Raw genomic sequence first — 60,948 nt, 5'->3', positions numbered from 1 at the left:
GCCAGAGGAATTTATTTTCTGTTGTCCCCAGTGTCAAGGTCAAATCTATGACAACCAACACGATCATATAAAAACACATACAGAACTGCCCAGCAGAGTAATTTCTTTTTGCTGCAAAATCAAGTCAACAAATCAATGTGGAATGACTATGCTCTTAGATAAGGCAACTTGAGAAATAGAATGCCATTATAATTATGGGTATTAAGATTAATTAACATTATGATTAATTATGATTAATTAGCATTACAGAAACAAGCAGATGTGATCTTAAAGGATCTGCAGTGAAATCATGGTGAAGCTTGCTGTGTGTGTGGAGGGTCCTTTTCATAGCACCTCCCAAAGAGAGTTACACTCAAAACTGGCTTTGATGTACTAGTCTGACTTATCAGATGTCCATCAGTTAGCACCTAGTTATGGAAAAGTAAAATAAACGGGAACATCAGCAAAGCAGTACTTTTGTATGACAGGCACAAAATAATATATTCATTAATGTCGACCTAGTTGAGCGATGTGGTAGCTCACCTGGAGCTACCATGAAGTCTGAGAAAAACTACACTTCTGTCTTGAGCAAGATCTTGTTCCAGGGGATTCAGGGGGAGGGGGAAGAAGGGAGTCAGCAAAATGGACCTGCTGTATGAATGCAACCAGGAAAACCAGGCAGAAATAAAGCTGCCTTGAACTCAAGCCAGTTACTGAAGTAGAGGACACTGATAACTACCGAGATGCTCCTGTGTCTTGTAGTGGCATTTTGACCATTTGTATTACAAGTCTGACAAATCACAAGGATGTCCCATTAATTCAAACTCCCTGGGGGCCAGCTGCACCCCACTGTACAAGACTTCTGGAAAGACGTAGTTGGTGCCAAATGTGCCGCTGAGGGAGAACATCTCAAACTTGGTCTGAGCCGTCTCCACTGGCTGCCCGCACGTGTTCAGGTCTGTGCTCTTGCACTTGAGCAGCGTCCATATCTGCAGGGAGAAGGATACAGAAAGGCAAAATACCTGTAAGCTTTCAACAATCAAGGGCTGGATTTGATTGTAAGAAAAGCTGTCATGATGAAGAAATGATCCAATACATCTAGTCATTTCTTTAGGCCAAGAGGATCCGTGGGTGGCACCTGAAACTTTGTAAAAAGATGGTTCTTTGCCAGCACTGCAGCAAAGCACTGTGTCTGTGTGTTTACAAGTTATGTACGCATTCATGCATAATGCATATGCATTTAGTCATAGATGTGGAATAGTTAGTGACCTAGGGAAGTTACTTCAGCTCTGGCTGAGTTTCCTAAAAAACTGAAGCCATACTTATTTGCCTACTCTAGTGGGAATACTCTAAAGATATATAGAAAAGATATAAAGCCTAACAGCGAAATTTAAAAGAATCAATACCCTGACAAGCCATGTGAATACAAATGTTATATCTGTATTTAGTTTCTTCATTTTGTTAGATAACCGCATGTTAGAGAATCACATCAGCACAATGGTAAAAACCATTGAGCAGAAAACAGCTCTGTTGTGACTCTTCTATGAAGACAGGGAGAACTCTACAATCTTCCCTCCCTTTTGCACACAGATATGGAAACCTCCTTGAAGCGTTATAGCACAGGGTCAACTCAGGATCTTCACTTTCATCATTTATAACATAGACAGAAAAGCAGGATCAACACCCCTAATGAAGTTAAAATGCATCATGAAGTAAACAAATGTTTTCAGAGGGGCCTAAAAAATGCCTCCTCTTAAAGCCCCTCAATCAAAAATGAGACAAACGCAAATCGGCTGCAAAGAGAGTACTGCAGCCTTCCCACTGTCCAAATAAGAACAGAAAACCTTTACCTGCAAATAATACTGTCCTTCAACAACATGTAGCCCGTCAAAGGCACCCAGAACATAAACGTCATCTTTCTGCTTATCTGCCATCTTGTAACTCAGATGGCAAGAGAGGTCCTGCTGGCAAATGGCACGATTTCCCTCGGGTTCAGTGAGCTCCATGAAGGAGAAGAGATCATGGTAAATGACCCCACTGAAACAGTGGTTGTTTGATGGAAGCTGCTCGATCCTGCTAGCATACAATTTTCAATTAACAGCAGCAGGATAGTCAGGAGAGAGACGTGGGCACGAACTCAGTTCTGTCACCAAAAGGTGACCATTCTCCGTTTCTGTATTGTAATAATATGCTCTCGGACAGTCTGGGGCATAAATACCACTCCCTGCAAACACATAACACCAGAAAGCTTTGAATCTGAAAGCAAGTGTATGGGACAAGTAGGCAGTCTTCACTAATTAAACATGTGCCAAATTTTATTCTAATGTTTACCAGATTGTTTTGAAACTAAATTAAGGCTTCACAGACTACAGTCCTAACCTAATGCTTTTTGCAATCAATGGAAAGTAGACCAAACTCTGATGTTTCATGTATTGTAAGATTAGTGTGCTAATTATATGCCATTATATATGATTTAAGTGATTGAAGCTACACATTCCTCATTGAGTTTAGCTGCATTAGGAATCAGTATTTCTGATGAAAATGAATGGTAACACTGTCTAAATCAAAAAAATTCTGTAAGGAAAGGATATTACCAAAAGTCAAATCTTTATGCAAGCTCTTTACATAAATAAACAAATCTTTAAAGCCCGGAGTAAAACCTATCCATAAAGGAGTTGTATGACATAGGGTCAGCAAGGACTGAGAACTAAAGGAATGGTTCATATCTGCTTTTATTTAGAAGGCAAAGTTTAGGGCTACATTTTAGGAACACCAGTAAGTTTCTCTCACTTCTGCAAGCACGTGCCCACAAAACTTGCGCTTGACTTCTAGCATCTGCTCAGGAAAAATACACAGTGAAAACAGAGCCTGCAAAGAAAACTTGACAGGAGGTCTCCAGCCCAGAAATAATGTTTGCAGGACTCACAAGAACATTTCTCAGAGTTAGGCTTCCACCTAGTGGAGACAAAAAAAGTTTGGGCCTTCACATGACCAAACATCGACAGACGCCAGGGTCAGAAGATGAAGAATCACATGCATAAACTCTCAGGACTGATCATTTAACAAATAACTAAAGGCGTTCTAGTCAACTTAAGCATTTCTGAGTTCTTACATGTCACATTTTGATTTCCTTTTTATCTGCACGAGTTCTCTTGTCCTAACGCTGTTGACATGGGTATGCATGCCTAAAGCTGATTGATAGGAATTTTTGCTCAGGTCAACTGCACTATGTAGATATAAATGTTGTCCACGTGAACAAGATCAGTTAGATCTATATCACGTTACCTGTCATATCTAAAGTGAAGTTGTGCGTATTTGCTGAAAGAAAGTTGATGCTCATTCCCATGGCCCATGCTGAGTGAAACTGGACCGCTGACAACCGTGGAAGAGTGTTACCCCAAGCGGTTGGGAACAGAATGGTGTCATCCTGAAATCTGCTTGCCAAGACCACAGTTGGGTCATGATAGAGTATGTCTGCACAAGAGAAAATGCCAAAATAGCCAAAGGATGTATTGAAAGTCACAAATTGTGGATCCTTGGGGTAATTAAACTGTTTCTCTGTCACAAAAAGGTTGTACTGTTCATGGAAAGGAAGGAATGGAGGAAAAAAAAAAGATTAGAAAAGAAATCAAACCATTTAAATCAGTCTAATATTGAATATAATACTCATTCACTTAAATACAAGTGGAGCGTATGTTTTGTGAACATGCTATACCTTAATTTCAAAAAGGAGAATTCATACCTCTGCAAGAGGAGTCAAGCACAAATATTCGTGGTCCTGATTTATACCAGTGAAGGGGATTTGTATTTGGTTAGCAAGAGTTTAGGACATTAATATTTTAATATGTGTTACTTCCTATTGAGAAGCAGTAAAAATAGAGGGCTTATTGAGTTTTAATTAATTTAATTTAATTACTTGCTATTAAATTCAGAATAGCAGAAATGAAGATATCTTAAGGCAGTGGCTTTCACCGGCCCTCTGACACCTGCTCTGTATTGACTCTATCTACAAATACATTGAAGCCTGGGAAGCAGATTCTGTTTCACATCTTGAATCACCCAAGGATGATGCACTTCCTGAACACTGTAAAATCCTCTTACCTTGTGATAATGAGCCACCAGTTTCCCTTCTGAGTCAAAGACAACGTTGGTATTGTACTGATAGTGACCATCACTTGGGCACCTTGGATCACTGGAATTACACAGCTTCTTGTCTCCCATATTTGCAACCACACAGATGCAGTTATTCCTCCCCAGACAGCTCAGTTTTTCCAGCACGGGTGAGGGAGCAAACCTAAACAGCAGGCACGGAAGAAAGGAAATAAAACATCAAAATCAGCCAATCCATAAAAATGCCAACGCTAAGACTTCTGATCACAAGAATGATAGGTTTAAGTTAGTCATATCTAATATGAGACTGTCGTTTCTTGTTATTCAATAGCAGGCAGTGGTTTTGTGCTTCAAAGCTTAGTGTGCTGATACTCTGGCTTCACCTCCCATTACCTAAGTGAGGAACGCAGGGGTTTCCTTGCAGTGAAAATGAATCTTTGCACCTTCAAGTCTCTGTTCTCTGCCAGCATGTGGCACAGCGTTGAAGTTACACCGACACATGGGCTAGTATTGGCCGTTCTGCTTCAGCTCTTGATTTGGCTGCTGCACTGAGGTAGCTTAGGATTTGTTTCTTCCATGGTGCACTTTGTTATCTTTCACCAAATATTGCAGCTTCAAAAAATGGTGCAATATATTAAGGAAAATAACAGAATAAAAAGACTACCACATCATGATTCAAAAATATAAATTTGAAATTGTGCAGTATATCATTTCAGTAGTAGCTGTTATTTTATTCACAAATATTCCTAATATTCCTATATCTTAAACATTTTCTACAACATGCATGGAATACATTACTGAAATGTAGATTCTGTAAGTTTTTTGTTTTTCTTTTAAATAAATCTCAACCTTTATGAGTATACTAACTAAAATCAAAAGAATTACAGTGAGAAAAAATGACAAAGAAAAATGATGAAGGAAGTTTTCTGAAGCTATTTATGGCAACTGCATGATGCCTAACCTGCCTTTATTTCACAACAGTTGTTCCAAGACACTTAAAACTATCGACAAACACTCCTAAAGGTAGCTATCTTTCCCATTGGACCCTTCCCCTGTGCATAGCAGGGACGATACCTTCCAGGATCAGCACACGGAATCCAGTCCACCTGTGGGTCTGGGATATCCTCAAGATAAGGGTATATTGTTTCCCTTGTGAAGACCCAGCCATAAATGCCATCTTCAGGAGTCACAATTATATGGCCACCCTGGTACCAACATACAAACCCAAAAACCACCATTGAGAAAATGAATAAATGGTCAGTGTTTACCAAAATGAATGTCTCTAAATCTGTCATAATACCTGTCTGGCTGCTTCTTTGATGGCCGCTTCCAAAATTGCCATATTTTTGTCCATCAGCACCAAGGCCTCCTCAGGAGAAACTGGCACTGCAGCCCGTTCCGACTAGACCATGCTGTGCTCGTAGACGGCTGCGATGTCTCTGTCCAGGGCACAGGCCTCCGGAGCAGACAGCACCAATAGCACGGCAGAGGCACGAGCTTTAGGAAGCCGCATGCCTGGAGCCTGGAAGTGGCCCAAGAGGAGGCTGGGGGCAAGCAAAGAGAGGGGGCTTTAAAAGGGGAACTCTTGCACAAAATCCGGGAATTCCCCAAACTGGCAGGAAGCGGACACCAGGAGATGCAAGCACCCTGCCCGGAAAGTCTCCCAACGTCACAGGCAAGAGAGCTGCCAGCATTGAGCAACTCTGCCTTATCCCACCTGTAGTGAAGTCACCACTGTGCTGCAGCTGAAGAAACACATCCCCTGCCAGATCTGCGAACGATTCAGGCGTGGCATTGCTGTAGTAATGCAGTTCAAGGCAAGCCCGGGTCGCAGCAGGAAAACAAGCCAGAGTTTGGGAAATCTCAGCAAGGACCAGCACGGACGCATTCCTGGCCAAACTCGAGGGCGCGGGGCGCAGGCAGGGCTCCAGTCTAGCTGAATGTAGTTTGGCTGTATCTGACACAGTCCCTACTTATCACAGCTTCACAGATTGTACAACTGAGTTAGTAACAGCAGATGGGTATTTAGACCCGACACTGCATGAGACAAGCACAGCACTAGCCGGGGGGGTGCCGAGTTTCCCACAGGAGATCCGACTGCTCTGCTTTAACCATGCGTCCAGGACCCCTGGATAATCACGGCAGGAGAACACACTTGTGAGTTGATTTGAACAACAAACCTGGAAACCAGGATTCCTCTTCAGGTTTCTTTCGCCTCCATTGTGTACATGAAAGAATGAAGAGGGGAGAAGATGTGTTGCCAGAAAACTAGAGGGGTTAGTTAAGCCGGCCTAGTTTCTACCAGAGTTCTGGTGAAGTTCATGCATTGCAGGACAGCTCATTAATTTCAATGACACTTCCGCTCCTTCTGGTAATCCTGGCCACTTCCGAGTCCTAACAGCACAAGTCAGGTAAGTGAATAAGTCATTCCACAAAGAGAGATAATTCGGTCTCATGTCTACAGATCTGTACCTTGCGTCTACTTCTAGTCCTCTCAGCTCCTTCTCACCTGCCTCACCATTGGCACCAGCAGGGTCAGCACTTCATAATAGGTTGAGGAGTGCAGTCCTGGTTTCAGTAAAGCCTAACACCTGATACAAAAGGAAAAGGGAGCTATTGCTAGGATGTTCCCAGGGGAAGCCTGCCCTTTGGGACCCTGATGCTTCACAGTTCAGCTGGCTACCAGAACAGTTTTTCTTGCTAGTGCCCCAAAAAGGGCTCTGGCAGAGAAAGAAGTATTTCTCGTGTAAATTCCAGTAGTTACTCACAAGAGAAACTGATTGGAAATTGCTAGGACTAAACCATTCTTCTTATTTATGGAAAAATGGGTACCATAGAGAACCTCTTCTAGGACGCGGTTCTGGGCTCAAGGACAAATTAAAAGACTTGCTGTGACCAAGGTCAAGAAGTCTAATGTGAGTTTCCCAGGCATGCCCTTGTCTCAGTTCCCCTTTTTGTGCTGAGCATCTAGAGGAGGTGGGGGGGGGGGGGTGCCCCTATTGCTGGAAAATAGTAGCCCTAGACTTTTGATAGATTTACTGTTGCAGAGGCAATTTGTACAAACATTCAAGCTGGCATTTATTAGTAAAATAGATCTCACACACACCAAGCTGAGTCTTTATATCTAATACAAAAATACATATGTCTGTACATGTATGATACACACACACAATGCCAAGATTTCTCCAGGAATGAAGATCAGTTAGTTCTGTGTGGAGATGCTAAGTCTTCTCTTCATTACCTTTGCCTCCCATTTTCAGGCACTTTCAAGATAATACAAGTGCTGGTAGACACAAAGTCTTTTAGACTCCTGTTGTCTAAGAAAATTCACAGACCTTGGGAAAAAAAGTTGCTTTATTGAAAACAATATTGTGCTTAATGCTTTGTCATTTCAAATTGTTTCAACATTTTATGTTATCAGTTAAAGTATTACAAGATAGTGAACTTTCTTTAAAAAAATACAGAAAATCATGGTAGCAAAATAGTAGCTTTACCCAAGAATAATGCACTGCAGGCTCAAGTATAGAAACCAGACATTTGAAAACACACCTCTTCACATGCAGTGGTGCACTGTATATGGACCACAATTAAACAGGCGGACATCTGAGTGTTACCCGTCATTGCAGCCAATCCACATGAGGACTTCCAAAAGAAAGGCAATCAGTGTTTAGTGTTTCAAAACAGTAATGCAGCTACAACTAAACCACAACTGGTTGTTCACTAAGGGATCATGTATCCCAGCTCCAGAATAATGAAACACTGTGAAGTCCACTCATCTCAACACTAGGTTAAACCACAATAGTAAACAGAGAATTGAAAGTATGTCTGGTTATGTTTCACTGCCCATCAGATGAGTTCTTTCTTCATTATTACCAGGAGGATTTTGCAGGCTGGAACTGGAACTGTTTGCACAAGGAAAAGACAGGAGGGAGGAAACAGGTTTAATATTCTTTAGATACTTCTATGCAATAACCACCATTATAGCAAAAAAGCCACACATTGCGTGGAAAGAGCTACGTGTATCACTGGATTTAGTTCCCCACTATTGCACAGAACCAGTTACTACTGCTTTCACACCTATCATTTCACGGAATCACAGAATGGTTTGGGTTGGAAGGGCCCTTTAAAGGTCATCTAGTCCAATCCCCCTGCAACGAGCAGGGACATCTTCAACTAGATCAGGCTGCTCAGATTCCAGTCCAACCTGACCTTGAATGTTTCCAGGGATGGGGCATCTACCACCTCTCTGGGCAACCTGTGCCAGTGCTTCACCACCCTCATCGTAAAAAGTTTCTCTTATCTAGTCTGAATCTACCCTCTTTCCGTTTAAAACCATCACCCCTTGCCTACTGCAACAGGCCCTACTAAAAAGTCTGTACCCATCTTTCTTATAAGCCCCCTTTCAGTACTGAAAAGCCACAATAATGTCTCCCCGGAGCCCTCTCTTCTCCAGGTTGAACAACCCCAACTCTCTCAGCCTTTCCTCATAGGAGAGGTGTTCCATCCCTCTGATCATTTTTGTGTCCCCCCTCTGGACCCGCTCCAACAGGTCCACGTCTTTCCTGTGCTGAAGGCCTCAGAGCTGGATGCGGTACTGCAGGTGGGGTCTCACCAGAGTGGAGTAGAGGGGCAGAATCACCTCCCTCGACCTGCTGGTCACGCTTCTTTTGATGCAGCCCAGTATATGGTCGGCTTTCTGGGCTGCAAACGCACATTGCCAGCTCATGTCCAGCTTTTCATCCACCAGTACCCCTAAGTCTTTCTCGGCAGGGCTGCTCTCAATCCCTTCATCCCCCAGCCTGTACCGATGCCAGGGGTTGCCCTGACCCAGGTGCAGGACCTTGCACTTGGCCTTGCTGAACCTCATGAGGTTCACATGGGCCCACTTCTCAAGCTTGTCCATGTCCCTCTGGATGGCACCCTGTCCCGAAGGCATGTCAACCGCACCACACAGCTTGGTGTCGTCTGCAAATTTGCTGAGGGTGCACTCAATCCTACTGCCTATGTCAATGGTGAAGATATTAACAGTACAGTACTGGTACAATAAACAGTACCGGTCCCAACACAGACCCCTGAGGGACACCACTCATCACTGATCTCCATCTGGACCTTGAGCCGTTGAGCACTACTCTCTGAATGTGACCATCCAGCGAATTCCAGCTCACAGACACACTCCTGGAGGAACTGTCAGTAGGGTTTGCTCATTAATGCCACAGTCCTGATGTGTGTATAGAACTAGCATTGTCTGTTTTAGGTCTCTATTTAGGTCAGTAGGGATTTAAGAAAGCATACAGACAAAGTATTTAAGCAATATTTTTACTGCTCATCTTGTTATTCATTATCAGGTTGGCAGTGAGGAAAAAATGGAAGCACAGCTTTCAAAGGTTTGCTTTATATGGCTGTAAGTAAAATAAAGAATGAATATCTCAGCATACCTTCTCCTTGTTGCCTCAATGATATAGAATATTCCAGTTGCAAGACCCTTTGAGGAAACAGTCAGTTACAATTGTAATAATAATAACCTTATGCAATAACTCATAATTGCAATAGATATAAAAAGCAAAAAATGTGTAATTACTTACACTTAACAGTGCCCATCCTCCTTGGATGGCTGAGGCCCATTCAAAACCCAGCTTTTCATTTAGAAGTCCTCCCAGAGTGGGACCTGCAAATGCCCTGCAACAAATCAAAATGAGGTATTGGCATCCCAAACAAAAAAGAGATCATATTCTCAGAGAACTTTTTTGTTGTGTTTTGTGGCCTCCCACCATTGATTCTCTCTCCTTTGTCAACACAGAGATTGTCTTCCACAGACCTAACCTTCCTATAATCCACAATAAGTATTAATTCTTTGTTTGCCGTGGGCCCAGTAAACCTGTCTAGTTACCTCCTCAGCTGGAAATAGGGTCCACACCAGAAAGCAGAATGCACTCTTTTCTGTATCTGGAATAGCTTAGAGGCCCCATTAAGGACCTATGTTCTAAGAAGGCATCTACACCAATCAATTCTATCATAAAAGAAATTTAAACTCTCATCCCGCAAAATGTAAACCTGCCAAACTTCAAGACGAAAGACTGGTGGATATAGGCAGGTGGGGAAGCACACTGTGACAGACATGGGCACTGCAAGGTTAAGCTGTATGTAACTGCCCTGCAGCTTCATGCCCATCTCAGAATGCCAGGAAAGGTTATGCAGCTGCTGTCATTTTATGAAACATCTTACATGATATGGTCTCTCGCTACAGAAAGGGACAAAACTGTGTAGAACCAGAAAGACTTCCTGGAAGCAAGTCACATAATAAACCCAGGTTTGATAACAGCATAAAACTGGGGTTTGGTAACTTTATACTATCTGTATCTGTACTGAACCCTACGCCAAATAAACAGGACAGCTAGAACTTCAGTTAGCTTGGAAAAAACCGTGCAAATTTGTACCACTGAAACGCACCTGTAGCCACAGAGGACTACAAGAGCAGAGAAAAAATTCCTGGAAGTGGCTTTCAATAGGGGGACTCTGTCACTTCCCACTGAGTGCCAACTCTGAAGGGTTACTCAGCCAGTAGCGCCTTTCACTCATGTCTGCGATGACCACTGGGTAATAAACACAGACACACTCTGCTAAGCTACGCAGACACAGACCTTAAATAATGGCTGTGATGGAAAGCGAAGATAAGATTCTACCCTAAGCTATTCCAGACAAAAGGAGGAAATGTAGAAAATGAAAGAGGAAGAACAGAATTAGTCAGGAGCAGATACATTCTAGCTCGCTCCATGTGGGTGGACTTAGCTTTGTAAAAAATTAGGGTCCACCTCTCTCTGTATTAAGCACTAAATATTTCAGTGACAACAAAAATGACAACACAGAGGTGCAAGCTAACATCCACTTAATCACTGTAGCTTTTTGATATGCAGGGCAATACATTTCAAGACGACAAGTTCAGAATCCATTCCCTTTGTTGGGTAAAATGTCCACCAGGCACCTGTTTACCAAGAACCTTTTGAATCAAGGTCAACACAATGACTGCAATGCAAGACTTCTGGTTGTAATGCAGCAGGCTTTCATGTGGTGATAGCATAGAACAACCAAACACTCATAGCTTACAAAAAGGTGACTGTATACCTACCCAAGGGACCACATGGCATTGAAAAGCCCAGACACCAGTCCCAGCAGACTCAGACCTTCTTCAAATCCATTCTCACTGCAGAAAGACAGACCAGTTAGAGTAGTACAATACATTACTGTGTCTCAGTCTATAGCCTTCTCCTATAGAGAGTTTTTCCCCTCCTTTTAATTTACATACAACATAAATACTTAACAAGCAGAAGTGTACAGTGGAATCATGTCTGTTTACCCAGTACTTTCTTCTTTGCTGCCTCTTGGGAGGACTGCAGTGCTACTCCTCATCTTTGATGTCTTCCGAATAAGATTCTTAACATCACACCATCGCTCATTCCCCATGTTTCATACCGCAAGTGTAAAACAGTGACAGGTGGTTTTTAAGAAGGAAGACTTTGTTCCAAGAGGAACATACTAGTAAGAGTAAATCAAGACCCTTCTATGTCATTACTCCGAAGCCTTGAGTACTTTGAGCAAGTATGACTCCTGTAGGTCCAGCTGTTAAAGCCAATGCAGCCTGAAAATCCAGTGAAAACTGCTTGCTATTAATCATCCTCAGAAGCTGAAATAAATCCTATGTATATGAAACCACACACAGGTCACCCCATGCTATGACACCCAAAGTCTGATGGACTTCAGTGTGTTCATAATACTCAGGTACACATTTACAAAATTACATTTGGAGTATAATGACTGGGGTGCTCATTCAGAAAAAGATAAGACAAAAGACTAGTAGAAACATTTAAGTGTTACTTGCTGCCTTTGTCTCAAAAACAGGGAAAAAAGCCACACCAAAACCCCACTTCATATTCACCCCTGAAAATTAGTTGCAGTTTCCTACTGTCAGGAACATGAAAGATGTGTGGGACAGAGTTACTTACTATGCACACTGCAGTATCTCAGGAAACACTGGGATAGCACTCATGCCAAGGGAAAAGCCAATCAAAACCAGCACCAGCACAAACATCCACAGCTGACTGAAAAAGAGGCATTTTAAAGAAGTTAGCTGCTGAAGACTCTTTTCAAGTAAGGACCCCATTTGTCTGAAGGCTGTTATATCAGCTCTCCATGACTCACCAGAAAACTGGGTTTCTTGAAGCCAAAAAGAACTCTACTTTAATTGAACACTAAGACATGAAAAGTACAGTTCTATGTTTAAAAAAAGACTTTGTAAAAGAATTTGAAAATCCTGTGCTCAAATTAAGTATTTCCTTATAAAATGCAATTCATTTTAAGAGAAGCACATAGAGAAGAGGTAGACGGATGCGCTTAACTCACCAGTACATATGTCCAAGCTCCAGACTTGGTCTGTTGCACAAGTGAAGGATTCTGCAGCTAAAATATTGTAGCCTAATACATTATAACCAAATAGACTTAGCTAAAGAAAAGAATGTTGAAGATTTTACTGGTTTCTTTTTCTCACCAGCTCAGATGTATGATCTCACCAGTTACAAATGTATGATCTTCTTTAAAAATTAGAAGTCTAGGAGGAAGGAGTTGACTAATTCTGCACATTAGCAAGCCTATCATCATCTTTAACAGAGTATGTAACCTAGGACAAAGGGACTGTACAGCTGTTTTGTAAATGCAGCAGAGTGTTTTACTGTGAATTAACTTGAGAGATATGCAATGCAGTGTTCAGGTGCAACTGACATTGTCTTTACTTAGCTAGCTGAAAACAAAGCTATAATCTGGCATTTTCCTCAGTAAGCTATATACAGAGAGAAGACAAATCAATACTGCTGCACAGCCACGCAAATGAAATAGAGAAAATTGAAAAATAAGACAGAAAGATAACTTTGTTTTGCTGCACTGGAAATGCCACAGAATTGGGAGGAAAGGAAAATAAAAAGCAGCATTCTTCCCACCACACACATTAACATGAGCAAACACAGTTAACGGTAAAAAGCAAAGGAAAAGGATCTATTTTATGAAGCTGTAAAATCTCCATTTTCAGATGCTTCCACTGCTTCACATTCAAAGTCTCATGTTAGAAGTTAAAAAAAACCTGTTTCATGGTCAGAGGTGCTAATTATAGACTTGTGGACGTACATGACTATGGTCATGATGGCTATCACAAAAACATCATGTAAGGGGACAGGCATAAGAAGAGGCAGTTCTGTACCTTTCAATGTGTAGTACAGGAGCAGGTCCTAACATGAAAAAGCACAGTGCTGTCATTAAGCCTCCAGATACCAGCAGCCACTTCCTGAGGTACTATGAAAGAAAAGGAAGAGGTATGTAATTTAAAGATGTGAATTTGTAATGTAACTCTTTTGTCTTTTGTAATGCCCCTCTTCTAAATCTTCATCTCCTGAAAAGTACGGCTCCTGTAGAGACAATCATTACACACAAACTGGGAATTCACAATTTCTCTGCCAGTTCAGAACATCATCAAGAAACACTGAATTCATGTTTCCTCACGACCAATGCAATCAGTCGCAGCAGCTGCTTAATACAGAGATTTCTTTAGCATACTGAGTAACAGTGTTTCTCTGTTAGCAAAGTATTTTAGGTCTTACTTTTCCTTAGTATAAGAAATATCATGTAGCACTGCATGTAATTCTCATGTACAAAGGCCATTATTAGTTTGTGTCAGGAAAAAACAGTGTCAGAAAACTGGCCATGTCCTTCATGCACAGCACTGACAGTGTAGGTTCCCTTGATCAATTAGCAGTGGCTGCGAACCAGGCAGTTTTAAGTGTATTACTGTCAAAGTCTCTCTATGACACAGTTAAGAGCTAGAGAACCATAGCCAGTCAATGAGCTGATCTAATTTGGATATTACACTTTTTAAAAGACAAAGTCAATACAGCTACCCAGAATATCTTCACTCCTCAAAAGCTGATAAAATCACATGTGGTCAAAAGCATGGATAACTGGGACATTTTCCCACTCTCCATTCCACATTGGCTAGAAATAGATCGTGCTTAGTCCACCAGAAAAGCTCAACACATTTCAACTACAGGTTACTTGTCCAACATCCTTTACTATTTTGGACATTCTTGTACTACCTGGACCTTGCAAAAGAGACCTTCAAGATGGCAGTATTCAGTGCACATGCAAGGCCCCGAAAGACAGATCCCTTTACAGGACCAGGCCTACATCCATCGCTTCAATATGGAAAGTCCTTCAGCTTTAACTAAATGCACAGAGTGCTTTACTAGCCCTGCACAAACAGCAGGGTAGTACTCACTGGCAGTTTGTCACTTAGGAGTCCAAGGAGGGGAGAAGACAGGGAGTAAGAGAGTGCCAAACCGAGGAATACCAAGCCCACATAACCAGCTGGGAGTTTGAACTACAGAAAGGAAAACAAATAAAACAGAAAACAAAACATCAAACCATACATGCTACATTCATTAAAGGACAATCAAAGAATTATATTTTAGGTCAAAATACTGAAATACATGATTTTAAGTATTTTACTGATACCATACAGAGGTTTTTCAAGTATTTGAAGTCATCCGCAGAGCTCCAGTTTCCTTCCACTTCCATTTCTAAGGATGGTGTGAAAACACCTGACACAACTGTACTCGGAGAAAGCCTAAATAATCTCAGGAGGAAACACTATCCTATGTCCCTGCACCAGCACACCGGATTCTAACATTAGTATCTGGCACATTTGAAACAGACAGTTCAGACACTGAAATTTAGATGGATTTAGTCTTTACCTCTCTAATCTTTCCACTTAGAAAAGCATAGATACTGTAGTCATCCACTGCTAATCAGTGCATCTTAAAAGTAAGTAGTGCTATAAAACACAACTCTGGCTTTTCAACCAAAGGATGATTTTTATGAGAATGAGTAAGGGCTTTTTGCAAACACCCTGAGGTCTACACATTCCTAATGCAGAGTCACGTTTCTGTACTGAAACAAAACGTGTAATGAACCAAAAGCATACTAATCTCTCAAATGAATACTTTAACTACCAGTTAGAAGGTATTCCAAGTTGTTTCATGTGGCATGGACTACATAAATATTCACTATTTCCTTGCCATATGCAAGCACATGATAATAACTCTAATTTAGTGGTTACAACACCTGCCAAGAAGGCTACAGCCCTTTCACAGCAAGTATCTGTTAGCACAGAGCAGATGGAAAGCAGAAGAGCCACATCAGTTTGCAATATTCTACAGCTGAATAACTACAGCTCCCTTCTGCGTGGTGGAAGACGTACATTCACATCTCCAGTGATGTAAGACGTTAGCACCAAGTCTCCTTCACCCTGGATGAGTGTTCGAAGTACTGGACTAGAGAAACAACAAGTAAGAGCACAACCACCTGTGAAATGCTATTCCCTAGAAAAACAATTAATTAATAAACCACTCAAAAAGCATTGCTTAATTTCACACAGGAACAGAATTTTAAACTGTTTACTTCAAATTCATTACATTAAACACCATGGGGAAAATAAATACATGAAGTAGGAAACAAATAAATAAATATTAACATAAATAAAAACTAAATAAATAAAACGGAATTTGCCTTTTTAATGAGCGAGTGAAGAAGTCAGCTAGCAGGCTATATCGTTGCAATCAGTTTAATTTTGGCATTGCTGTAAGAGAAGGCAGAGCTGAGACATCATGTCCCCGAAAACAAATGTCCACATCAAGAGATACAGCACTGTCAGTGACTTGCAATTTTACAGAATTTGCTTTCAGAAAGGAGGAAAAAGTCCCTTGTATACAAAACCAGCCGCTATGCCCTGTTCAGAGAAGGTATGCTGCTGTTGAAAGCCAATTAAGTGGAAAAAACACATTTTTAAAGGCCTGACATTTCCTCATTCTCAAAGTTACCGAGACCCAGCGGCAATAGATGCCATCCAATGGAAACTGTGATTTGTCAGTACTGTTGAAATCAAGTTATTTGGAAATCATATTATTAACAGTAAATTAAAGCAGTGTAGTTGGATAAGGCTTAATTCTCTTTAGGATATTTAAACCATATTTGTCACCAGTTATTTACTATTTAGTAAGTCAAGACCTCCCTGCATGTTAAAAGGACTTACCTTCTTTAGGATAAATAGAGACATTGTGGGATCCAAAAAGCCCAAGCATGCACTCAGAGAAAATATAGTAAGACAGAGTAGTAAGACTTTTGGCAGAAGAATGAGCTTCCAAAAGGAGTCCTTGCTAGGGATCGAATCTGTTTCAAGAGAAAAGGGGGGAAATTGCATTCTTTTCAGCAGCATGAGCTCATGACTGATCTTCTTGCTTTAGAAAATAAATCAGTATTTCCCTTTTTCTAGTCCTATTACTCTTGTTATCTAACAAATGAAAGTCAATAGTAGACTATTGTGCACTACACTATTTTTATATTAAAAACCCAAATTTGATAGGTGAATAAAAGAAGAAAAGTACACAATTTAGATTCCAATACTGCAAATCCCCAACTTGAAAAGAACAGAAGCATGTACTATTCCCAATTATGTGAAAATACGGCTACTTCTCTGTTAGTCCTTATACAATGAAAATCTCATGGATACGTCCCAACTTAAAACAACACACACACATGCATGAACTATTCATATCCAATCAGAGAAACATGCTTTGAAAGTAAAATAAGAAGATTGCTATTTATCAGTTGAGATCTGTCTAAATTTTTAAGCAACTAGTCATTCGGGTTTCCTACATGTTCAATTTGTACTCCAGACAGGGAGCTTCTTTCAGATATCATGGTTAGATGTCATTTCTAAGGCAGGCTCCCTTCCTGATGCTGTTGGTGCTTTAATAGTTGAATGTGATCTCAGAGTTCATTGAACTAAAAGTTCATTCATTAGCATCCACCAGCTCAGAGCTAACATTTATTTAACGTAATTTCAAACTGGCTAGTAATATCATGACTCCATACAAATTTCAGTCCTCAGGGAGGTGGGGGGGGAGCTAGCAGTAGCATGGTTAACCACTGTAAGTTTCTTCTAAAAGCCAATATATATGAAGTTATTCTCCAAGGTTTTCATATTTAAGAAGAAAAAATATTTTTTAAAATGTATTTTAAAGTTACTAGTTTTTATTCTAGAAAAGACTAACAGCACTGTAACCTTGCAATTACAATCTTGTGTGAAGAATTATCTTTAAGTTAACTTTCTGTCCAAGCAGGACCATCTAAAATTTAATCAAATTTATAAGACCTCCAGCACTTCAGTTAAACCCCTCACTTATTAATTTTAACATTCTTTCATGTTAATCAGATCCTGCATCATTCAGTACAAATAAACCTTTTTTGTTCTCCCTGTAATTCTGTTTTTTTCCCCTCTGTTACCCCTCAAACATATCAAGTTCTCTTGTTTCAGGCAAAACCTATCTCCAGCTTTTCTTCAACTAGCTGCAATGACAAGCTGATACAATGAAGACACAACTGATCCTTTACAAGCCCTGAAGCTAAAGAGACAGAAGAAAACAAAAATTTATCTCAGCTGACTGCCACACAGAGTTCTTAGTGTTTGCAGAGATGGGCATGAAGTGCTGGATTCATTCCAGGCCATCTGCACACATTAATTTTAGTTCACATTAAAACATGGGCCTGATCAAGAATTCAGCTAGAGCTTTGCCCTCCGAGTTGTATCAGACCTCAGAAACTGGTATTTTTCTAAAACACAGTTATATACATGAGAAATTAAGGTGAGTGAAGGAGACAGGAAGAAGGGTGCTTACCATATTTTGGTAAGATGCACATATTCACAGGCACCAAGACCAACACTACACATCCCAGTGTAATGAAAGGGACCTCATAACCAAATGATTGATACAAAAAGCCACCTAAAGGTGGGCCCAGCACCAGTCCGAGTCCTGTAAAAATTTCAAGGCTGCCCTAAAGGATGAAAAAAGAAAGCAAGCAAAAAAAAGAATGCTGAGAAACTCTAGTGTTTTGTAGAAGCAATCCATTTTTCTGAGGAGCAGCACAACATAGTCAGGCTAGTGAAAAGAAAAAGGCACTGCATCACTAAGGGGGGTAAGGTAACGCCAGCAATTCATCGTATTGTGGGTACTCAGCCGCAACACTGGTTTTTGCACTTACCAGGACAGTAGCTATATTACTGGGAAATGCCTTTGCAAGGATTGAAAACGATGCTGTCATTGCTGCTGCAAAACCTATTGCATCCATTGCTCTTACTAAAAAGCACAAACCGATGAACATTGGTCCACTTGGCACCTTGTCCAGCATTCTAAAACAAAAAAAAAAACAACCCCAAAACAGTAAATGGAGATCTCTCACGATGCAACAAGTCATCTACTAAAGGCTCTGCAGCATCATTTCTTACTCATTAAAGGACACAGTTACAAGACACTCAATGCTTTCTATTGCCACATCTTTTTGAATCCATCAGTGAAGTATTCAAACTCTACCAACTATTTCTGGCAGCTTTCTCCTTTTCCCCTTTCTCTGGTGGTGAAAAGAGCACAAAAAACCTAACCTGGGAAAAACTCCAGAAGTGTTCATTCTGCTTTACAAGGGATAGATAAAAAGTAAAGATGCAAAAAGTTAGGTGACCTAACCAACACCTGAAAGATGTCCAAGAGTTTCCAGTTTTCTTTTGTGTCCATCTTTTCATATGGATGAAAATGATTAGAAGACAAATGCAACAAAACCAACCAACAAAAATTACTCACCCAAAAAGAATGGTCACACATCCCGAAACAAACATCCCTGCCACAAACATGAATTTTGCTCCAATATGTGTAAGCTGTAAATTAAATACCATTTTTACATGTTACTATTTCAAGTCTAGATCAAAAAATCTTTCAAAGTAAGTTACTGTTAAGAAATCAAAACATATAAGCACTTTATAGCGCATGTCACTAAAAGATCTGGAGACACTGCTCCTGCTGGTGTGCCTTCAGGCAACACTGAACCTAAAAATATTCTAAACGGTTAAGTGACTTAACCCAGTTTTCAGAATGGTAAGACAATGGTGCAGTTAACTATTTCACAGTACTACGCTGCAGCTTCTGCAGAGCAGCAGTTTACAGCAGCATTCCTCATTATAAAGAAACAAAAAGTAATACATTCCCCCCTCCAGCACTGTCAGTGATGCCAAGTCAGCAATACCTGTCACGTTTATGGCTCAGCAGAGTCAATGGAAGCTGATTTTTAAAGCAAATTTGTCACAACCTTTAATAGCATAAAGCTTTGGCGTAGGAAGCACGGTAGCTTCAGGCTTCCCATTCATTACCAGCGAAAAGACCCCACCTTACTTCATTTCAGACTCCATCATCAGGGTGAAGGATGACAAGAGGCATGCCGTAAAGCTAACTCAATCCCGTAACAAAGTACACCTGAGTTTCTAATTCCATGCTGTAACCTCCCCTAAGGACAGCAGCTATTTTAGGCTCTTTTCTTGTTTGGGCCTGGACAAAGCCCCTGAATTTCAGACATTATTACTAAAGCCCATATTTTGCCGAGTTTCACTGAAACCCTCAGGATTTCTGATTGCTGGACTATCCACCTCTGTTGGTGCTCACTTCACCTGTCTGCAGTGAGGATGGAACGCTCGCTCACTCTCTCCCCTGCAAAGTCCTTGGTGAGGGTTGCGCCATAGTTGAATGCCATCACAGGCACCCAGATTGCACTTACCAGTGGCAATTGTGTGACACCTTGATGAGCCACCTCACCACCACAGAAAATCATTCACCATGACGTCAGCAAAGAGACTGCCCAGCCAAAGAAAGAGAATACTGTGAAACTGCAGCAGCCCCAGCTTAGGGTATGATCCAGAGCAGCCCTAACCAAAAATGCATAGACAGTGGTGCTCCAGCATATAAACAAACTGTTACATAATTTATTTGTAACTTCTCCAGCATGAGAAAATCCTGAATCTGTGGGAAAAGAGAAGTTGCAAGAACTGGAGACATTTATCTCATATTACTACATAATGAAGTGGAAGGGGAAACAGAGTTAAGCAACAGAGAGTCATAATAAGAGGAAATGTCAGAAAAAGACAACATACCAGAAAAGAAGAAGGGGTGCAGCTAACTAAAAAAAACAAAACAAAACAAACCACCTAAAGAACAGCACCAACGGCAAACAGAATATATAAGTAAGTGCAACAAACAAAATGGGGGGGGAGGGAGAAAGGAGGTAACAGAAAGGAGAATTGATCAGTTAACCAGAGAAACAAAACAGCTACATGTCCGCCAGCCCATGCTACCCTCAAGAACTGGAGAAGAGTAATTTTTAAATTGTACTGACAAGACTTAGATCAGATTCAGACTGACTGGCCAGGCTCCAGTTACTGCAGACACAAGCCCGCAGAAGTGCTACTGAAGAGATAACTCTTTTCTCAGCTTTAGAGAACTGTCTTCATGTACCAACCCATGTCATCACAGAAATAAGTTACAGCTTCAATTATACTTACATAATTTCCCAAGATCAAAGAAGTCAAGAAATTGACCAAAGCAAAACATCCAAAAATCAGGCCAACAACGGTGTTACTGGCACCTTTTTTTTCTGCCTGCAAAAAAAGATCACAATTGTGTAAAGATGGAGGCAAATTCTTGAGGTGAATAACATTCACACTTAGTTTTAATTCTCTATTAGTGCAGTTACAAAGCAATTTCTCAAAGGCAGTAGGGGCTCATAAGGTAACAACACAGCAGTTTAAAGACATGTTGCACTTCTATTTAAGCTATACGTAATCAAGGGAAAAGCAACGTTCATTCCTCAATGAATGGAAACACTGTGCTGTTTGCCAAACAGGTGACCAGACTTTATACAGGTGGCTTCAGCTGGTGCGCAACGGAGCTAACTACAAAGTTTTGATCCCTCACGCGGCGAGAGGGCAGTGAACAGAGATAATTGTTATCTTCATTGTATCATGCCTCCCCATAACAAGCACCAGGTAAATTTTTGACTTATCCAACTGGCAAAATACACTTAATTGGGTACAAGCAGTACATTGGAATATTTAGAGCAAAAATAATCTTAACGTTTCCTCGATAATACTTGGGAACAACTTGGTCATGAAAGAAATGGACTTCTGCTGCAAAGGCACCATGACCATTTTTGTTTTCATCCTATATTTAAACACTGTATTGACTCAACACAAGCAGAGATATTTTTTTTTTTCCACCCCTCCAGGTCCTAGGTCAGGAAACTTAACGCAGTGAATGACGGCCCAGCATGAGTTAACAGCGAGATGGATATAAATAAAAAGTCATTGAGTGGCTAAGGCACTGAAATGCAAGTCAGGACACAGGCAGAGTTTTATCTCAGCTCTACTACCAACTGCTGTGCAACACTGGGTAAAAACCTATTTCACTTCTCCAAGCATCCATTTCAACTTTTATCTCATTTCATTAGTTTGCCGTTTCCTCTGCAACCACAGGGAAGATTAAATTAGTCCATGGACAGGATCCAGGTCACTGTTACATACACTCTAAACTACTTTAGCCAGTATCAGGCTATGACTACAAAGTCCCACAACTGAAAAGTCTAACTCGGAGCTTACACGCAGCCATAAAGGTCCCACCGTGTTCAAGATCCTTTTAAAAGTTTCAACGTGCAAAACATAATCTAAAGAGTAGCTGGCTAAATGGTTTGTTTACCTCTGAAGGGAAAAAGGGTCCCAGGATTGAATAGCATATCATGGAACTGAAGTTTATAGAAGCTGTTGCAGCCATCGTAAAGAGCTGCTCTCTAGTAAGCCTTCTTGATTCCTCACCAAGCGCTTCTGGCACGCCATCCTCTTAAAGTACAAAAGAAAAACCCGTATTATAACTTGGCAGGGGGAAACACAAATCTGCAAATCAGGCTTGAAAATCAAAACCCGCGCTGCACATCTGCCCTCCCGGCCCCGGGGAATTAAACCGAGCCGTACCCCTTTTTCCCCTCGCGCCGGAGGGCAGCCTCGGCCGCAGGGGCAGCACGGCCCGCCGGCGGTGCCAGCCTGCAGCCGCCCCCCGGCCCACCCCGCAAGGGCGCGGGCTGCCGCGGAGGCTGCCCCGCCGCGCTCCCGGCCCGGCTCCGCGCCTACCGGTGCGCCTGAGCGCACGCCCCGCGGGGACGGCCCCGGTACGCGGCACCGCGGGACTCAACCCCGCGGAGAAACCGGCCGCCATCCCCTGCGCGCCCGCTCCCTTTCCCAGCGCAGGCTCCGGCGCTGCGGAGCGGCCCTTCAGCTGCAGCTGTCCCCGGTCACCGGCGCAGAAACGCCGGGCACACCTCGCCTCACACCTGCGGCCTGCTCGCTCCCCGCGCCGTCCGCCGCCCGGCTGCCCATGGGGAAGGAGCGCCACGGCCGTAACGGCCGGCGCGGTGGGCTACGGCACGGCGGGGTACGGCACGGCGGGGTACGGCACGGCACGGCACGGCGGCCAACGCCAGCCCCGGCGCCCCGGCCGCCGCCACTGAGCATGCTCGGCCTCCGGGGGCGGCCTGCCGCGCCCCACGGCCCGCCGGCCGCTGCCGGCCGCCTGGGGCTCCCGGCGGCAGGCGGCGGGAGAGCCGCCGCGGGGCTGCCCGGGGGGCGGCCGGGGGTGGTGCGCCCAGCGGGGACTGCCAGCCCGGGCGGGGAGAGCGCCGAGAGCGACGGCAGGCGCCGGGCTTCGGGCGGTCCGGTAACAACCTGCTGGCTTCCAGGGTAGGCTGCGCGTCTGGCCGAGGGGAGCGGCTTACTTACGGGACCTGGTAAAACACGAAGCGCAGCCCATGCTCTTGGGAGCGCGGCTTCGACAGTTACAGGTGAAGGAAACCGGGGAGGCAGCGGACAAAGCTGTCGGGGGAACAAGCGCGTACTTGCTGAATACAACTATAACTCGCCCGGACATCAGAAAGATGTTTCTGACAGGTAGAGCAAGAGACATTATAGAAAAGCCTCACAACAGAAGTCTAAATCCCACCTGTATTAAAACAGGAGCTCAAAGAGTTTGTGAATATTATGTTATTGTGGCTGCTTGGGGCTGGGGGAGCTGAGGTCGGAGGCCCGAGAGGTACATCCCACCTGGTGCAGCAAAAAGAAGTTTAGACTGCTGGTAAAGGAGGGATCGGCTCCTGGGACTCTGCCTTGCTACAGCTGACCTACCCGGCTGCTCTCCTGAAAACGTAGCCCCTTTGGCCGGGCTTCACTCTCTTAAGATTCCTCAGGGGTGGCTGGCAGTTACTGTAGGATTGCCCGTTTGCCTTGTAAGCACAAGCGTTCATCTGGTTTAAAAAAAGCAGTAAGGTCTCTCTCTTCCGTACCAAAGGGAGATTCAGGATAGCTTCTTAGAACTGGTAGACCAAACAAGATCAACGATCACCTACACAGCCTCTAGCAAGTTACAGGAATCATAAAACAGTAACAGAAGAGCTGAATGACAAAAGTTGTCACAAGAATTAATAGCTATAAACTGGCCAGGAGTAAATTCAGGCTGGAGATGAGGAAGAAGTGATAAAGTTAATCCATTTGGCACCAGTTTCTATCGGGAGGGGAGGAAAGTGAGGAAGGAGATGAGGCATGAGCTGGGGACCTCTTCCAAATGTAAAAAAAGACAGACCACCTATTGCTTGAAGAGAAAAAACAGTAATTACTTCTTAAAAGCACTACTTTAACTAGGCCATCAGTATTCCATCTAGTCACCAGTTATAATATTAAGATGCATAATAAGGACGTTTCAGAGCAAAGGTTGCCATGTACCTAACTTTAGACTCTCACACTCCATGTGACAGGAAAAAGCAGAATTACTTTCTTATCACAAGATTAGGAAACTTAAAAACTATTAAGCAGCCACAAAGAACAACAGCCCCACATTCCTTCGCTGAAGCCTATTTTGACAATATATTGTGTGTGGCGTATATTATGGCTGTGATGTTGAAAAATCCCTAAGAACTACCTTGGTCTTTTCCTGTCTGCTTCCAGAAAAAAGACATAAACATAAATCCTTCTCATAGATACTGCCCCTTGAACAGCATTACTCCCACCAAAAAAGAGGAAGAGCACTTGGAAGTCATTCTGAGTTCACAAACCGATAATAAGAAAAAGGCAATACATGCAAAGCATGACACACAAATAGAGCAAATAAAAGAAACTTGTAGAGAGAGATTAAAATTGCCGTGAGAGAATAAAGCTTTCATTTTTGTGGCTAGAGATAGACAGTCAGTTATGCTCAGGAGGTGAAATGGTTTTCACTCCAACTACTTGCTCTTTTCAGTCTAGACTCTCACTCAACAGATTCCTACTTTCAAAACCCAGTCCTCCTCTCATTAATAATTACATGCGAGTAATGAGTAATCCAGTAAAGCATATGGAGTCAGATTTCCACAAAGTCAGTGCGTGCAGTAGAAGGCTGAAGTGTGGAAGTAGAAGTGATGCACTGTGATCAGCATGAGCTATGGCTCCAATAATGAAATGGGGCTATGAACTCATACGTGCATACAGTTTACTTATGCGCTGCTCATTATTGTCAGAAGAAACTGGTTGATGGAACATGTTTGTTAATTCTTCATATATTCTTCGTAAGCTATAACTATTTGTTAACCTTTGAACTGGGACTCATTACCAGCCTGTCACGATAGTTTTTCAAGTCTAACAAAACTCATGTTTTTAAAAGCATACAAGCCTTTCTTGCTTATGTCATGTCTGTGGCAACTTTAAAAAAAAAAAGTATCTTTCAGATCCCAAATCATATGTAGAATTCAAGCCTTGGAGCACTAGCCCTCTATAAATACTACAAATAGAGTCTACATCCATTGCTTATGTCCACAAGATAAAAACACATTAAGAACAATTGCTTTAAGAGCAGCTTCCTTCGTGGACATCCAGGATATTCTGAAATGCTCAGCACATGTGAGAATATGTATCTCTTATTATTTTTCTATATATTTGTAGAGAACTTAGAAATACTTTTGTATTGCAATCCAGAAATCACTTAGCCAGTGCTTATTTGCATCATATTACTATTTCTTTTGCCAGAAGTCATAATGGCTGCACACAGGTATTTGGAAAGAGTTTAAAATGGCTCTAATGTAACCACATGATAGCCACATTCTTTGAGAGTCTAGTGCAGAATCTGTGGAAGGCAACAAAACCCAGCAAACTGTTTTCTTCAGTTGTTATGACATCAAAGTCTTTCTACTTTTCAAGTCGGTATTGAAATGCCATAGCTTGTCCTCTTTCTGAGACCCCAGAATGGTCTCACCATACTTTCTCCAGGTGCTTGAAACTCGACGCAGACATCCCTTGCGCTCCTGAGTAGCAGCACACACTTGGCTGTTCTGAACCATTACCTGGAGGTGCTTGGAAATACACATCTCTCCCCTCTGCGCTGGTGAGCAGGACTTCTGTGGAAGGGCAAGAAAATGGGTAAAAATAGCTTGCCCTCTACAAAAATCTTTATGATGCAGAACCTTTTTCTGGACTGTGTGACCAGAAAATTAATAAGATGATTGTTTAGGAAGAGTAGGAGTGTGAAATGTGCACTGGTGTTACTTGCAAGAAGCCTTCCAACTTGACGTTCCATGGGGCTGAGAAATCATGTCTGTTTTGGAATGAAAAATAGATAATTCTATCTTGCGACATTAGCAGTCTAATCGTAGCACATGCCTGTGTTTTTTATTTCTAGAAACAGATGTCAGAGGGAAGTTAGTTTTGCAAGGATTGTTCAGAACTGAAATTCAGAACTGATTGTTCAGAGTTTAGCAGTGTCGTGGACTTCTCTTGGGAGTTTGTAATACCTGACGCTTTTGCCTGCCTACCTGACTGCCTCACCATACTGTGCCGCTGTCTGAACTACTTACTACTCAGTTCCTGAGTGTCCACAGTTTACAACATGGCACGTAACCTATCACTGCAGTCTGGCAATTTGAAGAAAAGATGGGTCGTGGTTGCTGGGGTGAGCACAGGGTGGAGGTAAAGGTTACCACAGCAAGAGACAAGAGAAACAGAGGAAGCAAAAGGGAGCAGGAAGAGGATGGCTAAGAATGAACCATTATATCTTCACTACAGTACCACTCTTCTGAAAAAGCCCCTAAGTTCATTTGTCATTTTGATGATACAGGGAAAAAAGAGGAAGGCTGCCACCCTGGAAAGGGGGGGACAGTCAGGGGGAGTCAAGGAATTCAATGGAGAGCACAGAGGGTTGTAGCTATAACCAAAAGATTTTTAAATATTTGCAGCAAGATGGTGAGTCCGAATGGATTGCCCAGAAGAGCAGGCTGGTGAGAATCCAAATTCTTGAGTGTTGTGTGACAGCAGCTTGTGGTTACTCTTCCTCTCCCCGAATCCAAGTTTATAGACAGCATGTTATGCTCTTTATAATATAAGCAAATCTTGAGAGGACCTGTCCTGGTTCCAGCTGGGATAGAGTTAATTTTCTTTCTAGTAGCTGGTATAGTGTTATGTTTTGGGTTCAGTATGAGAAGAATGTTGATAACACACTGATGTTTTCAGTTGTTGCTAAGTAGTGGTTAGACTAAGTCAAGGATTTTTCAGCTTCTCATGGCCAGCCAGCAAGAAGGCTGGAGGGGCACAAGAAGTTGGGAGGGGACACAGCCAGGACAGCTGACCCAAACTGGCCAAAGGGGTATTCCATACCATGTGACGTCATGCCTAGTATATAAACTGGGGGAGTTGGCCAGGGGGGACAAATCGCTGCTTGGGAACTAACTGGGCATCAGTCAGTGGATTGTGAGCAATTGCATTGTGCATCACTTGTTTTGTATATTCCAATCTTTATATTATTATTATTATAATTTTATTACTGTTATTATTATCATTATTAGTTTCTTCCTTTCTGTTCTATTAAACTGTTCTTATTTCAACCCACAAGTTCTACTTTTTTTTCCAATTCTCTCCCCCATGCCACTGGGTCGGGGGGAGTGAGTGAGCGGCTGCGTGGTGCTTAGTTGCTGGCTGGGGTTAAACCACAACAGGACCAAGTTCTTCTGCTGGGTCTGGCTGCTCAGTGAAACACGAGGCCAGCATTTGCGCTGACACCACCTCAGCCCTCCAGAGCCCAGGCAGGCTCTTGCACTGCATCTGGCAGCTCCTTGTTTTCTAGCACTCTGCTTGTTACCCCACTCACCCACCCTCAAGTGCATTAGAAGTACTCTATTAGCACAGGACTGCAATCCTTTGCTTAAACATCTCATGCCTTGTGGCTGTATGCCAGCATTTAAACTGCTGAGTGCTAAACGGACATCGTAACTCCAAGAGAAAATACAGAGGTTAAGAAACTAGCTACTCCTTGTAGGAATCCAGACAGATAGGTGGAGCAGGTGGAGTCGTGCCAACAGAATGCTGAGCTCCCGCTAACACACCGTGCAGCAGAGTGGACTTTGAAACAGGATCACACCCTTCCATTAATTTTTACACACAAACATGTCCACTTGCTATGCAGTACCAACATTGCAATACAGAGTTCAGTGCTAATGCAAACCTCCCCTCTACACATACATAACTTTTATCTTAGCACAGCTTTGTTTTCTCACAACTGTGCTAGAAAAACTTTTTGCATATTGTATTTCTACAATATCAGATTATAATTTGACTGTGATTATCACTTCCGCTGTAACACAAATCTTTCAGATGTGCATACTTCCATCTGCTGGACAGAATATATATTGCACTTATCTAGCAATACTGATCTGTCTTATGGCTGGCTAAGGACTTGTTATCCTTTGATGACCTTGAAGGAGATAGTGGTTTATTGTCCCACTCAGTACAAAAACTCCTCTGTAGATTAGGTGGCTTTGGGGCTTTTTAAGGAGCACGGGAAGATTGAGTGATTGACGGGTATAGGGAAGAATGTTCTCCCTGAGGAGAGTGAAAGAAGGGGGGCATTACAATTTGTGTGTGTTTGCGTGCTTTCTAGGGTCTGAGCAGTATGAAGGAAATTATATGTTCCCACTTGTGGAGGAAGGGAGAAGTCATGGCCAAATGTCCCACAGGAGCTCCTAAATGAGAATACCTGTCTTGGTGGTTGCAACCCAGTGGGGTATTGCAACTGGGGTTGCAGTTCAGAGTTTCAAGGAGTATATGGCAGTAGTTGGAGGTGGCCATATGCACCTTGGAGGCTGTCAGCGTGAGTAACGGGCAGGGTCGGTCCTACTGGCTTTGCCCTTGGTAGCTCAGAGTGCAGGGAGAGAAGTGCCCGCACACTACACTTCCATCTCAATGACTGTTTTTCAGAGGGCTTTGGTTAGCTTCTGCCCCTTCTAGGTCTCTGCAGTATAAAGGGTGCGTACCTGACTGCCTCAGAGGTGACATTAGCAGGGAGAGAGCGAGCTGGAGGCTGGGAGTGCCGCAGCCACAGCCCCCCAGCCAGGCCTCTCCCCCATGCAGACTTGGGAAGGCTGTGCTGCCAGACCTTGAGGCCTGCGGGGCAGTTCTGAGCTAGCTGAGGGGTTTCCATTTTCCCTCTCTGTCCTCCCCTGCCCTCACCAGCCCCGGTGGGTCGCTTTGTGCACCGTGTCTCCTCACTACCTGGATTTAGCCTACAGCCTGCCGCTTGACGATACTGGGCAGATCAGAGGAGGACATACTGTAGGAGAGGTGACCCACAGTGTTGGCGACAAATATGTTTGCGTTAGCCATAAACCGCGGCTATCAATATGTTACCTATTTTTGTTGTATTTTGCCGCTACGTATTTTTTACAAAGACGGCAATATGTAGACCACCAACGGTCACATTGTCAAGTCTGAAACAGATAGGATGGACAAAGTCCCATGCCAGACTGACAGCACCTGAGCAAGCAACACGCCTGCACTGCGGCGGCCCTGCGGCGCGGGCCGTCGGCTCAATCACTCGCGCGAGCACCTGAGAGGAATGGGGACGCGCAGTTGCGCTTTTCAGATTTCAGAGTTACAGCCGAGTGCTGTAACCCCCACTGAAAGGCGCCAGGGATTTAAGGTTTGTTCCCCATCTGCCTCCACGCTGCCAGGGATTGCGGAACGGTGCCATCTGAAGCCAGACCGCTTTAGCAGCAACTGGGGCACATCCTGCCCTAGGGAAGACGATGGGACACGGCCCCGGGTGGCCTCTAGCCGGCTACTGCAGTTGGCTTTCCCCCCAGGAGGCCCCGCCGCCGGGCCGGCCCGGCTCTGGCACCGAGGGAGGGAAGGCGGCCCCGCCGCCGCCATCTCCACGGCTACGCGGGGGCGGGCGAGGCGGCGGATCAGGCAGCGCCGCGGACACCCGCCGCGCTCGCGCGGGCTGGGGTCCTCGCGCGCTATAAGAGCGTGAGGCGGAAAGCCCGCCCCCTTTTTCGCTGGCGGCTCGCGGCGGTGCCGGGGTGAGTAGCCGTAATGGCGCCGGGGCCTGCCGGGCTGAATCCCCGCCGCCGGTGGGGCATCGCGGCGGGAGCGGGCCGGGCGGGGGCCACGGGGCGGCCGGCGCCACTCACCGGGGCGGCCTGTGTCTGTATTTGCAGCAGGAACCCGGGCGGGAACAGCACCCACCGAGAGCGCCATGGCCGAGGAAGGGTGAGCGGGGCCGGGGCCGTTGGGGGCGGCGGGCGGAGGGGCCGCGTCTCGCCTGACCGCGCCGTTTCGCGCCGCTCCGTGTCGGGCCTTGCAGCTCCGGCCGCGGGCTGCCTGCGCAGGCCCCGCCGTGGTGCTGCCGTATGCTCTCCGCTGGCGAGAGGGTGGGTGCTTGGCGTGGGGTTCTGGCTGGCAGGGTCGCTGTGTGCCCGGCTTCCCCCTCTTTGTAAGGGAACGCGGAGAGAGTAGAGCTGGCTGGCTTGCCAGGAGGATTTAATCTCTTAGTTTCTTTCAAGTTCACCTTTTTTCAGTTTCTTCCTTGGCTTAGTTCTTGAGCTTGCTTTTTTCGGTATTTTCTGTAATGATTGGGATGTTTGGAGGTGAACGAGAAGCTTTTGTTTATAGTTGTAAGATGGCGGCATGATCAGGGCAATATCTGTCTTCTCTTTAGCATTACTGCTGGAGGTGTAATGGATGTTAACACCGCCCTGCAAGAAGTGCTGAAGACCGCACTTATCCATGATGGCCTAGCTCGTGGTATTCGTGAAGCAGCCAAAGCCTTGGACAAGTAAGTGTTGTTTTCCCATTTTGTCTATGGTGAATAGCAAAACTGGGTGAGGTGTGTTGTGATGAGGTATGCGGAACTCATACAGTGGTCACTTTGTCCAGATGTTCAGTTGAAAGCTTTTGCAAGACCATGTTTTTCTGCCAATGAGTTTTGTCTTTTGCTATCTCTCTTCTGGGTCTTTAACTGTGATCTTAAAATACAGAGGCCAGACTCGATGATTCACGAATAACAGCATCTAGTGTGTTAAGTTCTGTCTTTTTGTGACCCCGGTGCCATCAAGCTTTTATGTGGACTGGTTTTGTGAAGAAAATGGAATGGCGCTTGCTGTATGTAGCGATGGAAATCTGGGGCTCAAGAACCTTGTGTTTTAAGAAGTGATAAACTTTTCTCAAAACTTTCTAAGATTTTAATTGGGAGGGTTAATATGTATGTCAGACTCAACCTGTAAGAATAGGTTTAGTTTCTATGAAGAAAAACTGAAATTCATAGCTTGCCTTTGCTTTTTTGCTACCTTCATTTTTTGTGTTGCAGCTGTAAATAATTGATTTGGTTACAATATCAAAACAATATTAAAGTTGTCATATATGTGCCAACCGTGGTAATTAGTCATGGTTTCTTGGTAGGGTGAAGTACCGTGTGTACATATACACCCGTGTGTGTCTGTATATAGGCACATGCTTTTAAGAAGAGACAGTGCTTAAGTGTAATGCTGCAGTGTTTGGGTGATGACTTAACAATTTGTCGGATACCCCTTCACTCACCTTATGAGTGAGAACAGCAGTCTGACAAACCTGTATGCGAAAAGCTTTAAGACAAGGTACCAGATAATGGAAGAGAAATACAACTTAAATGACTGACAGTTAGTTTGTAAGAGTTCTTTTGAGTTCAGCTACAACTTCATATGCTGTGTGTTAAGAGGATGATGTATGTACAAGGTTTATATACATTTGTGTGTGCTGGTCCTTGCTTGGAAATGTTTCTGAAACATTCAGGTGAAACTCATGATAAAGAAGGCCATAGAGAAAACTGACTTGATTTGCAGTGGTCAAATTACATTAGGTTAAGCATAGAAGACCCATACAGCTCTCTTTGTTGTCAGGTATCCCTTTGGTATTCTTAACATTGTACCACAGTATTCAAAGATCCTAATTAGAATTGGGGCCCTGTCATAACAGCTTCTTTGAACGTAAGTAGAAAAGATTGTTCTGAAGAGCTTATAACAACTTAACGTGGAAATTCAATCTTTAAATAATTACAGTTCTAATGTTAAATTATTGTAATCTGTGGTATACAAGAAAAAGCAATTTGTAACTTGGTTGCTTTCTGATAGTGACACCATTCTTTACGGGACCTGGTGTTTATCCAGTCATTACACCTTTCTTTAATGGCTGAGAATTTATTTAGTGGGATTTTTAGAAGCTTTCAAAACTGGAATAGAGTCTGATAATAAAGCTAACAATGTGAAAGTAGCCTGTTATGTATATGAAAAACAAGTAGTAGTAGATTACATCAAAAATCTATTTAGTACTTCAAAAGCATATGGTGTCTCAAAACCAAAAATTAAACTCAGGAAGTGGTTGTCTAGAAACACATGTGCTGAATTTTGTTCTTTGTGGTTTAGATTATAAAGAAAGATAAAGCAGTGTCTGAAGTTACATTGGTCAGTTTTCATTTTTTTTTTAGACGCCAAGCCCATCTTTGTGTTCTGGCTTCAAATTGTGATGAACCCACGTATGTAAAATTAGTTGAAGCACTTTGTGCAGAACATCAGATCAACCTAATAAAGGTGAGTGGTGGAGCTTTAGACACAAGTTTGGAACAGTTATCCTGCTTGCGTTATAAGCTGCATGTTTCAGCATATAGAGAGCTGAACCTTTGAAACACTACACTGTAGTTCAGTATATGGCTTATCTAAGGAAAATTTCTCATGGCAGCAGAGATTCTTTTAGCTCTGTGATTGTCATAGAAGCAGTGCAAAAGCTGTGGATGTAAACGGCAAAGGATGTGTATTGCCTATTTTACAAAGTTACATGGATTTTTGTGTCCTGTATCATAAGAAATGCAAGTGGTCGTGGAGCCTGGGAGGAGTCTCAACATGACTTTTTTTCTTCAAATTAAAATGCTTAGCAAGCTGTACAATGATGATACTTTGGCTCCCTCTACTGATACTTGTGAGGAAAGCAGCCATCCGTTACCCAATACTTCTGAGAGTACAGCGGCTTTTTTGCTGAACCTAGTTATGTTAGGAATGGCTAGTTCTAATGTGTTGCAATGTTTTACACAGGTTGATGACAACAAGAAACTGGGTGAATGGGTAGGTCTCTGCAAGATCGACAGAGAAGGAAAACCTCGCAAAGTAGTGGGCTGCAGTTGTGTGGTTGTCAAAGTAAGATGATGCTGATTATAGCTTATTTCTTGACTTTTGAAAATAAGCAGTAAAGATAAGGTTGCTTTATATAAGGGACTATTAAATAGATGTCTTAGATTATTTTTTTTAAACAGTTGCTTTCCATTGTTGATAAACTGCTTCATGTTTATTTAAAATACTCATTTTGTGAGTTAAGGGTTATGTCCTTAAAGTATCTATGCCTACTGGCCAGTAAGCATTAAAGGAAGGATGTTTAAACTAGAAGAGATGAAGTTTTGCTTCAGAAGAAAATGCCAGTTCAATGTGTCTGCTTAACTTGAAAATGTTTTGCAGAGTATATTTTAAAATTACACTGGTAAAGTAAAGCCACAGTACGAGCCTTGAAGACTTTGTTGTCTTTGAGGTCCCAAGAGATGGCTACATTTTCACAATAAAGACTAATGCCTTCTGTATGTGTTTTCATACTTATGCTACTGTTTCACATACTTTACTTGGCTTTTTTAAGCAGAAATGAAGAGTTTGTTTGGATCCATACCAATGGGTGTTAAACTTTAATGAAATAGAATAGTCCTTCATTAGAATAGTCTTTTATTAGAGAACGAAGGGAAAGCAGCTGGCAGATTGCTTGAGGTTACTTGTATGGAATTTGGGGAATATTTGAGAATGCCTTGAGGAAAAGTGTCAATCTCAGTTGTCCTTTTAAAAATAAGTTGTAAAATTTTGAATGGCTCTGTATTTTATTAATGGGTTATCTTGTGTTACAGGACTATGGCAAGGAATCTCAGGCCAAAGATGTCATTGAAGAGTACTTCAAGTGCAAGAAATGAATGGAAAATAAATTTTAACCCTGACTAATGTGTGTGTGTGATTAATGGGTGGGTGTCTGTGGAATAGTTCTTTGAGTTGCAAAGGATAACATCAGAAGATGAAAGGACTTCGCAGGTCTTTGGTGTAGTTTATTAGTATGTTAACTCTGTCAGCTTGCTAAAAAGATAATGGCAATGCCTGCCATTCTTATTCTAGGGTGCTTCTGTTTCCTGTTCCTACTGCAGAGGTTAGCGACTTGGGGAACTTTGCGCAGCTTCTCAGTTGCAAAAATGCTGACAGTTGATTACTGCCTTTGCTTGGCAGTGCTTAGGCCTGTGCTTCTGTAGGAATTATGAGCAGTTTGTTGGGGAAAGTCTGAAGTACTGCTGCATCTGTGATGAAAATTTGGCTCCCTCTGCTGAAACAAATGAGGAGAACAGCCTTAACCGTTACCCAAGTCTTCTGAGATGTTGCAGGAATTTTTTAAATGCTATCTTAATTTATTCAGGGAAATACTTGACCTGGGATGTGTTTTGTTGGGTTTCCCCCCTCCGTCAATTCTGAAGCAAATTGTGGGTGGAATTAGCTTCTTATAAGAAGTATTGCTGTGTACTTCTAGATGTGATTCTGTAGGATTTCTCAGTAGTCAAGATAGCCAAGCAGTTGAGATCTCACTGCTCCAACAAGGCAATGTTGAAGTCTGACTTGCCCAGTGTCTTGGTTTCCATAGTAGTTGGATGACATACAGAACTTGCGGTTTTGTCCATTTTTTGGAAACAAGGTGGGATTCAGACTGGAATTTAAGATTACTGTCTTTTCTCTCTCCTGCAAGTTGTTTTATTTGTCTTACATTTTCTGCGGAGCAGCTCTAAGTGGAGTCATGAGGAATTGCTCCATTATGCTGTTAAGTAGGACATGAATGTGAGTGTGTGGGGCTGGGCACCTCTAGACTGAGGAGATGGGAATGTGTATCTCTAGTTCTCAGGCTCTTGAGCTTGAATTTTCATTATGGTTAGTAAGCCCTTTTTTGATATCCCCAATCATTCATGTAGTGTAGAGGCAGGCATCTTCTCCAGATGCTGGGCTCATGTAATTTTGTAAAGCTCTCATTAAGGCTTTTGAAGTATCTCTTGGTTTTGGCCCTGTCACAGCTTTCTAGTAGCTAGATCTGGGTGACTTGGATTTTTGAGGGGTTCCTGTAGTAATATTTTCAGGTGTACTTAATGATGAAGTCACCTGTTCCAAGTCTAGTTAAAACCAAGAAATTGATCCTTGTGCTGAACTTGTCTGAAATTCTCAGTGAAGGAGTTAAAGTAGCTTTTAATGATTTAGTTAATGTCAAGCTAGTATTGCAAATGGAGGGAAGTTAACACAAACATACAAATGTTACCATTTTCCATTTGGATGTTTTTGAATATAGTTGAAATGGCAGAAATTCACTCCTGTAGTTAAAAGCCTTAGTTGCAGATCTTATTAAATAACTGGAGGTTTCTAAACACTGAGGATAGGAATAATTTGTAAGAATATTCCTTTTTAAATGGAGTTGGAAGACACTAACTATTGAAAAACTTGAATTGTTCGTTTATTTTGGCTAATAATTTTGAGTGTCTGACTCATACAGAAGCACACCAAAGCACACTTCATCTTTTGTCCTATCTTAAAAAGCTGCATCTTGCAAGTTTTGGATAAAATAGTTACACTGTTCTTCATATTTTTATGTTGGTTGCTGCTACATTCTAGAGAAGGAATTGTCTGAAATGGTGGTGGCGTTGGCAGTCTAGCAGGATTTATGGTTTGCTTTTCCTTGGCTGGCTGCTTTATCAGAGTGGAATTCACAGAGGGAATTGGGGTCCAAAACTGGAGCTCAGTACCTGGGTTCAGTGGCCTGTGTGTTGCCAAGGTTGAAAATTGTTTCTTAGTTGAATGTGCTTCTGTACCAGAACATTTTTTACCTGCTACGAGTAGTAAAGTCCTTAATTCCTTACATCTCTGGATGCAGGGTAACAAACGTGCAATCCAGTAAGCCCCTACACGGTAGTGGGTTAAGATTTTTAAAAAAGATGAAATCCATAGACTTACATTCTCAAATTTAAGGAAGTATTTGCTAAGCCTGTGCAAGCAAACAGCTTTTCCAGGTGTTTGGCTTTTTGGCTAAAATACAGCTTTTCATTTTGTTATTTTTTAACCCAAAATGACCCAGGAGAATGGAGAAGAGCATGGTTCCTAATTCAGATACACTTCACTGACTACAAAGAGTTTAGGCAAGTAAATCATGTATAGATAGATTCTGGATGTAGATGACTATGTGAAATTAACCTGCTTATAGTTTTAGGGCTATTTGGTAAAATTTTGGTTGCTTTAGCATGGGCAAACAATAGACCTTAGATACTTTTTTTTTTTTTTAACTGGATTTGCCCCTCTTAAGTGAAACTTAATTTGGCTTGAGGTCATCTCAACATGGAAAATTCCTGCTGGTACAACTTACTTTCTTATAAATCTACTAATGGTATATTGTGATGTGAAGCACTAATACCAACATGTAGTAAAGTTTCGGAGGGGACTATTACATGATTTGCTGTTGGTGGAAAAAATAGGAAGGATATCCATGCAAGAAGGAAGAATTGTTCATGTCCAGGTGAATTGTAATTCTGAGATGATGATCTTGAAAGGAAGAGGAGCTATCACTGAAAAGGATGAGTAAAAATGAAGTTGATAACCTGTTGCTTTAATAAAATCATGAAAAATTCTGGCTGTTACTGCTTTACCTCCATAGAGGATGTGGAAGGCTGTTCACCTTGTGTTCAGTAATATCTGAAATTGTTCCCCTTTGTACTTTCCTCGGTATTTATGGAGAAAGCTGATTCAAAATAATATGCTGCATTGTGGTATCATCGCTGGATTTCCTCTTCAACTAGAACACTGTAGAGACATGGAATATGGTGGGTAAAGAAAAAGATGTTCTGTGAGCATTCACAACCTACAAGAAGGTTGCAGAAAGATTACATTCATTTGGCTAGGCTAGAATAGTACAACAGCACCAGTTTCAGGTTTGCACTAAAGGTAGGTGATAGATCTGTTTTCATGGATTTGGAGTTAGGGTACTGCTTTTTACTTCTGACAGGAGCAGTGAAATTCCTTATAGCAAGTTTTTTAGGTTGGGTTTTTTTTAAAGCCATATATGGGGAACATGCACACTGGATCTATAGTGAAAGACTTAAGAATTGTTAACACATTGAGGATTTATGTTTAGTCAAGCTATTAGTCCTAATTGTAATGTAAATAGGTCCTTAAGGAGTTTTACATACTTTAAACCTCCAAGTAATTTGAGAAGAGTCCAGCACACTCCATCTATTCACCTTTACAGAATATTCATTTAACACATTTTAACTATTTTCAGTCAGTGTAAGAAAAATATCTTCATTATCATGATGGTTTCTGTGTTTCATTTATATCATGGGATACCGGAATTGCTACTTCAGCAGTAGCTGGGTTATGCATTTCCTCTTAATTACTATCAAGTATCAGTTAACTTTTAGGAAAAGGGGTTCAAATGAGGAGAGTTGTAGTCCACGAGTTTGTTAGGCAGTGTTTCTTTTGCAACAATGGAACAATACCTCAGTAGAAGTTCAGGTCTATGTTTGCTTTGGTTTTTTTAAAGCCACCTTATCATTTTACATGGCAATGAATATTAATACTAGGGAATTGCAACTCTCTTTTCATGCCAAGGGTTTTTCATTGGAACAGAACCAACGCTTCCTAGACATTTTTGCCAGAAGGAATTAGGTTGAGATCTTAATTTTCTGATCAAAATGCTTAGATATCAAGTTATGGTTTTTTCCTGTAACATTACATTTCCTGGGAGTGACCTTAGAACCTGTGCAGGGTCAGCATTGGAGAACTGATAAAAGACTCAGTTTACTTGCACTTTTTACTTTATACCTAAGACTAGCCCTAGTGTTTGATTTATTTTCAAAAATTTCTTGAGAACTAAATTCCACCCAAACTTCCTGGTTCACCTTTATCTTTTGTGAAAGCTAATTTGTTTTTTTATTCAAATTGGCAAAGGAAAACAAGCGGTTGTTAGTCCTTCATACTGGAAGACTTAGTATATGCTTGTCTCAGACCTGTGCTTGTCGACAAAAGAGACCCCAGTTTCTTCATGCTTTCTTGATAGATGGTATTTTTGTTTTGCTGTAGAAGATGTATCGATATTGATGTGTCCTGCAGGATTTCAGATAAAGTTTCAGAGGAGTAGACTTTGTATTACTCTAAGTTCTAGCCATCTGTATTTATCACCCTAAAGGTACCCATTACCTGTCCCCTGAAAGGATGTAGTTAGATGGCATTAAATAGGGCACTGGGAATTGGAGACTTTGGAGATAGAGTTCTAGGACTGACCCTGACTTTTCCTCTGTTGCTGATCATGTTTAATGTCCCTTGCAGGATTTCCTTGGTTGTGAAACAAGGATAATGCAGAATGGTTTGCTCAACAATGCATGTTTTGTGGCTTTTGGTTGGCAGAAGCAGCAGAATTAATTTCTTTTTCTGGACTAAATAACAGGTTTTAGTGGTTTTGCATGGATTGGTAGTCCTTTCCAGGCCTGAATTCTTATGTTTCCATGTGAAGCAGCTAACAAAGTGCTTTGAAGAAAGGCTAGTAAGTTACTGTGAAAGTGTAAAGTACAGACTTCTAGACAGTAGTGGAAGAACATCCTATGCGAGACTTAAAATACCTTGAGAACAGTTAAGCTTATTTTGTTTTGGAACCACCTGTGTGTCATCCTGGCCAATACTGCTTTTCTGTGTCTTTTGCATTTTGCCTTGGATATAACAGCGAGCATCAGGACAGCCCCCCCACCATGTATTTGCACAGCTCCGACTTTGATGGAGTTGTGGCCCTGACTGTGGCTCCCACAGGGCAGCTGGTTATACCTGCCCTCCACTCTTTTCCATGACAGTGCCCATTTTACTGTTTCAGTCCCTTGGGAGTCTGGGATAACAGCAGTGCTACTCCATGCTTATTCCATGTTAATTCTGGTTAAGAAGGAAGTATGTGTGCTTGTAATGTGTAGTGGGAGCGTGAGTGCTCACTTGAGGGTAATTTCTTACTAGGACAGCTCATTCACATCAGGATCTCCCATTGTAATAAGCTGATACGTTTTGCAGTAGCACAAACATTGGGAGATCAGGGCTTGTCTGCAGCAAATCGCCATGCTGCACAAGCACTTCTGCGGGCTCCAGCCCTTCCTTTGGGAAACATTGTTTATTCTGCCTGCTTTGCCAAGAGGAAAGTGTGTCTTCCAGTCTTACTTAATGCATAAGTATTTTATGGAGGCTGAGCACTAATCCCACATGAAGAAAAAATATACTTAGTATTAAAACACACAGTACCCGTAACACTTTCTGTAACAAATAAGCATAAGCCCTAGTATTTTCTGACTAATGTTCCTGATTTAGAATTGCATCTACCTGTTAGGTTTTGTTCCTTCTTTGTACTATGGAACCTGGATATCTCGGCTGCAAGCCAGTGCCCCGCTTACGTCCATGTTACTGAAGCTGGTGCAAACACGGTCCCTAAAACATGCTCTCTTTCCTGGAGGCCTCACGAAGGTCTCTCATCCAGTGATATAAAGAAACTCTGAACACACAGCCATTTGTCAGCCTTGTCTTCTCCTTTGGGGATAATGTGATTGGGATGTGGAGCCTCAGTAGGATTTATAATTCGTGTTAGGCCATTGAACCAGATACTGGATGTTGGGTGAGCACAGTTGTGGCTTGATTTATGTAGCCCGAAGGAAAACAGAAGTAATGGCAAATTATTTTCTCAATGGTTTTAGACAGTTAAGTAAATACACAGGATTTTTTTTTTTCAGCCATTGGTCAGCAAGCAAATGTTTATTTTGAGAGTCTTTTAAACAAACTGAGGAGATGAAGTGGTTAGTATGCTGTTATATATAATGATCCTACACACATTCATAATTTTCTCATGCATTGGCATTATTTTTGAATGAAAGTCTACCTACAAAAAGCCCTAAATCCATATTAACTGCTTCATGTAGCTGACCTGTTCTAAAAGGTGATACAATCTTTTATGGAAGTAAACCACTATACAAATACCTGAACTTTCAGCCATTGGTAACCGTGCTTCCTCGTTTTAATTCCAAAAGTGTTTGAGTCATGTTATATGAACTAGTGGAAACTAACTTGAAAATCGCTTTGACTTACAGGAGCTTCTCCCCTCATCTCCCAGTTCAAAAGCAATTGGGGGGACTTTTTATAGTACTTAAGCAAAAGTATTTAAAATATTTTGACTGAGACCTCTGTGAGCAATACAATATTACATAAAATGGGGATACTTTTGATAGGTAAAGTAACAACCACCATGCTTTTCAAAAATTTACGAACTGATGTAATAATTTTGTTTATAGCTGATTGGTTTCTTTAAAAAAAGAATCCTTTTCATGATCATTGGTATTTCATGATATTTCGTTTCATATTGCTGAAAGATTATTAGGCACCATGCAGAGTTATATAAAAATAGATATCTACAAGGGGAAAAATGCTTATGTACAAATCAACCTAGCTGTTATTTTGCTTATCTAATTGGAAATTTGTTACCTTCAGTTAGTCTTCTAGCTCAGTCAATGTTAGGAATCCATTCATCTTTGCTGTAGCCTGACTGAGGCTAGTGGCTGTAAGGTAAGAAAAAGTTTTACTCTTTGAAGTGCAACAGTAGAGTTTGTATGTCAGTACTCTACGTAAATACCAACGTGTAAGCGGTCAGATATTCTTTTCTAAAAGCAATGAAATAATAGGCATTTAGGTCAGTGCCTGGCATGCCAAGTTCCTGCCCTGTAAAATTTTACAATCAAGTTATGAAACTGAAAAAATGTATTTTATGCTGACGTACAGAAAAATGTTTATTAAAGCAAATTTCCTGTTTTCATACTCCAAAAAATTGTAATTCCAGTATGCTTCATTTTTTCCTTCCTTTTTTTCAATGGTTCTAAGACATTTTCCACAGTGAAAGAGTTCAAATCCCTGTTAAAATAAGCTTTGTATTTTGAGGACAGAAGAAAGCAATGCCCCCTAAGTAACCTTTTATATTGATTGTATTGTTAGCAGCCAGTGTGTTGGATAACATAATACAGATGCTTAGGACAGGTTTAGGAAGGCAAATGGCGGGGGGGGGGGGGGAACTAAAATGTTTCTAGTTTTAGGAGTATGTGTTTAAGGGAATGGAGGTCATGTTTTGTAGAACCTCTCCACAAAAAAATGAAACACCCTCAGATATCCATATATATAAAAGTGTTTGTATGTCAATACAAGCTATGGTATACATTCTCTTTTTCATCCATTTATTTGAATGGACAATATTCAAGTAACACCCTTCAGCTTTGCTTTTTTCAGGGCAGGAAAATACGGTGTTTGTCAGCACATGTACAAGAAATGCCTTTATGTGCATGGAATTTAGCAAGCTACTGTACTTTTAAAAACATATAATTTCAATTTCTGTTTCTGCAGAGACTGACTTGCACCCTTCCATGGATATGTTTTATATCCAAATCAAAATCTCAGCTGGTTCTGACTCTTCCCTCCTGCCTATCTAACTATCTGTTTTAAACTCAGCATGACAGCTTTTAATATTTCCTTTTAAGACCAGCATGTCTTGATCCTTTTCTGATCATTGTGAACAGCATCATCATTCTGTCTGACCCTCAAGCCCATTTACATGTCCTCTTCAAATGAAAGTTAATTGGAATATATGTGCCTCTTCTACTTGCAGTTGTGTGAAAACACCCCTAAAAATGCTGCTTGGACATGGGCTATGAGTGATTTTTCATATATTCAGAAGAGAAAAACTTTTAGCCAAACTAGCCTACAGCCAAGAAATGGGGATGGACTTGCAGTGCCCTTTGTATGGCTGTCTCCATTATCCTACAATAAAATCCATCGTGTTGTTATTGACTGAGCTAGTAAGGCTGTGAATATAGAAAATGTTAGCTAGCCCTTCCCATAAGATCCTAATTATGTTTTTGAGAACTTTGCTAAGCTTATTTTCCATGGCCTGAAATTGTTCCTTGTAGAGGGTCCATCTCAAATATTTTTAAACTTTAGTTAAAGCAACATAGCTATTTCTGAGACTCTTGTTGAGTATAAGGTGTTTGATAGGTGTTTATTTACTTTTTTTTTAAAACCTCAGCTAACTTCTTAAAATCTTTTCATTGGGAAGTTCAAGTGTTTCCATTCATGGACTTGAGATGTAATAGGAAAGCAGGGGTGAGAAGAAGCACTTCCAGATGATGCATGAAGGGGGAGGATTGGATGTGTAGGAAAAAAAGGCAGACTAGTCAACATAATTAATAGTAGGTGGGGGCAGAGCAGGAATAGCAAGAAGCTGAGTCAACGAGACACAGGAGAATCTGGGCTCAAGAGACCCCTGTCTCACCACTGATTTCTTGCCAGTAATCATACATGAAACGAGTGGGAAAGTATGTTTCTCATTGTCCTCCAGCACTGGTCCACAGGGAGGACAACTGTCAGGGGACAAGAATTTAGTGGAAGAGTGAAGATGCATGCACGCATACACATGCATGTGCCGTTTTAAAGGCAGATTACAAAGCTCAAGCTAATATTAGGGAAAAAACAGGCTGCAGGTGCCACCCTGTTCAAGTGCCTTGGCATGTATATGTTCTTTAAACGTGCGGTCCTATGCTGTTGTTTCTACAGTTGGCTTATGCAATTTGAAGGCAAAGCAGACCAGCAGACCCTAAAAATGATGCAGGGCTCCGCCGTGAAGGCGGCTGCCGCGTATAAAAATAAGACGGACTATGGCTACGTGCTCGAAAACAGTGATGAAGATTTGCCTCTGCCACTGAGTTCCCGTGCGGAGGTTGCGCAGCTCCTACGCGCCGAGACGTGTCCGCCAAGGGGGACTGACGGCGTGTTCTCGTTTTCGGGGTGCTCCGACGTGCCTGGGCCTTGGTCTGTAGGACTGACGGACGCTGCCACTCGCAGCTCGGTAAGCAGCCCCGGCCGGGGCCCAGGGGCCGGGGCCGGGGTCGGGGCCCAGGGGCCGGGGCCGGGGCCCGGGCCCGGGCCCCGGCCCCGGCCCCTGGGCCCCGACCCCGGCCCCGGCCCCGGCCCCTGGGCCCCGGCCGCTCTCCGCCGCGGACTGCCGCTGCCGGCAGCGCTTCCCCGGCCAGGCAGGAGATGGCACCCGTGCTGCAGCTGAAGGGCTGCAGGAACCCGAAAAGAGGGACCGGGCCTGCGAGGTGCCTGGCTGCCCGGGGCTGGAGTTATAGGAGCAGGTGCTGCGGGGATCCCAGCAAGCTGGCGACGTAGGAAACAAATGTGGAATGAAACTCTTTAATGCCTTTGAATATTGTCGATTTCTGTGCGTATTTTCCAGTATTGTAGCCTTGTAAAATCCAAGTCAGTCAGATGTTTAGACTTTTACGGCGTGTAGAAATGTGTTTGCGTAAACCAAAGGGCTTTGTTGTACAGCTGCAACTGCTTTAATCTGTTTTTCTCAGAGTTGTACCACACAGAGCAAGCGCTCTCGTCTGCTTTCTTTCACAGAGATATTTAATGAACGAGGTACAGACTTACAGAGGTTTGGGGGGTATGTTTAAGTAGTCACTTTTTTGGAAGTTCACTTTGCACATTGTGAGTAGCACCATCTATGAGACTAGAGGACACCAGTGTCAAATTAAACATTTAAAGGACAGTATAGACTTAAGATAAGAGCCAAGATAGGTGAAGGCTTTTTCTTTTTTTCCCCGCTGCCTCAAGTGTCTGATGTATTACAGTGTTCAAAGCGTTTCACTATGCTCATATTGTATTCACACATATGCAATGTATTTGAAACATTCCTACCAAGGAGATTGTGGTAAAAACTGTAATGTGCAGCTTGCTGGGTTTCATTGTAAAGTAATATAATCTCCACATGTGCGAAGGCCAATGCAATATTTTATTTTTTGCTTACCCCAGGGAATGTGATATTAAATTTATCAGCTGAAGTATTTGAATGAGAACTCATAAATATTTTTTGAGGTGCATCAGTGGCGTACGTAGGGAGGGAGAAGACATGCAGTACTGGGTGAAGAGGAAGCAGTTCGTACTTTTCATCCTCCTCTGTCACATAACAGCTATGCCTTGCCCTTCAGATGGGGTACTGATAAATTTTCTCAGGGACTGAAAACAAGTTTTAAATTGGGGACAATTTGTTCGTCACTGATTTTATTGGTAATTATTAACTCTATAGTACGTGAACTTCAGATGTTGTCCACATTGGATGCAGAGCTCAGGGTGCCTTGGGGGGAGAGGATATGACTCACCAAAAGAGAGGTACCATTCTGAAGACATTTCAAATGCACAGGAGGGACTGTTGGCCTGCCCATTTTACCCCATGTGTTGTGATTGTAGGCACCCTAGCTGGCAAAGGTACTGCCAAACCTAGGAGGACTCTGTGCATTGCGTGAATGTAGTTATAAATCTTCCAGGGCTTAAGCAAGTATCTCTGCATGGCATTATCCTGTGTTGTTGTGTGATCTAGTCTCTTGTCTGGAGTTAATTTGGGCATCTCCAAAACAACTCTGTGGTGCTTTAGAATAATCCAAGCCATGCTGAGTTAACAGTTCTTTGTCATCATTGGCTCAGTGTTCAGCTGCAGCCCAAATTGCCCATATCAGGAAGGGTACTGAGAACATGACCAAAGATGACATTTTGCCACTGTAGAAAATCTTCGTGCCTCCACATCTTGAGTATTACATACAATTGGTCTTCATATCTCAAGAAAAGTGTAGTTTTTTCTTTAAAAAAAAAAAAGGGGGGGGGGAAGTTATAGATATGGAAAAGGACATCTAAAATTGTTATGGGGAAGTAATAGCAGGCTTATGGTCTCACTTCAGTTTGGAAAGAATGCTGAGAAGGGATGAAGCTGATTTACAACATCAAGAAAGCAGTGCAGAAGATGAGTGCTAAACTTGTTTACCAAATCCTACAATACTAGATCAGAGAACATGCATTGAAACTGATAGAATGTAATTTAAAACAGGTTTTTAAAACTGTCTTTCTTCAAACCCTGTGATAAACTTCTACAACTTGCTGTTGCAAGAAAGTGTGAAGTCAGAACACATCGAGAGGTTCAAAACGGATTAGACAAATTACTGGATAAAAGGTGCAAGCCAGATACTATTGGGAATAGGCAGCGATATTCCCTCTGACATCCGAAATCTAACAGCAGGATGCAGAAGGAGTATGAGGATTGGACCTCAGGTAGTGGCTTGTTTCACATGCTCTCCCTAAGCAACTTCTGCAACAGCCACATCGGTCTCACCCTGTGGGGCATTTCTGAGAGGAAAAGATATGATGGGCATGCTCCCAAAGTGCTAAAAGAGCCCAAATGGCTGCCTAAAGCATCTTTGTTTCATGTCCCAGACTTAAAAAGGTACAAAAGGAATCGTTACCACTTGCAGAGAAAGCAAGCCAAGAGGAGGTGGCTACTTCAATCCTTTGGAAGCCAAGAAGCTAGACGTTTTCAGGAATCTGCTCAGTTAGCAGCTGGCTCAAAACTGAAGGCTAGCAGAGACTGAAGGTGGCTCACAGTGGTAGATTATAGAAGTGAAGGAAGCAATAAGCCTTTTTACTATCATTTAAGTTGAGAATATTAGAACTGTGAACATAACTAATCCAGTTAGCTTTCTAGAAACTTGTAGGAAATCTTATTAAAAAGCTCTTGAGGTTTTTTCCTTCTAAGGTTGCTCCAGTTTTGCAGTGGACGTACCTCCTGTGCCTTTGTCATCTTGGGAATTACATTGCTGTGATGCACTTCACTTGAAACTACTTATTAAGCCATCTCAGAAACTGAAGTCGGTCCAGGGCTGAATTTGGCACATGCCAACTATTGCCCTGCAAGTATATTGCCTTTGTGCACCAGGATGGGCTATTTCCAAAAGGAGTTGAAAGTTGTTTTTTTTTTACACTCCATAGAGTCTTTAATGACCCATGCCTGCCCATATTAGACACCAGCTCTTCTCTCTCCATGATATTTCATCCAGCAGAAAAGGTGAACTGGCACTTTTTTGGTATAATAGCGAGGGAGCTCTTGGCACTTCAGAAGGCATTTGTCTCTTTGATGTAAAATAGCTCATGTGCACCGGTTTCTCTGGCACACTGCAAAGTTCACCAGTTCTCTTAATTTTTTTCTGAGAGGAACAGAATCGTGAAGGTGGTGAAAGGGTGAGTGGGGGCAAGGATTTATTTGTTTTTTTCTTTCTCTTAGCTGTTTTTGGCCTGAGATCTGAGGAGTGAAGTGAATTTGTAATTTGTAAGGACTGTATTTTAAAATATTTGCCAGTTGCTCCAGATAATAAAGTAGGGATTTTTGTCCAGAGGAGAAGAAATGAAAATAAATAAACATGGATCTTTTTCACTTAATTTACGAGCTGCAAATAAGGTTCCTCCTCAACCTGCATGATTAACTCTCTTCAGTCAAGAGTGACCATTTTGATTACAACTTCTATCAATAAAAAGCCATGAAAACTTTTTTTTTCATAAGAGAAAAGAAATCCAACAATATCAGATGACTGCAGTGTAGATCGTTTTGCCATTTGTACCAGGATTTTAACCACGTTACAGCCAATATATAAATTACAGTACCTCACCTTTAACATTACTGTCAGATTTAGCTTAATGGAAATTGCCTTTACTCATACCAACTTTAAACAAAGTAGAGCAGGAAAGCTTTTTTGTATGGGCATGATACTGCTTGTTCCAGCGGATGCTGGTTATGGCATAGCTTTGGTTTTCGACCATGTGGATGTATCAAGAGGGATTAGAAAGATTTGTTTGAAATGTTGCATTTGATCAACATTTTTGAAGCCCAGTTTTCTTCTTTTAGAAATACTTTGTGGCTTAAGTGCTTATAGAAGATAGTTGGTTCCTAAAGGAAAAGGTGCAGCAGTTCTGTATTAAGGACTCAGTTCAAACTTACTGTCCCAGCCTCAGAAATGTGTTTTCACTAACGTAAGAGTGTGATAAGCTGAAGGAGAAGGTGCGCAGCTTAGGCATTTGGCAGTGCTTCCACTGGAGCTGCTGTGCTGGGGTAGTGGTGGAGGTTCATGAAGTGAGGTGTTCTTTTGAGTCTATCATGTCTCAGCTACTTTACAATCTCTGGAGGGTCCTGGGCAGAGTTTGTATGAGCTGTGCCTTGGTGTTCAACAGATAGTACATGTGCTGCAGATGTTTTAGGCTGATCACCTGAAGTTTGTGATAACTACAACACGTGCTATGTTTTGGATGATCTCAATAGTACACCTAGTATCTTATTTCTGAGGCATTTTTGCTGCATGAAGCAATAAATTCAATTCTGTCATCATTAGGCAGGTGTTTATATGTACTGCAAGACTTTAATCGCTCTCCAGGGAACGAAATACTTTGGGGGCTGATTCTACAACCTGGCATTTGCTTTGCATCTCTGGCGTGTTCCTGTTTCTCTCTATTCCAGGAGAGCAAGCATGGTTTTATGGTTAGGACACGGGTCTTGAATCGTTTCCCAGCTATGCCAGTGATTGCTGTGAAACCTAGAGCAAATCTGTCCCTCAGCTCACCAGCTACAAAGAGTGAGGGTAGTGTGGCTCTTTATTTCTGCTGTGTGTCTAATCTACTTAGCTTGGAAACCCTTTAGAATGTAGACTGTGTTGGGTTAGATGTATGTATCATGGATCCCAATCTTGGTACACAAAGTTACAGTCTACTGGTAATAATAGAACAGAAGTTTAATCTACAAAATATTTGATAAAGAGTCCCCCAAAATACAAATGACTTGCCATCATCCTGTGCCTTGATAGTCATATGATGTGCCAACCAGAGATTAATGATTGTGACATGGCTACTGTAATGCTTGGGTTTGGGAGACTGTCAGTGTGTACCAACTCTATTTTCCTAAAACAGGTTTATGTAGGTGGTGGGCCAATTTATAACTGGATCATGAATTAATTTTCTTCAGACCTACCCAAGTCTTATCCATGCAATGTCTCCCGGGTTCCTGTAGAGAGTCCCGGTGGTCCCTCATGTTCTCCATCTCTGAGGGGCTGGCTGTTTCTGGCTGCAGCGGTTCCCAGGTCTGAAGGCAGTCTACAGCATCTGAATGGCCTGGAAAACCTGGAGTCTGCACACTGACAGTTGTTGAGCAGTCATTAGTGAAACTTTGTGCTGAACCTTGGTGAAAATTACTTGGGTAGCCATGAGAAAATTCATAAAACAAAGAACAAGGTGGAAGGAAATGCCTTGAAGACGCTTTGAGTAGAGAGCTTAGAAGTCCATTAGCTCTTATCCTCAGAAAATGACCTCAGGGAAGAAAAGAATAGCATTTTTAAAGTTTTGGATCCTGGGAGAAAACTCACAAAGAAATTCAACAGGTTCTTGCAAGATAATTTTGGTATGCTACACAGACTTGAAACAGCCTAGCCATAAAGGCAATGTTAAAACAATTATCTCAAGGAATTGTGGTCAACTGAAAAAAATAAATGAACGATTCCAAGTAAACTTCCCGTACTTAGAAGATAGTATGGTAGGATAACATTAAGGCAAACAGAAAGACTGTGAGAAGCCCAAACAAATCCTTACAGCTTTAAACATGACCTAATTTGTTATATGCATAAAGTCAAGACAGCAGCTACCATTTGCATCAAGCAGTTAATGTTTTCTTTCAGCTGTATTTCAAAAAAATCATTGCATTTGATTAAGATAATATTCTTTGTTTTACTCTTGAAAACATTTACAAATTCATTGTATTATAAAATGTATTATAGTCTAATACTTCAGAAATCTGTGCTGGTACAAAGGAGAAATTTCTACATTGTTATTTTGCAACTTTTAATTTGTTTATTTAAGGAAAAATACACAATAATCTAAATTTATTTTTCCTGGGGAGTCTAGGAAGATAAAATTGTTTCCTTTCCTGACTCCTCCACTGCATGTGTTCTCACACATACAAGTGCACATGTGCTTACATGTGTCTGCCTCCCTGAAGGAGGTAATGTACTTGCAGGTATTCATGTTATCTCTACCCATTTCTTTCTTGACTTTAATAATAATGAGGTCAGAGTTTCACACTCATTTGTGCTTAAGAATCTGAAGTCCTTAAGATTTTTAAAATGTGCAATGCTTTAATTGGGTATATTTTTATTCTAGCAAACAAAAGTCCATTTTGTTAGCTGTTTCCTGTGTTAGGAAGTCTCTGTAGTAGTGATTTTTACTGGTTTCTCTTCTGAACTAATCCAGCCCTTTCAGTCTCTCTATGTAGGCAGTGTTCCCCCTGCCCTGCTGAAGGTGGACCTGTGCAGCCAGGAATGCTAAAGTCTTGGGGCAAGAAGGAGAGGAGGCAGGAGAGATCCTGATCTGTAGTTCAGTGGATACAGTCCTGAACTGGGAATGGGGAGAAAGAAGTTTGGTCCTTTATGTTCAAGTAATTTCTTGGGACTTTGCTTTTTTTTCAGTGACTCTCTAAAGTAAAATACAGAAGCAGTCCATGGGACAAAATACCAGAAATGATATTGACTTTCTTCTGGTAAGGTCCTTCATCTCTCCCTTGGTGTCTCTGTTTATGACATCAAGGCTGGTTTATCAAACCTAAGTACCTACAAGGTACAGTTATCACCCCTGACTCTCCTTATTGGCAATGGAAAACAAAAATGGGGGTCACTTAATCTCATCTTAAAGTAGTTATTTAAAATGGTGAGTGAAATGAAGCACCTACTCCTCGGGAACTGCAAAGGGAGCCATTGACATCTGACCCAGATGTCTGCGTACCTCTGGTCTGTGGGCCCTTATGGTGCTGTGAACAAAGCTACCTCAGCCCAGGTCTGAGTCTGAGTCCCCCATTTAAGTAGCCCTGACTTAATAAGTTACAGAAAAAGCCTGAGCTGAACAACCTTTAGTTTTCTTGCTCCATGTTTTTTTCTGCTGGAGTTTGACTAGCAGCCACTAATATTTGTCTGTTCTCCAAATTTGGCAAGAATGGGGAGAATCTCCCTCCTTAAAAAAAACCAAACCCAAAACCAAAAAACCCCAGGAATTGCCACAGAGGAAGAAGTGTATTGTGCTTAGTTAGTGAACTGTATGGGGGGGAAGGCATTGGAAGGAGATCAAAGGCAGCGTCAGTGCTTAAAAATAGTGTGTACACAGTACCAAATGGCCGCTTTACCCTGACCACAACCACCTAAAAACTGTTCAAAGTTGCAGTTTTTCTCTCAGCACGCAAGCTGGATATACCCCAAAGCTCAAATTGCAGTCCATGAGACTGCAAACCCACATGGCCAGTCAGGTATGCTGAAAGTCAAATAAATCCCAGTAAATGTGATCACGCTGTAACGGCCCCTACTTTTAAAGGAAGAACTAGCAAATACATGTACACAGTTGGGTCCTTCATCCTCACTGGCTTCAGTGGAATGTGATATGGAAACTCTTAAATCAGGTTTGGAGATTATTTAGCCCTAGAAATAAAATTATTTGGAATGAAAACACCTAATACAACAGAAGATCCTTGCCACCTCTCCCACAGCATGTTTATACAGGATGATACGTTCTAAAAAGTAGTGGTTAGGGTTTTTCATCCCCTCTGAAAAACTCTGAAAGGCACAGAGGACGCTTAGTTTCTCCCCTCCTTCGTAATAAGGAATCAGAACTGCGTGCCAACCTTTTGTAGCTAGCCGTAGCAATATATATTATGGGCAAAACCACTAATGTGTCTAACCCTAGGAAAGACACACAATTTTGCTTTCACTGAATATAGGAAACAAAGTGACCCTACAAAATGCAGAACAGATAAGGTCTAAACTCTTCACTCCAGGTCAGTGCTGAGATCAGCGTGGTATGGGGAAAATGCAGCTCTGATCTAACGGTAAGCCACATGAAGGGAAAAAGGAGGAAAGAGCTAAAGGGGATTTGCTGCACGGCTGTACCTCTTTCAGGTGACACCACCTTCTAGTTGTGCTCAGCAATGCCAACTGCAAATCGCCCAACAATTCTGGTAGATGTACCATGCCTGCCCTAGTGTCTGAGTTACCCAGTCTTAATTTTCTGCTTCCTGATTAATTTCTTGTGAATTATTTAATTTTTCAGTCCTGAGGTAAACAAATTATTAGTAGCCGTATTACAGTAGTGATGCTGTCAATAAAGCTTGGAGCATTCCTGGTTCAGCTGTGGCAGAGATGCTCAGGCTTCCTCATCCTAGGATAAAACTAAAGTTTCAAAAACAAATACCGAAAATCTTCTCTATGGCCTTTTTTCTCGCCTGTCTATAATACCCAAACTATCTCACGTCTCTGGGTTTTGGCAGAGCAGAGGGTGGGTTCTGTACCCCCTTTTATGTCGTCACAAACAAGGTAACTCCTAAGAGCACTTGTATGCATAGGAACAGTCCCTGAGTTCAACCTGCTGAAATTAACTGCAGGGCCATGTCTCCCCTTAGAGCAGGAAATCACTCAGCTGACATTATTATAAAACATTCCATAGTTATTAAGTGGTTTTCCAGTAATTTTTCAGTACTCAGCAGAAAACATTATCATAACTGATATACACTAATTTTGTCTTGTTTATGTGTGTATATAGTGTAACTTCCATTAAAGTGCCATTACATTTTCAAAAGGGATTCTGTAAAAATGACCTGGTGGTCTTCCAAATTTATTCTTTCAAAGGCTCCAGATCAAATTTGCCTACTTTAAACAATATTTAAAAAAATTCACAGTGTTGTGGATCCCACCTGGAGTCAAGTTGTGTTCTTTCTGCCTTGCATTTGTAATGAGGATGATTTAATTATTTAGCTGACAATGTTATAAATGATGTGCAAGAGAGAATAGAGTCTGGCCCCCCAAGCTTTTCTCCCTTTCCATCTCGCCCTCCCAGGAGTCATTGTAATTATAGGGTGTTAACAGAGGAAAAATCTGTGTTGGTTAGTCGAGTGAGGATGTATATTTGGATGACAAAGAGACCGTTCAGTGGGAAGGTGCCATATTGAAGTTTTTCTGATCATTGTGATATTTTAAGGCTAATGAGAATTTAGTACACATGTTGAGTGAAAGGATTTAGGCATCTTAAATCAGGGAGAAACTAGCTTCATTGGTGGTTGTCTTCTGTTTCCTTCCACCTTGGCTCCGGAGAACTTCTGTAAGAGCAACCTGCAGCCCTAAATCCCACCCCAGATTTTTGCGTGTTACTGTTGGACATTGCCCAGGATCCATGAGAAGGCTGCTTCACTGCACGTCATGGCTGTATTGCTTCAGCCCCCTCCACTCCCCCATCAACGCTGGAATCATTTGCTGGCCACTGCACAGCTTCCCCAGAAGTAATAGGTCTGTCTGCGTTCAAACATTTTGCGTATACAGCTTTGTCAGCTAAAAGCATGGGAAGAGAAGAAAAGAAACATACCACTAATTAAATCGTCAGCTCTGGTAAATGTTCTTATACCAGCAAAAAGCTCTATTGAGAGGTATAACTTATGTCATTTGGGTAGCTGGTATAAACACTGCTAGCAAAAATCTCTTGCCAGTACGCACCACATCTCCACTTGGAGAGTTTGTTGTGAAAGCTACATCTGCAAAGATCTTGTACTACAGAGAAGGCCCTAGCCACAGGGTGGAAGTGCCATTACGTTGAAAATGAGGCTTCAATTTTTCTAGTCTAGAGTGGAGTCTGAAACTGCATGAAATTGGGATAAATGGGCAAAGGTACCGCAATATCTCCTAACACTTTAAACAGTAGCTTGGCCTTCAGAGCAGACGCTTTGTGAATGTTGCCTCTGCCTGGCAGCTTCTCATCACCTGCAGAGCCTCCAGACGATGATCCAGGGCACGTAGGCTTCAGCAGAATAGCTTCCACCAACTCTTTGGGCAGTCTTGCCCTCTAGTTTCTTCCCCTGATTTTGCTGATGGGAGATGGTGTGAGTACCTCTGCTCTCTCCTGGTATACGAGAGCTCCTGTGGCTGAACAGAGCAAACATCTGGGAGCAGCGGCGAGGCACCTGAGGCTGGCGTGTGGGCGCTGGGCGAGCAGCAGCTGGGTAAAGACTCCAGTGGGAAGGGAAAGAAGTGTAGCTGCACTCTGTCCCCTGTGCCCTCTGCCTGTGGGCTGCCACGACCCATCCTGGTGATTTTCCTGCCGGTGCTGCTAAACGCTTACTTGGTGCAAAAAGTGAAATCTGGCAATCCAGTACGGGGGTGTTACAGATCATAACCTTTCCACAGAGCACGCTGGGCAGAGCCAAACATCAGGACATCAGACTTAGTGCCCACAGTCTTCTGTCAGGCAGGGATGGCCATTTCCAGTGGTTTGTATAAGTAGAAAAATTCAGATCAGAAATATTTCCCTTCTGTCTGACCTAGAACATCTGGACTTTGCTGAACTCATTAGTGCAGATATTTCACTGTGAACTAAATGGCAATTAGCAGAGTGAGGCCGCACTAGAAACAGGATGCGTGACTGAAATTTTTAAAACCTATGGTGATCCAGACAAACTGGGAGTAAAGTGCAGAGGAATGAACGCTCTTGTTCACACAGGTTTCATAGCTTTTCTTGCAGACAAGAGAGAAATGTGTCTTAATGTAAGCTTCATTTTGAGGGAAATGCACACATGGATGGGCCGATCTATTAATTATAATCAAATTAAAGGAAAATGTTATTGTATATTTTAAACAATCCCTAGCATTGCCACTGCTATCACTGTTAGTGCCTGGAAATTAAAGAAAAAAAGTAAAACCAGTTTTCACTGTTTATCTACTTTTGTGTGTATCTGTTTAACTTGGTTTAGACTATGAAATTACTAGACTTGTCTGGTTCACTTTCCTTTATGGGCAGTGCAATGTTCTGGTTTTCATATCCTATAAAAGTAGCGATGCCACAAAATTACAAGGGAAATGCTTTGGTCCCTCAGTATAGATATAATTAAATCCAACTAAAGTATTTTCATTGCCAGAGATGAGGAATCTTAAATGAAATAAACAAGCCACTCAGGTAATAACATAAAGATAATTTTTAACACCATATTATCAGACTATTGATGTGAATTTTCAATTACGTATTTAAATTTGAATCTTTTCTTTAATAAAACATACAGCCATTATCATATGGTATAATGCCTATAACCAGCTATACCTAACAAAGGCTGTAATCCTGTTGAGCTGCTGTAATGAATGGCATGAACCACAAAAGCAAAACCCGAGTGGTTTATCAATGTCAACAAACTCCCAGATGAAATTACAGTCTTATACACACTGTTTAGTTGTATGCTATTAATTATAACATATGAGAAAAATTATGCTTCTATTAAAAATGCACAGATGAGAATACGTGTTCTTGAAGGGGACTTGTTTAAAGAGCAGAAGGCATCTATTGCTGCAAAGCAGAGTCATTTTCAGTGCAATACCTTTTCAGGCATATTCAAGCTCTGAAAGAAATATGGTGCTTCAGGCTCAGTAGAATATTTCTGGTTTTGTCTCTTCAGCTGCAATTTTCTTACGTTGTCTGCCTTTGGGGAAATCTGGACACTTCCTGAGGAAGCGTGAGCTGGAGCACAGCACTGAGAATCTTTGAGAAATAAACCACGAGGCGCTGGCCAGGGAAGTCCTTTGGGACCCATTGGGACTTTGTAAAAGAGCAGGGGCAGTTATTGGATGTTTTAAGGATCATTATTTTGTAAAATTTCAAAACAAGTCAAATAACACAGATTCCAAAGTCTGATGTGCTCTCTGTGCAGTCATGTTTGTCACCTTTTTTAGAAAAGCCCCAGTGTAAAAAAAAAAATCTTTTTCCCAGCTTAAAATGAAATCACAACTGGAAAGCAGTGTGATGAGACAAACATGGAGCTAAGTTATACCAAATAGAAGTGTTTTCTGAGTTGGAACTACCTTGGGAACCGCCAAAGTATTTCAAGTGATCTTCAGTGCGTCAAACACCACAAGGTTCATCCATCTATAATTGAGATAGATGGACTTGCCAGTATTTACAGGTATAATGGCTGCACAGGCAGAGAGGAGAGGTAAAAGCAGAAAAGGCTGAACCTGGGGAAGCGGTTCACCATCCCTCAGGACCCCCAAGAGAGATGTCAGCTCTGGGGGTGACCAGAAGAGTTCAGCAGTTCGCTCCAGGGAAACAGTAAGACGGGCTCTATAGTGAGAACAGCGTGCTGTTGTGGGTTTAATTCCCCAGTGCAATATCAGAAATAGGGTGATAGCACTGTAGGATGGTGCTTTCTGTAGCTCTCAGAGTTATTTAATTCCCCCATCCTAGAGAACTGAAAGGCTTCTGCCTGCACAGAGCTGGCGTCTCCGAGTGTGCTTTATGCAGGAACAGCAATGGCGGAAACAAATGGGATATGTGGGTGGGCTAAAGAAGGAAAACACTCCTTTAAATTCCATGCTGCAGCAAGGAGGTGTTCGCTGCAGATTTCTGCAGTATGCACTGCAAGTCTCAGCGTGGAAGTTGTGTGTCTGGGGATATAAATCCTGTCCCCACAGCCCCTGTGATACATGCACCTCTCCAGCTGGCCACTAACGTGTGACCACAAAGGCGAGCAGCTACCATCATCAGCAAGGGCAGTTTCTTTGAATTGCTGACACAGCATCAGTCTTGTCATTCGCTTTTTTTCTTAGCTGGTCATGCATGGAGCCTTCTTTCAAACATACCAAATCTGGCTTAGTGGAGGGAAAGCAGGGCATGCCTTGCGTTGAATGATGGGTCACAGTAGCTGGGCAGTATCAACTGTATGTGGAGAGCAAGCTCCAGTTCCTTCTAAATAGGCAGCGTGGAAATTAGGTTCATTTGCAAGACAGCAAAGGGTAAAAACTAGGAAATTAGCTTAAGCTGGGCAGAAATATTTTCATCAGGTTAATCTTGGGTTTCTTTGTTTTAGTAAAGCAGATTTCATCCTAGTGTCTTCTCAGGCCTAGTCCCCTACATTTTTTCATAAGTTTTCCTCATGTACGAATCCAAATTTAAAGCTTTGTTTTCAGAAAAAAATAAAAATTGAATTTAGAATGAGAAAGTTTTCTTGTAGGATTCATATTTTGGATTTTTCATTGTAATTTGTATACTATAATTCCATGATATGTCAGTAGAAACATGTTTCAGGATAGTAGAAATACCACCATAACATGTAATAGTTGTGATATTTCACATTCTGTTTTTAAAATTGAAAGAGCCTGCTTTGTACTGACTGAAGTATCAAATCTGATTTTTCATTGCAAAATGTCTCCTCTTTATTTTCTAATGAAACTACTTGATACCTTTCCATAACAGGCATACTTATGGCTAATGGGATCAAGCGTAAAAATATAAAACCAAAAATGAAATTTAGAATGAAATCTCAATTTGTAGAACAACATTACCTGTTTTCCAAGACAAATGCTAGAAAGGCAGAACATTTTTAGAGAATTGTTGTTATTATAATTCAGAATTCAATTGGCGGAAGAAAGAGAACTTTAAAAGCTTTCTGCAAATATGACTTTGCTATCCTCAACAATTTTCACAAGGGGACTAAAAGCAAGAATAAAATCAGGGGTGACACCACCCACTGCCCCACTCCCCGATCCATCCCCAAATCTCTTGGTGCTGCTCCTGTCTGCCTGCAGTTGGGTGGTGGGTAATTCTTGAGCGAGCTAGAAGTAGCAGGTGAGAGGGTTAAATAAGCTTCTTAAACAATTTCCATCCTGCCACTGCCCTGTTTTAAAATCCCTGAATTACTCACCAGCAGAACTGTTTATTTCATTATTAAAATGAGGCTGCAGGGCTGTCTCTTCCCCACCCACGCATGATGTTCACGGAAGGAGAACTACTCCCACATGATTACAAGGTCTGCTATTAAGTGTGAACTTCATATTTAATTGTAATTGCTAGCAAAATATAATTTAACAGCAAAGTATGCTGAATTTGTAACAAAGTACCCCTTTTATTTGAGCAGGAATATGGATGCTGCCCAAATGTATCCGCATGGTTCCAATTAAGCAGAGGAATGTTTAATGTAAAACTCAACTTGATGAAAATAACTGAAGTTTCTGACAAACCAATAAATTGGAGTCTAGAAAGCTCTGCATATACAGTACAGTCAGGGAGGGGCAACACCCGCTGGGTCATCAATTTTGGTGCAGTCTTCCTGTTCGTTTATGCTAAAATAATACCATGTAGGTAATTCAATTTCTCCCCAGCTGTAAACATAGAGAGGAATGCTGGATGCAGATCTGGCTGAGGATGGAGGGGGGCCTGGGCTGACTCCTTAGCCCCTGTGCAATTTCCAGGCTGAAATTCTGAGAAACTTTAAACCCAGGGTTGCTTTTCTTCTCCTTTTTCTCCTTCTCCTTCTCCTTCTCCTTCTTCTTCTTCTCTTTGGGGGCTAGCACATCAACTGTTGTGAAAAGGTCCCACAAAATATCCACTCAGAAGATCTGAGTGTTTGGTGATGGAGATCTGAACATAGGGTTCCCCGCAGGAGCTACCAAGGATGCCAGGCATGCTGCAGGGGGAATTGTGGCCAGTGAGGTCTGCTCCTCTCAGCCCCCATTGTTACTGGCAGGTCCCACCTCGAGGTTTTGTTTAAGCTCAAGGTAATGCTGGAATCAAATTCTGATCTTGGATATGGCTATATAAAACTGGATGTGCTCCACCAGCTGAGTTCAGAGTGTGGCCCTCTACCTAATACAGGTTTTGGGTTGTTTTTTTCAGTAGAATTGCTGAATTATAAACCTAAAGCTGTGGTGGTTAATGGCATATATTAAGGAGGAAATCTGTGGCGGACTGATTGTTTTAGCAACCTAATGCTGCATATAAAACATGCAGCTCTTCTCGGGAGTCCTGCCTTCAGGAAGAGAAGAGGTTCAGGGCTCTAAAAGCAGCATGAATCCCCAGAGAACTGGAGCTGAGGGATGCTGGTTGTATCCTTGCAATGAGAGCTGCTTTATGTGGTAAACAAAATAATCATCAGCTCTTTAGTGATCCCAAATAAATCTTCCTCAAGAAGCAGGGAAGATAGGCTAGATGGAGTGAGTTCAAAATGCAGGCAATAAATTACGAAATTTTTACCTTTTCACTGCTGCTGTTACCAGGCTGTACCTCACTCTTCTCCACAGCCACATCTGTGGGCAGCACCAGCTCAGGCTTTCAGAGATGGTTACATGCCCAAAGGGTTTCACCAGTAACTAGACCAAGGTCTGTAGAAGGGACTAACCCTCAGGTACCCCAGCTGAACCCATTGTACCCAAAGAGCACCAGAGGAGAGTGTGCTGGGAAATCACCTGTGCCAGTGTGGGTCTCCTTATCCTCCTCTGAACCTCCCATCCGTGGTCTACCTAATCCTCCTTTTTTCATTGCAAAATTCATCTTATACACTCATTTTCCGTCACTCTTGCTCTGTCTTGCCTACTGAAACGGTGAACTCCTCAGCAGTGTTCTCCATACCTACAAGGATAGTGCCTGATCTAAGCCAGGCCATAACATGCTCCTCTGGTGTGCATAAAAGATTATTTCAGTTAACATAAATTGCGCTGTAATTCTGCTCAGGGTTTGCGTGCAGGCTATTTCTCTGAATTCAGCTGGCATCTTTTCTCACTCGGGTGTATTGCTAAAGGCTCTTATGCAAGGGCTGTTTTGTTTCTCCAGGCCCGCCCTCCCCTCTCCTCCCCAGCTCAAGAAACAGCTTTGTAAGACAAAAGAAAAGCTGGCTAATTAATTTACCCTTTTCTCTCTACCTACGGAGAGATCTGTTTACACTTTAAATGGGGTGGGCCAGGTTACTCTTGCCCTCCCAAGGCCAACGTAAGAGCAGACTTTAAAACAGGACTTTGTAAGTACCTATGTTTGCTAGAAATATTTAGCTTCTTAGTCCTGTGACCAAAGCAAATCGTTTGCTTGAGCAGAACACGATGGGCTTTTATTTCCCATTATGGGAAATACAATCTGTGCGATCCTGAGAGCGTTGTTTGGTAGCTGACGTTTGAGGGTCAGTTCAAAGTTATTGTTAGGTGTCTCTGGCTCTTGCCTTCCATCTTCTGGCTGGTCTCTTGATAAGAGTCTGCTACAATCAGCATTTAAGTGTCCTTTTTAAGGGTAAAAAAGTTACTTTTGCCAATTTTTCTTGTAACTTTACAAATTCAGAATGCTCTCTCAGGTCATTTTGAAATACGGTGACAGAAATATGGGCTAAATAATCAGCAGCGACTCAGAGGATCTAATAAGTATTTAAAACTATCAGGATATATTGTTCTATTTTCCCAGAAGCTTAATAATGAATAACCATAAACCTGGCATGCTTATATTAATCTCTGTAGGATATTACAGTTTGCACTCAAGACCTGAAGTATTTTTTCAGCGACAGCAACAGTTGGTTTGTACCTTTTCCATTTCTTCTATGCTAGACAGGCCAGTACATAAACCATGTGCTCTTTTCTTATTGCACAGAGACAACAGCTAGAAGATAATGCAGAGAGAATAGACCACATTTATATTTTCTACTGTTGAAATACTGTCAACAAGTTCTATTTACGTAAGATATTTCTACACTTTGGAAGATGCTTTTTGTTGATGTGCCAGAACTTTAACTTGGTACTTAAGGAATAGTTTGACATTTTGGTGTGTTACCTTTATCTCAGAGTATAAACTTACTCATGAAATTGGGCAAAATGTAACTTTATAACCAGGAATAAGTTAAAACTTCAGCATTTAGGCTTAAAGATACTGGAGGGGAATGGTTATGTTTGGGACCTGTATTTAACTCCCTGTAGGTGTTCTCCATTGTGGGTTCCCAATCCAGCAGAGCCTGCTGGCTGCAGGAGCCGTCCATTGGCAATGGGAAGCTGCAAGGGCAGAAGTTACGCCAAGGTCGTGCGGTTCTTTCCCTGCAGCAGTCCCTAAGTTAGGGACTTGGGAACTTTTTGCCTTGGCAAAGCCAACAGCAGCATCAGCCGTATCTTTCCACCCGGTAAGTTAACGCTGAGCTGGAAACAAGTCTCTGCGTTACAAGCATTTGCTTTCTTTAGAGGAGCTTCATAGCAGATGCAGCTGCATCACTTCTCTGGCTGCAGCCTAGCTAGGACCTTGGTAATGCAGCCTTGCAGCTTGTTCTGCAGCTGAGTGTGTGTTTTAATGTCCTCTTTACTTCCTGATATGGGAAATCAAACACCTCTTTTGTGCTTTTCTAATGGCTTTACCTAGCCCTTTCATGCCAGTGCACACACAAAAGCAAATCCCGCTCTGCAGTCTGTGTGGCCACTCCCCAGCACAGCTCTGGTCCTGAAGGTATGTGTGGTATTCATGGCCCTGGCGCGGCTGCAGCCCTGCTGAGGGCTGATGTTAGCTGAAGTGAAGCTAGTGCTTAAAATGTCAGTAGGTTTTGTGCTCTTAAAAGTGATGGACTAATACTCTTTGGCTTGCAGCTGGGATAATGTAAGTTTCCCCACGCAGTTTTGCCAAGCTTGCTCAGTCTTGACCTATATTCCTTCTGCCATAGAGGCTTTAAAGCAGACTAGACAAAATAGTGAAGAATATCCTGTAGGGAATAATCTTGCCCTGGGATGACGGTGAACAAAACGATCTAATAAAGCTTCCTCACCTTTAGTTTTTTTCGTTCCCTTTTCTCTAAAGCAAGTACCTGCTGGCCAGGTAGGGAATTTTGTGAAGTGCAGACCGGGAGGACAACGTCTGACCTGTGGTCTTGGTGTGTCAGCAGTGAAAAGCCTGGGCAGCTCCAGAATAGACCCCCAGGGGACAGTTTAACTTTGTCATTTACGTGGCCCTCGGCATACAGATGTTCTGCTGGGCATTTCCATCACTGTGACAAGCAGGCAGTGTTTTGCTCTCACCAGGATTTCCAAATGTCTGGAATATTGGAGCAGGAGAAACCATATCTTTCTAGAGCTTATTTTTATGGAATATATTATGAAAAGGGGTCCTTAGGAAATAGCAAGTCACCAGAATACTTATTAAAATGACCTTAAGGTCAGATTCTGCCACTGTTAATCACAATAGTTGTACCTTACTCTGTGAGCTTTCCCATTGGATTCAGTGGGATTACTTAAGGAATTCGGGTACTACCTGGTGGGACCAAAGTGGCAGAGAGGCTGGCCCTTAATAAGCATAGCAGCTGTAATGCCACATGCCTTCATTTTTACCTTCTAAAAAATACTTCATTTGCAAGTTGTTTTCTTTTGAAGATCCCTTCTTCACAAAGGAGGTGAATTTTATGTAGCAGTTGTTAATATATTCTGTCATTTTTATCCATATTTTAATATATTTATTGTTGTAATATGAAGTCATCTTTGCTGAGAATGTGCTTCTACATTAGAAGCTCCCCAGTTTTTGATTTAAAACAAATCTGCAATAGGACAAAGAAAATAATTTTATTAATATATTTATTGTTGTAATGTGAAGTCATCTTTGCTGAGAATGTGCTTCTACATTAGAAGCTCCCCAGTTTTTGATTTAAAACAAATCTGCAATAGGATAAAGAAAATAATTTTATTCTGAAGTCTCCTTCAAATTCTTCAGTTTTCACAAAGATATTTTCCGGGGTTTGTTTGTATTTCTTTTTTATTCTATTTTAAGCCACTTCTGCCAGGTAGC

General features: G+C 42.0%; 2 protein-coding genes, 4 non-coding genes and 1 pseudogene across 10 annotated transcripts; 5 read left to right on the top strand and 2 right to left on the bottom strand.

The window, feature by feature from the left end:
- Window positions 1-451: 451 nt before the first annotated feature.
- Window positions 452-6,036, bottom strand: LOC115344456 (annotated as a pseudogene).
- Window positions 6,037-7,425: 1,389 nt separating this feature from the next.
- Window positions 7,426-22,527, bottom strand: SLC18B1 (solute carrier family 18 member B1). 4 transcript variants are annotated; one of them, XM_030023060.2, is made up of 15 exons: window positions 22,490-22,527; window positions 22,378-22,452; window positions 21,750-21,889; window positions 20,561-20,656; window positions 18,816-18,889; window positions 18,223-18,370; window positions 17,859-18,015; window positions 16,214-16,350; window positions 14,402-14,503; window positions 13,331-13,422; window positions 12,087-12,182; window positions 11,213-11,287; window positions 9,672-9,765; window positions 9,525-9,571; window positions 7,426-7,991 (listed from the first exon to the last, which is right to left on the bottom strand). In XM_030023060.2, exons 2-15 carry the CDS (start codon window positions 22,421-22,423, stop codon window positions 7,919-7,921), a joined length of 1,377 nt encoding a protein of 458 aa, XP_029878920.1. In that variant the 5' UTR covers window positions 22,424-22,452; window positions 22,490-22,527; the 3' UTR covers window positions 7,426-7,918. The 4 variants fall into 4 exon arrangements, with proteins under 4 accessions (XP_029878920.1, XP_029878921.1, XP_029878922.1 ...); XM_030023061.2 differs by having other exon boundaries at window positions 22,378-22,455; window positions 22,496-22,510; XM_030023062.2 differs by lacking the exon at window positions 22,490-22,527 and having other exon boundaries at window positions 21,750-21,886; window positions 22,378-22,471.
- Window positions 22,528-29,328: 6,801 nt separating this feature from the next.
- On the top strand, window positions 29,329-33,386 carry RPS12 (ribosomal protein S12). Of its 2 annotated transcripts, none has more exons than XM_030022290.2 (6): window positions 29,329-29,412; window positions 29,551-29,602; window positions 30,051-30,167; window positions 31,851-31,953; window positions 32,452-32,553; window positions 33,300-33,386. In XM_030022290.2, the coding sequence occupies exons 2-6, from the start codon at window positions 29,589-29,591 to the stop codon at window positions 33,360-33,362; spliced, it is 399 nt and encodes a 132-aa protein (XP_029878150.1). In that variant the 5' UTR covers window positions 29,329-29,412; window positions 29,551-29,588; the 3' UTR covers window positions 33,363-33,386. The 2 variants fall into 2 exon arrangements, with proteins under 2 accessions (XP_029878150.1, XP_029878151.1); XM_030022291.2 differs by having other exon boundaries at window positions 29,374-29,412; window positions 29,554-29,602.
- On the top strand, window positions 30,884-30,958 carry LOC115345262. Its single transcript, XR_003924781.1, has one exon. It is a non-coding gene; the product is annotated as a small nucleolar RNA SNORD101 (small nucleolar RNA).
- On the top strand, window positions 32,298-32,384 carry LOC115345266. Its single transcript, XR_003924785.1, has one exon. It is a non-coding gene; the product is annotated as a small nucleolar RNA SNORD100 (small nucleolar RNA).
- Window positions 32,826-32,960, top strand: LOC115345265. The gene has a single exon (XR_003924784.1). It is a non-coding gene; the product is annotated as a small nucleolar RNA SNORA33 (small nucleolar RNA).
- A 343-nt stretch (window positions 33,387-33,729) lies between the features above and the next one.
- LOC115345267 lies at window positions 33,730-33,814 on the top strand. The gene has a single exon (XR_003924786.1). It is a non-coding gene; the product is annotated as a small nucleolar RNA SNORD100 (small nucleolar RNA).
- Window positions 33,815-60,948: the final 27,134 nt, after the last annotated feature.

The sequence above is a fragment of the Aquila chrysaetos genome, chromosome 8 (assembly GCF_900496995.4).
Source record: "Aquila chrysaetos chrysaetos chromosome 8, bAquChr1.4, whole genome shotgun sequence".
In the NCBI taxonomy this organism is placed as follows: Eukaryota; Metazoa; Chordata; class Aves; order Accipitriformes; family Accipitridae; genus Aquila; species Aquila chrysaetos.
The sequence above is the reverse complement of the archived record's forward strand: the minus strand, read 5'-3'. Positions and strand labels throughout refer to the sequence as shown.

Coding starts and splice junctions, on each gene's coding strand:
- SLC18B1 (XM_030023060.2), bottom strand. CDS start 22,423: ATGGGCAGCCGGGCGGCGGACGGCGCGGGGAGCGAGCAGGCCGCAG. Junction 18,371..18,815: donor TGTGTGACCATTCTTTTTGG/GTGAGTAATTTT, acceptor TTTTTGTTTTAG/AATGCTGGACAAGGTGCCAA. Junction 14,504..16,213: donor CTCTATTTATCCTAAAGAAG/GTAAGTCCTTTT, acceptor TCCTTTCTGTAG/TTCAAACTCCCAGCTGGTTA.
- RPS12 (XM_030022290.2), top strand. Junction 31,954..32,451: donor ATCAGATCAACCTAATAAAG/GTGAGTGGTGGA, acceptor TGTTTTACACAG/GTTGATGACAACAAGAAACT. Junction 32,554..33,299: donor GCAGTTGTGTGGTTGTCAAA/GTAAGATGATGC, acceptor CTTGTGTTACAG/GACTATGGCAAGGAATCTCA.